Source organism: Zea mays, chromosome 6 (assembly GCF_902167145.1).
Source record: "Zea mays cultivar B73 chromosome 6, Zm-B73-REFERENCE-NAM-5.0, whole genome shotgun sequence".
Classification (NCBI taxonomy): domain Eukaryota; kingdom Viridiplantae; phylum Streptophyta; class Magnoliopsida; order Poales; family Poaceae; genus Zea; species Zea mays.
The window spans coordinates 64,880,632-64,951,093 of NC_050101.1; the positions used below are offsets into that span (position 1 = coordinate 64,880,632).

At 44.6% G+C, this 70,462-nt stretch overlaps 3 protein-coding genes and 2 long non-coding RNA genes across 10 annotated transcripts; 1 reads left to right on the forward strand and 4 right to left on the reverse strand.

Annotated features, from left to right (window-relative positions):
- Positions 1-17,037: 17,037 nt before the first annotated feature.
- Positions 17,038-18,729, reverse strand: LOC103629365 (uncharacterized). The gene is made up of 2 exons (XR_554332.4): positions 18,083-18,729; positions 17,038-17,295 (listed from the first exon to the last, which is right to left on the reverse strand). It is a non-coding gene; the product is annotated as an uncharacterized lncRNA (long non-coding RNA).
- Positions 17,636-23,753, forward strand: LOC103629364 (Membrane protein of ER body-like protein). 2 transcript variants are annotated; one of them, XM_008650504.4, is made up of 11 exons: positions 17,661-18,197; positions 18,956-19,114; positions 19,481-20,065; positions 20,643-20,795; positions 21,114-21,323; positions 21,782-21,910; positions 22,045-22,173; positions 22,254-22,352; positions 22,524-22,757; positions 22,851-22,912; positions 22,993-23,753. In XM_008650504.4, exons 1-11 carry the CDS (start codon positions 17,909-17,911, stop codon positions 23,449-23,451), a joined length of 2,508 nt encoding a protein of 835 aa, XP_008648726.1. In that variant the 5' UTR covers positions 17,661-17,908; the 3' UTR covers positions 23,452-23,753. The 2 variants fall into 2 exon arrangements, with proteins under 2 accessions (XP_008648727.1, XP_008648726.1); XM_008650505.4 differs by lacking the exon at positions 18,956-19,114 and having other exon boundaries at positions 17,636-18,197.
- LOC118472190 (uncharacterized) lies at positions 19,137-19,541 on the reverse strand. The gene is made up of 3 exons (XR_004850175.1): positions 19,455-19,541; positions 19,292-19,367; positions 19,137-19,201 (listed from the first exon to the last, which is right to left on the reverse strand). It is a non-coding gene; the product is annotated as an uncharacterized lncRNA (long non-coding RNA).
- LOC100281416 (methyltransferase) lies at positions 23,662-27,379 on the reverse strand. 3 transcript variants are annotated; one of them, XM_008649576.4, is made up of 7 exons: positions 27,174-27,379; positions 26,945-27,010; positions 25,574-26,238; positions 25,275-25,485; positions 24,886-25,183; positions 24,333-24,800; positions 23,662-24,161 (listed from the first exon to the last, which is right to left on the reverse strand). In XM_008649576.4, the coding sequence occupies exons 3-7, from the start codon at positions 26,231-26,233 to the stop codon at positions 23,936-23,938; spliced, it is 1,863 nt and encodes a 620-aa protein (XP_008647798.1). In that variant the 5' UTR covers positions 26,234-26,238; positions 26,945-27,010; positions 27,174-27,379; the 3' UTR covers positions 23,662-23,935. The 3 variants fall into 3 exon arrangements, with proteins under 3 accessions (XP_008647798.1, XP_008647799.1, NP_001147806.1); NM_001154334.1 differs by having other exon boundaries at positions 23,687-24,161; positions 26,945-27,019; positions 27,174-27,308; XM_008649577.4 differs by lacking the exon at positions 26,945-27,010 and having other exon boundaries at positions 27,174-27,312.
- Positions 27,380-59,778: 32,399 nt separating this feature from the next.
- LOC100383232 (uncharacterized) lies at positions 59,779-64,896 on the reverse strand. Of its 3 annotated transcripts, XM_035959703.1 has the most exons (15): positions 64,335-64,896; positions 63,986-64,246; positions 63,630-63,809; positions 63,372-63,507; positions 62,518-62,852; positions 61,993-62,122; positions 61,648-61,770; positions 61,344-61,388; positions 61,139-61,222; positions 60,950-61,046; positions 60,787-60,876; positions 60,624-60,677; positions 60,477-60,542; positions 60,226-60,391; positions 59,779-60,089 (listed from the first exon to the last, which is right to left on the reverse strand). In XM_035959703.1, exons 1-9 carry the CDS (start codon positions 64,757-64,759, stop codon positions 61,139-61,141), a joined length of 1,719 nt encoding a protein of 572 aa, XP_035815596.1. In that variant the 5' UTR covers positions 64,760-64,896; the 3' UTR covers positions 59,779-60,089; positions 60,226-60,391; positions 60,477-60,542; positions 60,624-60,677; positions 60,787-60,876; positions 60,950-61,046. The 3 variants fall into 3 exon arrangements, 2 of the variants coding, with proteins under 2 accessions (XP_035815596.1, NP_001348899.1); NR_156719.1 differs by having other exon boundaries at positions 59,862-60,089; positions 60,477-60,677; positions 61,143-61,222; positions 62,518-62,862; positions 64,335-64,818; NM_001361970.1 differs by having other exon boundaries at positions 59,862-60,089; positions 60,477-60,677; positions 61,143-61,222; positions 64,335-64,818.
- Positions 64,897-70,462: the final 5,566 nt, after the last annotated feature.

The window sequence follows — 70,462 nt, forward strand, 5'->3', positions numbered from 1 at the left end:
GCTGATAGTCGCTGATCAGACAGGGACAGAGCAGGCAGGGACACCCTTCGCTTGATCGGCACCAGACGAAGACCGGCGACGAAGTCATCCCACAGTGCGGCCTTGTCCAGCTCAGAGGCCCACGTGCGTTCCGGCCCATTGTAACGGGCCCTGCGTGGCCGCCGCGAGTTACGGGCCTGATCTGTAAAGGCACCCCTGTAATTACAGTCTGTAACCCCACTTTATGGGAATATTCTAGGGATAACCTAGGTAGCTGAGGGCACATGCGTCCTTAGCACAAGGCGCTGGGCGCTCAGGTACCTATAAATACCCCTGTACAGTGCCCGTGGGAGGCCAGATGAACAGAGCTATTGCCTCCTAGCACGTAACCCTGTTGTCACCACTGTTCACCCTTGTTGGCCTCCTTGCATTTGAGAGCAAGTTCACCATTCGTGCTACGACAAAACCACCCGCGATGGCACCCAAGAGAGCTAACCCGAAGGCTGACGAGGCTGCGAAGGCAGCACTGCTCGCTGCAAGAAAGGGCAAGGCCCTCGCCCTCACCCAATCCACCCACCAAGAGCCCACTGAAGACAATGTTCCCCGCACCTGCGAAGACGACACCTTCCGCACCTGCGGGCCCGAAGGACAATCGCAGCCGCCCCCAGGCTTCGCCCCACTGGAAGGCGCGGACCTCACTGAGGACGGTGAGGTCCTCGGCGTCTCAACGGAAGAATAGCTACAGCTGCGCGCCCTGTGCCTCAAGAACCGCAATCTCCAGAGGCAGAAAGAGATACTGGAGGCCAAGCGCCAGCGTGTGTCCGCACTAGCCAAAGTGCGGCAAATGATACGCGACGACGACGAGGAGCAGAAGGCCCAAGACCTCGAGCGCGAGATCGCGCTAATGCAGCGCGAAGGCCACCTTGGCCTGCAGCAAGAGCCACCCCTCCAGCCGCGAGCACAACCGGAAGACACGCGCGAAGGCCACCTCGGCCTGCAGCATGGGCCACCCCTGCAACACCGAGCACAGCCGGAGAACCCGCGTTTCCCCCAGCGTGACTACACCTTCCAACACGGCGCGCCATTCCAAGGGGTCAAGTACCATCCGAACTAACAGTTGACAACGGCAAGCAGTTTGACAGCCAAGATTTCAAGGATTTTTTTTTCTCCATCGGCACCAAGCTTGCCTTCGCTTCAGTTTATCATCTGCAGTCCAACGGGGTCGTGGAGCGCGCCAATGGGAAAATCTTCACAGCTGTCAAGAAAATGCTCCTCGATGAAAAAAAAGGCAGATGGACCGATTTGTTACCTGAGGCAGTCTGGGCGCTAAACACAACTGAGTGCAGGGCGACCGGGATCACTCCTTTCCGCCTTCTATACGGATCGGAGGCCATGACCCCGCAAGAAATAAAGCATGGGTCCCCGCGAACAGTTCCGTCAGCCGTCCCCGACGTGGACGAGCCAACTTCAAAGGATCTCATTGACGGAGACCGGGTCTTCGCCCTACAGGCCCTAAACAAATACCAAGCCCAGACCAAAGCATGGCGCGACCACGCGGTCATCCCGAGGGAGTTCAGCGAAGGGGACCTCGTACTCGTCCGAACAGCTCGGACGGAGTCCAGGGGCAAGCTGGAGCCCAAGTGGGAGGGCCCCTTTATAGTCAAGACAAAAGCTTCCCCCAGCGCTTACAGGCTCACAACGCCAAACGGCGAGGACCTGGAGCACTCCTGGAACATCGACAACCTTCGCAAATTTTTTGTTTGACTCATCAGGGCTGATTTCGCCCTTGTAATTCGCCAAAAACAATCTTGTACCGCCCCGCACTCTTTTCCTCCCGGGGGGTGAGGTTTTTAACGAGGCGGAGCCATGTAATATATGTGAGAAAAATCCCCCGCAAAAACTTGCGTCGAAAAAAGACCGCGACGACGGTCTTCGACATTCGACCAATTCGAGGTCACCGCGAGGCTAAGCGCTAGCCACCCTCGCGTGCGACAAATCCGCGCAGAAGTCGCCTAAGGGTGCAGCCGGACTAGCACAACAAGTGCGAAAAAACCGAAGTCTACCGCGAAGACTATCCGCGCAGAAGTCGCCTAAGGGTGCAGCCGGACCAGCACAACAAGTGCGAAAAAACCAAAGTCTACCGCGAAGACTATCCGCGCAGAAGTCGCCTAAGGGTGCAGCCGGACCAGCACAACAAGTGCGAAAAAACCGAAGTCTACCGCGAAGACTATCCGCGCAGAAGTCGCCTAAGGGTGCAGCCGGACCAGCACAACAAGTGCGAAAAAACCGAAGTCTACCGCGAAGACTATCCGCGCAGAAGTCGCCTAAGGGTGCAGCCGGACCAGCACAACAAGTGCGAAAAAACCGAAGTCTACCGCGAAGACTATCCGCGCAGAAGTCGCCTAAGGGTGCAGCCGGACTAGCACAACAAGTGCGAAAAAAACCGAAGTCTACGGCGAAGACTATCCGCGCAGAAGTCGCCTAAGGGTGCAGCCGAACCAGCAAACAACAAGTGCGAAAAAACCAAAGTCTACCGCGAAGACTATCCGCGCAGAAGTCGCCTAAGGGTGCAGCCGGACCAGCACAACAAGTGCGAAAAACCGAAGTCTACCGCGAAGACTATCCGCGCAGAAGTCGCCTAAGGGTGTAGCCGGACCAGCACAACAAGTGCGAAAAAACCGAAGTCTACCGCGAAGACTATCCGCGCAGAAGTCGCCTAAGGGTGCAGCCGGACCAGCACAACAAGTGCGAAAAAACCAAAGTCTACCGCGAAGACTATCCGCGCAGAAGTCGCCTAAGGGTGCAGCCGGACCAGCACAACAAGTGCGAAAAAACCGAAGTCTACCGCGAAGACTATCCACGCAGAAGTCGCCTAAGGGTGCAGCCGGACTAGCACAACAAGTACGAAAAAACCGAAGTCTACCGCGAAGACTATCCGTGCAGAAGCCGCCTAAGGGCGCAGCCGGACTAGTACAACAAAAGCAGAAACGACAGCATCAAACCGTCCGCGCCAAGACCGACTACAATCACACCAGCACAGCATAACCAAACATACCAGACAAAGTACACAACGCCCTCGCAGGCACAGGCAAGCGAGGGCACACAACTCCATCGCACAAGCCTTTACACATATACAAGCGAGGGCGCCCCACTCTACATCGGCTCAACCTTAGGAATAATTCTCATCTCCCTATAATTAAATAACATTATCCTAAGCTCCTCACCCGCAAAAAGACTTCGCAGTTCCCCTTCCCCTGTACTCGCGACAGCCGGCAAAGACAACAGTTCCTGCCGACCAGCCCTACTCACACGAAGCCGAGCCCCTTCCTCCGTGCTAACCCTACGCTTTGCAACCGCCCTTCGTCGTCGGCGCCCGGTGCTAGGACCTAGCACGTCTGGCGCGTACGCGGCGTGTGGCGTAGCCTCCGCCGCAGCCACGTCCAAGGCCGCAAAATAATCCAAGTCCTCCTCCGACGACTCCTCAGTCCACTCAACCGAACTCCCAGAGTCAGTAAAATCAAAAAACTCAGATGCAGATTCACCATATCCATTACCACCTTCCGCGGTCGAAGCCGCCAAAAATTCAGTAGTAGCGGTTGCGTGCGCAGGCCTAAAATCTTGAACCTGCGCAGCAACCAAAATTCAGCAAAATATCCAAAATTCCCCAACCCTATACACCCACTACGCCACCTGCGAAGGCCCTGACGCTGCGGGAGCCCCCGCCGTTGGCTCCGCCGCCGCTTCCGCCGTTGTTTCCGCCGCCACCGCCGCGGGATCTTCAGCACTCGGCACAGCAGCTACGGGGGCATCAACGGCGCCTTCGGCCACCTTTGGGGGCAGGTCTTCGCCGGCCGCAGCAGATGTGGGGGCAGCCGTCGCGATCGCCGCGGTCTCCGGGGTTGGCTCCAGGGCGACCCCAGACACGGCCTCCGCAGGGGTCGGCTCCGGGTCAGGCAGCGCGCTGTTCAACGCCCCGAAGTCGTCCACCCGCTCGCCACGCGCCGCCTAAGACAAAACACACAAAATTCAGCAAACACACGCACAGCCCACATACAGCAAACGCCAAACAAACAACAACGTTACCTGAGCCCTCGCAGTCTCGGCCCGCTCCCTGACCACCTCACGACCGTGCGGACCCCACATCCAGTCATAGAGGGCCTCGGCGGATTCCTTCACGACGGGGTCTTCGACCTTATAGACATCTCACTCAAAATCTTCATCTGCCTGGTCGAAGACCTCGAAGTGCCGGCACCCTTCGCGGGAGAGTGCGTTCATCGCCCCCTCGCAGGTGACCAGGGAGGCGTACGACATAAACCCCCCCACGACAGTGGGGAGTTCCTGCAGCTCCTCCTGCACCCATTGCAGACAACGAAGCCCGGGCGCTCGGTTCGGCACCTCGAAGTCACCGGTCCGCGCACCCAGCTCACGATATGTATCCATAAGCTGCGTGCGCGTCCGTTCGGCCTCCGCACGCATCGCGGCCTCGGCCCCCTTCGCGCGGCTCTCCAGGGCGGTGAGCCGCTCCTGCAGATGTTCGGCGAGCTCCTTGGCAAGATTGCCCTCCGCCCGCGCCAGTTTGGCCTCCGCCTGCGCAGCCTGCTCCTTGGCGATGGCCTCGTTGGCCTCCCTCCTCTCCGCCGCCAGTTGGCGCCGGAGGTCAGCCTTCTCCCTCTCCAGTGCGGCCACCTTGTCCGTCAGTTTACAACACTTGCTGTCAGAGGCTGATTTCTCACGGACAGCGTCAGCATGTTGCGTCCGAAGTCTCTCGACTTCGGCAGACACAGCTGCCGTGAGGGCCCCCGACGCAGTACGGCTGGCGAAGTCAGCCACCTGCAGAGCACACGTAAGGCCGTTGCCCAAAAAAAAAGAGAAGGGGGGGAGAGAGTATAGCTCAGCGGACCTGACTCAGCGCCTCCATCACCTCCTTCAGCCGGCGGGTCGCTGCGCCCGCCTCGTCCCTGACAACCGCGAGGGCCGACACCTCGCCTCTGGCGCCAGGAGCCTCGCCCCTCGCCTTCAGCACTATGGCAGCCGTCGCGATCGCCGCGGCAGGCGCAACTATAGCAAGCTGGCCCTCGTCCGACCCTGCAACGCATCAACGAATTTAAAAAAAAAGCCAACGACTTACCACCAAGATAGTCGTCCACAGTAATATTGGTGCCGAAGTCGGCAACACGTTTGCCCGACAACGGCAACGCTCGGGCCGCCTTCGAAGCCTCCGCCACTCCGCCGGCCGGCGGCACCACCTTCGTCGATTTGGAGCCTCCGGCGCCCGCCGTTGCCGCCGGCGCCTTGCTAGGTGCAGAGGCGCCCGACTTCGCCGCCAGCGGCGGCTTGCCTCCGCCGGAGGCCGCAGCCTTCGCAGCCCCCCGCTGCCTCTTCGGCCTAGCTTCATGCAGCCTGACAGCCGCCTAGCGTTTTTGCGCCGCCCCTTGGCGATCCTTGTCCATCACTGCCGACACAACAACATCGATATTCCGCCCGTAAGGAAAAACTCTCCATTGACGAACCATGCGAGATGTAAAACAGTCCTCGTCAGCCGCGCAGGGGATAGGAACATGCCTAGGCCAGCAACCCCCGGTAACCCTCAGCATCCGAGCCGAAGACTCCCGGAGCTCGGGCGAAGACATCCTTTCCCCCGGGGCCGCGCACGTCCTCATCAACTCTCTAGCAAAACTATCAGACACCCCAAGTCCTCCCATCGCAGTACCTAATTTTCTCTTTTTTGAGGAAGGGGCGGCCGCCGGCGCAGGGTCGTCTCCAGTCTCCACCACCGGCTTCTTTCCACGGCGGTCCGCTTTGTCTTGACCAGGATAGCCGTCGTACGGCAATTGATTTAATTCGAAAACCCTGTTCAAACGGTCATTTGACCCGCGGATATCAAAGCTGCGCTGGCCTTCCGTCCTCGGCACGTAACGTCCCACGAGCCGCACCGCCCCATCCTCCGCATCGCGCACAAAGGCGGCCGGGTCGCGCTTTCGCAGATTCAGTGCGAAGGCCGGACTTCGCACCACCCTTCCTCTGTGAAAAGGCATCTGGCGAGGGCACACTTCGCCCAACGCCCAGCCATGCGCCAAGGGCCACACCCCGTACGCCATGAACTCTTCAACTAAATCACGCCCACTGCTCTGACCGGCGGCGCCGTGAAGGGCCCCTTCGTCCGCATCCTCCTCTGCCACCTCAAAGGGCGTAATGAGAGCACATCTCGGACACGGGGAGTCCCTCATGGCCTTCGACGGTACCCTCAGCAACGTAAAACCAAAATTCATTCCAGTTGCCCCACTTGTTGCGGGCGCATGGAACCAACTCCACTACTTGCATTGTGGTCTTGCCGGTCTTCGGCGTGAATGTGCACGACCCAAACTGAGCAACTTCATCCCCAATCATCCTCTTCTGCCTGTGCAAACAATAATACTTCGCAAAAACTTCAACCGATGGCTGTCCGCCGTACGAAGTCGTCGCCCAGACATACTTCGACAGCGCCACCACGGCATTCGGTGTCAGCTGATGTATTTGAACGTTGAACCTACGCAGGACTTCGCCAACAAACCGGTGCGCAGGCAAGCGGAGACCGGCGGCGAAGAACGCCTCGAAAATGACCAACTCACCCTCCGGCTCGGGGACTTCCTCCGTCCCCGGAGCACGAGCAACTCCGCCGCCAAAGTAACCCAACAGCTGCATATCTTGAACGCAGGCTGACGTCATCCACGACACGCCAAAATCAACAGAGTCGCCGGCGCGCAACTCCTCCACCATCAAACTACTCAACGTCTCCTCAAACGAGGCGGCGGCCGGCGGCGTAGCGGCAGCGGAAGAAGAAGAGGACGACATCGCTACGTACCGTCGGCGGCGGCGGGCGGTCTGCTTCACTCGAGCCAGATCTCCGGCGAACAAGAGCACGGCGGGCAGACGAGCAGCAAGACGGCGGGCGGCTAGGGTTTTCACGGAGCGCGAAAGGCAAAGTTCAAAAAAGCGCCGACCCCCGCCCCCTTTTATAGGCAGGGCACGGCTCTTCGGGAAACCCGCAATCCGACAGGGCGCGGCGCTTCGGGAAACCCGCAATCCAACAGTACGCTGTCCATTAACGGTCACATCAAAAACCCCCGCGGAACCACTTCGAGCGAGGGCAGCGTCTCCGCCATCTAGCGACGTCTTCGGCACCAGGTGACTTTGTCGAACTGGTCCCTCGGAGGGCAAATGTTGGGGCGAAGGCAAAGGCGCCACCCCTCGCTCGAAGTCTTCGCTGATAGTCGCTGGTCAGACAGGGACAGAGCAGGCAGGGACACCCTTCGCTTGATCGGCACCAGACGAAGACCGGCGACGAAGTCATCCCACAGTGCGGCCTCGTCCCACGTGCGTTCCGGTCCATTGTAACGGGCCCTGCGTGGCCGCCGCGAGTTACGGGCCTGATCTGTAAAGGCACCCCTGTAATTACAGTCTGTAACCCCACTTTATGGGAATATTCTAGGGATAACCTAGGTAGCTGAGGGCACATGCGTCCTTAGCACAAGGCGCTGGGCGCTCAGGTACCTATAAATACCCCTGTACAGTGCCCGTGGGAGGCCAGATGAACAGAGCTATTGCCTCCTAGCACGTAACCCTGTTGTCACCACTGTTCACCCTTGTTGGCCTCCTTGCATTTGAGAGCAAGTTCCAACAGTCATGGCAGATGCTAAGCTCTTTAGACAAGTTTTCATTTTTCTCTACTTCCTGAGCATAAGCATTTTTAACTTTAACATGCTTTTTGTTTTCCTTAATAAGGAATTCCTCTTGGCTATCCAAGAGTTCATTCTTCTCATGAATGGCACCTATCAATTCATTCAATTTTTCTTTTTGTTGCATGTTTAAGTTGGCAAAAAGAGCAAGCAAATCATCCTCATCTTCACTAGAACTACCCTCATCACTAGATGTTGTATATTTAGTGGAGGCTCTAGATTTTACCTTCTTTTTGCCGTCCTTTGCCATGAGGCACTTGTGCCCGACGTTGGGGAAGAGGAGGCCTTTGTTGACGGCGATGTTGGCAGCGTCCTCATCGGAGGAGGAATCGGTCATGCTTTCGCCGGAGTCCCATTCCCGACACACGTGGTTATCGCCGCCCTTCTTCTTGTAGTACTTCTTCTTTTCCTTCCTCCTTCCCCTCTTGTCGTCGCCCCTGTCACTATCACTAGACATAGGATATTTAGCAATGAAATGACCGGGCTTACCACACTTGTAGCACACTTTCTTGGAGTGGGGTTTATAATCCTTCCCCCTCCTTTGCTTGAGGATTTGGCGGAAGCTCTTGATGATGAGCGCCACTTCCTCGTTGTCGAGCTTGGAGGCGTCGATGGGGAGCCTACTTGATGTAGACTCTTCTTTCTTTTCTTCCATCCCTTTGAATGCGACGGGTTGTACCTCTGGTGTGGAGGTACCGCCTTGCTCGATGATTTGTTTGGAGCCTTTGATCATCAACTCAAAGCTCACAAACTTTCCTATCACTTCCTCGGGAGACATTAGCTTATATCTAGGATCACCACATATTAATTGAACTTGTGTAGGATTGCGAAAAACAAGTGATCTTAGAATAACCTTGACCATTTCATGGTCATCCCATTTTGTGCTCCCGAGGTTGCGTACTTGGTTGACCAAGGTCTTGAGCCGGTTGTACATCGCTTGTGGCTCTTCTCCTTGGTTGAGGATAAATCGACCGAGCTCCCCCTCGATCGTCTCCCACTTGGTGATCTTGGTCACCTCATCTCCCTCATGCGCGGTCTTGAGTACGTCCCAAATCTCCTTGGCACTTTTCAACCCTTGCACCTTGTTATACTCCTCTCGACAAAGAGAGGCGAGGAGTATAGTAGTGGCTTGGGAGTTGAAGTGTCGGATTTGGGCGACTTCGTCCGAGTCGTAGCCTTCATCCCCTACGGATGGTACCTGCGCCCCAAACTCAACAATGTCCCAAATGCTAGCGTGGAGTGAGGTTAGATGATGCCTCATTTTATCACTCCATATACAATAATCTTCACCGTCAAAAACCGGCGGTTTGCCTAATGGGACGGAAAGTAAGGGAGTGTGTTTAGAAATGCGGGGATAGCGTAGGGGGATCTTACTAAACTTCTTGCGCTCATGGCGCTTAGAAGTGACGGACGGCGCATCGGAGCCGGAAGTAGATGGTGACGAAGAGTCGGTCTCGTAGTAGACCACCTTCTTCATCTTCTTTTTCTTGTCGCCGCTCCGATGCGACTTGGCATGTGAAGGGGATCCCTTCATTTTGTTGCTAGACTCCCCCGATGGAGCCTCCCGCGGCTTGTGTCCGTTTCCATTTCCCTCTTGGCGGATCCTCCCGACATCACTTCGAGTGGTTAGACTCTAATGAAGTACCAGGCTCCGATACCAATTGAAAGTCGCCTAGAGGGGGTGAATAGGCGGAAACTGAAATTTACAACTTTAAACACAACTACAAGCCGGGGTTAGCGTTAGAAATAAAACCGAGTCCGAAAGAGAGGGGAAAACAAATCAACCAAAGAAATAGAGCGGATGACATGGTGATTTGTTTTACCGAGGTTCGGTTCCAATGAACCTAGTCCCCGTTGAGGTGATCACAAAGACCGGGTCTCTTTCAACCCTTTCCCTCTCTCAAACGGTCACCTAGACCGAGTGAGCTTTCTCCTTAATCAAATGGGTCACTTAGACCCCTACAAGGACCACCACAACTTGGTGTCTCTTGCTTTGATTACAAGTGCTTTGAAGAACAAGAAATAGGAAGAAGAAAGCGATCCAAGAACAAGAGCTCAAAGAACACGAGCAAAACACTCTCTCTAGTCACTATTTGTTTGGAGTGGATTTGGGAGGAGAGGCTTTGATTCTATTGAATTGTGTCTTGTATTGATTGCACTAGCTCTTGTATTGAATGAGATGTCTGAAAAACTTGGATGCTTGAAGTGGTGGTGGTTGGGGGGTATTTATAGCCCCAACCACCAAACCAACCATTGGGGAGGCTGTCTGTCGATGGGCGCACCGGACAGTCCGGTGCGCCAGCCACGTCACCCAACCGTTAGGGTTCTGACGGTTTTGACCGTTGGAGCTCTCACATCTTTGGGCATCGGACAGTCCGGTGCCGCACCGGAAAGTCACTATTCACTGTCTGGTGCACCTTCTGGCGCTGCTCTGACTCTGCATGAACTATCCGCGCATTGTTCACATTTGCAGGCGACCGTTGGAGTTGACCGTTGCACTCGAGAGTCGTTGCTCCGCTGGCACACCGGACAGTCCGGTGGCCCACTAGACAGTCCAGTGAATTATAGCGGAGCGGCTCTCCAGAAACCCGAAGGTGAAGAGTTTGAGTCGATCGCCCCTGGTGCACCGGACACTGTCCGGTGGCACACCGGACAGTCCGGTGCGCTAGACCAGGGTTCTCTTCGGTTTCTTTTGCTCCTTTGTTTTGAACCCTAACTTGGATCTTTTTATTGGTTTGTGTTGAACATTTAGCACCTGTAGAATATACAATCTAGAGCAAACTAGTTAGTCCAATTATTTGTGTTGGGCATTTCAACCACCAAAATCATTTAGGAAAAGATTTGACCCTATTTCCCTTTTAGGTATCCGTCGGGTATAGTAGCTTGGTGCATTCTCCCTAAATGAAGTCTAATGCAGTTCTGAGCGTCACACATCACCATGATCACCGGAGGCACATAATGTTGTTGCACAGTGCAGTCGTGCAGATATAGCCCTAGATGTGTGTTGCTATTTTTTGGTAATAAACTTCCAACTCGCCATGATCGGAGAGTAGCTAGCACAATCGGCTGGTGTATTAACACTCTCCTAGCTTGAGTACTTGTACTAGCTAGCACTAGTGCTACGTACTGACACTTTACCAAACGTACTGGCATTAGTACTAGAACCAGATCAGAAGCATCAGCAGGCATTAGGATGAGCTATCGAGGATGGACGGCTAGCTAGTGTGTGTAGGTCGAAATCTAAAATCACTATTTTTGGATATCCGTCGGGTACCCGCGGGTAAGAAATTAAATAAATACCCGACCCGATTTAATTACGGGTCGGGTTCGGGTAAGACCCGTAGATCAAATTTCGTGCCCGAACCCGTACCCGACGGGTCAGATATCCGAATCCACGGGTAAAATTGCCATCCCTACCTACGAGCCATATGACGTTACCGGACCCCAACCTGAGCGGAGTGAGGGACCAAGGTCGTATGCTAGCTTGAAGACTTGGTTTCACCTGCCAGGGGTCTAGATGTCAGACGGAGAGGTCCGAGACTCTTGTGCGGAGGTCCGAACGACACACGTAGAGGTTCGGGACCCATCCATGGGGTCCAGACTGCATACGCGGGAGTCCAGGACCCACCCATGGGGGTTCAGACGATACACGTGGTGGTCTAGGACCTGCCCATAGGGGCTCGGAAGGCATACGCGGGGGTCTAGTCCCCGCCCATGGTGGTCCGGATCTGTTGGTGTAGTTCCTAAGCATTTCCCCTTTCAAAACACGTCACAACACTGGATCTACTCTTAAGCCAGGAGCAGGTCTCGAGGTCAGCAATCCTGCCAAACGGGTCCAATCCTGCGGGCCTGGCTGCTCAGTTCCTTAGTGCGCGGTTAGAGCTCACCACACATGTATCTGTCTTGACGTAGTAGGAGAGGATACCCTAGTTATGGGGCACTGACACTATGATTATCTATAGGGCATATTTCTAACTGTTTTTACTGGTGGTTTATAAAGGGTAGAGATAAAAAGAAGAGCGGAGCAATACAAATGAGGCAGAAAAAAGGGATCATACACATGCATTTTGGATCATCCATATAATCTGATGGTGTGATGCATACAAGGGCATACATAAAGGTGATCTAGCGACTAACAGACTTGAACGGTTACCATAACCAAATAGATAGGGAGAGCTCGAAATCGTGATTATCGTTAGTTAGTGCATGTTTGGAAAGGCTCCCAAATCGGTAGGGGTGGAAACGAGCCGAGCTCGGCTCGGGTCACTGCGGCTCAGTCATGTAACGAGCTGAGCTTGGATCGGCTCACTCCTCTGGCAAGTCTGAAAAGTTGGTTCAGCTCGCCGATCCAATGAGTCTTTAAACTCGCCCTCCAATTATAGTATAAAATCTCAAAAATAATTTAAATAACATATTTTAAATTAGTAAAATAAATATATTGCTAATATAATAAAGAAAATAGATTACTTTTATATAGTAATCTCAAATAACATAAATTAATTGTCTATTTAGTACTAACATTATATGCTAATTAGGATTTTTTTTAAGAAATTGTTGTTGAGTCGAGCCACAACGAGCCGAACCAAGCTGACTCGTTCTTTTCACGAGCCACAAAAACAAGCTCGACCTAGGCTCGTTCTAAGCATGGAGACGGTCCGAGCTAAGCCCGAGCCAGATTTTTTCAGCCCTACAAACCGACTCTCGCTCCTGCAGGAGCTCTACCAAATGGTCTAAAAAAAGAGCTCTCAACAAAAAGCACTGAGGAGCTAGAGCTATTTTTATAGAGAGAAAGCAGAGTAAGAAAAAATTGCTCTTAGCGGCTCTCCCACTCCCCCATCTTATCCTTCTCTCGTGCTAAGAGGACCCGTTTTGTCAAATGATTTATTAAAAAACACTACCTCATATAGAGGAGTTGTTCTTAAGAGAAATAAGAGCCGAGATCATTTTTAAAGGAGCTGGATCGGTGCCAAAATAGGCCATTAATACTGTAATCTTATTTATCTTTAGGGTATTACGTATATTACGGATCAAACCTATACAGAATTGTCATCGTGCTATTACCTGGATGCACCTAGGTTCAACATATATTATTCAGTGTGTGATCCTGCTCTATCTGTTACGTTTTTTTATCTTTTAAGTACCTTCGATACTAGTGTCAAACCACGACCACAAACTCTCATTTATATTAGTAGAATCGTGAAAAGATTTGGCCATGTGCAAGTGTCCCCAATGTATATATGAAATACATATGCAGCATAGAAACCATTATATACCATGTATGCATCTTTTGATCTCGTCTTGTGTAAATCTAATTAGTTAATGGCGGTCTTCTTACAAAAGCTTCTCTAGTACATACTACGTGTCGATGTTGGCGCTACGTACTATAGCTCATTAGTTAAGGCGTTTGGGGTTGTTAGATTAACCTATTATCTCCTCCTATTGTACCTCTCTAATTAGGGCATGTATAACCCTAAGGGCAGTACAACCTAATAAAGACTCACTTTTCTAAGTAGCAGAGGGCATGTATATTAGATAGTTGCTTCCTTTATTTACCACAAACAATGAGGCAGAACATATGTAAAAAAACACATAAGGAGAAAAAAAATTATAGATAAATGAGACAATTATTGTTGTGTAGCTTGACTCGACTAATAGTTCGTCAACGTTTATATACATGTAGTATTATACTGTAGATGATTGGAGGTTGGATCAGCACTTACTGATTGCAGTCCTGCTATCCCTTTCTCTCTATCACTGTGAATGAATGCAATTTATTTCTAGGTACATTTAGATCTAATTTTGCCGAGCGTACCCTTTGCCGAGTGTTTGACACTCGGCAAACGTGTCTTTGCCGAGTGTGGTCTTGTGCCGAGTGTCTAGCACTCGGTAAAGAGGCTCGTTGCCGAGAGCCTAACTTTACCGAGTGTGGCGCTCGGCAAAGCCTGCTTTGTCGAGTGCCCGACAAAAGGCACTCGGCAAAGAGACTGGCACTCGGCAAAGCCTCGGATTCCGGTAGTGATCATACTGCTTAATGAATAGCAACGAGTGGTTAGCAGATGGCGTGCCACCCATTATTGGCCGGTACCAGCTGCATAAAACAAGTCCACACTCCACACACTCAGGGTCTGCTTGGAGTTTGGATTTTTGAAATGCCATAGTTTATAATTGCAATTGACATAAATAATTATTCGTTTTAGAGAATCAGCAGATTCATACAATAGTTAAATATATGTTTTACATGTGTCTAGATTTATCATCATCCATTTGATATATATATATATATATATATATATATATATATATATATATATATAAATTAAGAGCAAAAAACGACTACTATTTTAGGATAGAGAGAGTAGACATTACTTTACCATAGTAAAGTCACGGTATTGATTAAAACTGAGATCTATTTGGTTCCATTTGAAAACCAAAGTATGATTAGAGAGAACCCAATAAAATTGAGGTCTTGAGTGGAGTTTCCAAAAATACCACAATTTTGGGTAGACCATGATATTTAAAACTGCAATTCAACACCTATTTAGAGACAATGTTTTGGTTGCAGCGCAGAAGGGAAGGAAAAAGGGCGAGGTTGTAGCCGCGCGCCAGCGAAAAACTTTGGGCTAGACCAAAGTTTGTTAGACCGTGTCCAACATTTTATCCATATGGTCACCCAAAACACTGTTTTACACTTTAGATTGCATTACTCATATAGTTGAGTTTGGATATAGGGATATGAATGGGTAAGCTGCTGGAGATAGTCTTAGAATCCAAATAACATGGTATTGGTGAAACTGTGACTTAAAATACAGAGTTTTTCTAGATGTACTGAGACACATTTTCATCTAAAATACCACGATACGCTCAAATATTACAATATTGTTTTAAGATTAGAAAAATATTGTATTGCTAAACAAGCCCTCATGTTAGGTTTATATCATCTTCTAGTACCGCTGCATGTGGTTGACGACAGAACTCACCCCACTCATATGAGGGGTCACATGTGAACCAGGAGAGCAGGAACAAATATTTCTCTCTCTCTCTCCATACATTATGATAACTTTATTTATTCAAGAATTTTAAGGTGAGAGATGTGACAGATTGATTTTATATAACTTCATTCGAGAGTTTTAAGATGCATGATTGCGACATCTTTTATTCTTGAATTTCATCTATATCTATCCCCGTCCTCGGACAATGAAATTAATTAAAAGGAAGAAGATTCAAATTTACGTGAAAGCGATGGCCGGCGGATATGAATCCAAGACAGCCATCTGATATGAATTCAAGACAGATGTACGGTCAATATGTATAAAATTTATAACACGGAATTAATTGTTACTGATCGAAATGGCCAGCTAAAGTTTGTTTTAATTAGTTGATCGAAATGGCCATTTGATTGTACTATATATTAGATAGGTCGATGCTTTCTGTATATATATCCAACGACGAGTTGTTGGTAACGTGCACGCCACTATGATACGATGACGATCGGCCAGATCATCATGTCATTGTCGTTGAAAACACAAAGTCTAATCAGGTTGATGGAACACAGATCATGTACACACATAGATTTTGTTAATTTATACCATGAAATATGCGTGCATTGTATTTAATGTTTTCCTTTAGAAAAAAGAAGTCACCATATGTACATAAGAATATATATATAATCAGGGGCGAAGACAAGGGGGGCCGGCAGAGGCCATGGCCCCTCCCAAGGCTGTGACACATACAAGAGAATATATATATAGTTGAATTTGTGTGTAAATATATATACTATAAATTTTATATAGCGTAATTAATCAAAGGTTTAATATAGTGGTTAGTAATACATGATCCATAACTCTAGCGTAGTATGTCAACCAAAGTCTAAAGGAGACAAAAAAAGATAAAATATTGGTTAAATGATCAATCAATGCATTAAACATCAAACCTAATTTGCCTACAGACGCTGATATCTGAACCTCACCCTTTATATTTCATCGTATTGTCTGGCTAGGCAGCTGCCGATTGCCACTGACCACTTGACTTGCCTCTACCATAACCCCACAACCAAAGTCCAACACGCGAAGCAGCAGAATGAGCGGCAACAACGTATATACATACTATATTAGATCTTGTGGATAATAAAATTTACAGATTTCAACTAAATTTGTCACCTGATAACATTATACAATATTTTTACTATACAATATTCTTATCATATAGTATTGATGAATTGGCCCAACCCCCCTTATATAACAATCCTGGCTCCGCCCCTGTATATAATAACCATGCATGGATTCATACTACATGTGTACGGTATGCTAGCTAACTAGCTCCAGCTAATCTAGCTAGCTCATAGAGTCTTGGAGTTTATGTGCAGCCCACTGCTATTAGTGAGCAGCCTATTTTATCTCTCTCCACTTCTCTTTCTTCCATATTCCATATCGCCGTAAATTTAATGTGACATCTCTTGCAATCTATGAGCTTATTAATTATACCTGCTCTAAACGGGAGGAGTAAGGTAGGGTCTTTTGAGGGGTCTTTAGGGAAGGATAACTAAAAATGTACAAGAGATGGTCTACATTTTATGATATATGGGTTTGGGTTGTATCATGTAATCTCTTATTGCATCTTATAATTGAAAAACGGTCTAAAGGCTTAGGGCATGTACAACCCTCATTTAATATAAGATCTCTTATGGTATCTCTAGATAAGGGGTTAATTAAAAATACAAGAGACTTGCCCTTCGGATTAAAGTCGATTATTTGAACTGCTGCAGCTGTAATCTATAGAGACAAAAACACTATAGAAGTAGCAGAAGCCGGCACGGATTAAAGCCAAGCGAACAAGCTCATACTAATTTCTATTGTTTCTACAATATTTTTGTATCTATAGATTGCAGATATAGCAGTACAAATAGCCGGCTTTAATTTGAAGCGAACAGCCTCCATAAAAATCATGGATGGGAGCTAAGGGTCAATCCACAATCCTATATTATACACCCTCCTAAAATATAGTTATTTTTCATCCTCTTTTAACCGTCCACATTCATCTGAATGCTAATGATATAGATACAAACTATATTTATAGATTAATAAATTAATATTTGTTTAGTTTAAAACGAATTATTTTTTGGGATGGAGGAATATAATAATGTGTCGTTGCCCGCGGTCGTCGTTTTTAATGACATTAATTATATTAATCAACTAAATCAAACAAACTTTAGCTAGCCACCTGGATCAGTAACAATTAATTTCTTATCATATATTCTCTCCACTTTTATTTATTTATCGCGTTTTAGTTTAAAATTAAATTAGTTGGCTCAAATATTTAAGAAAGGAGGTAGTATAGTGTAATGTGATGAAACTCAAGAACGAAAGATGTCACATCTCTCAGCTTAGAATTCTTGAATAAAAAAGTTATCATGTCACATTTGCTGCGTACAGCTGTAGTACGTACGTGAAGAACATGTGAATTGAGATAGGAAAATATCTCGTCAACGTCGTTATGCTTGTTCGCTTGGCTTCTATTATATTACTCCAAAACGAACTACTTGTTCATGCAGCTGGTACCGGCAATAATAGGTGGCTTGCCATCTGCCAACCACTCGCTGCTGCTGCTGAATACATGAATGGCATATAGGAACAATAAATATGAGATATACTTTTTTATAATATACTTGTTAAGCAATATGATATTAATATTCTTTATCGATCTATTTAGTTAGATATTAGTCATTGCAAGAAGAATGTACCTTGCATTCATGATTCAGGGTGACCGAGAGAGAGGGGTATTACTAGTAGGAATGCAATCAATAAGTGCTGGACTATACAGAACATGTTATATTATACTAATGTTGACGAGTTATTAGTCGAGTCAAGCTATACAAATGCAATTCTCTTATTTATCTATAAAAAAGCCTTTTTCTTTTCTTTTCTTTTCTTATGTTTCTTTAACCTATGGTCTACCTTTTGTTTGGTAAATAGTGCCCACTGATGACTCTGCTCTGCTGCTGAGCTCTTCCTCCTGCCCCTGCCCCTGCCCCTCCCCCCTCCTAGTGCTATGTATAAAGGAAGCAAAGCAATCCATGGAGACCCAACCATCAATCCCATTTCCCTCCCATCTAGGCAGTCAGCAGGCAGTAGGCAGTAGGCTGCATCTCAATCTCCATCTACACGACTGCACTCCTGCTCCTACTCCTACAGGAAACACACAAGAAAAGAAAAGAAAAGATGATGGAGGTGGAGAGGCCGATGTGGGAGCTCAAGGAGGAGGAGGAGGAGCCGCCGCAGCTGCTCATGGAGGCCGAGGAGGATGACTATGAGGAGGAGGAAGACACCTCCGCCCTCCTATACACTAGGGAGAGAGAGAGCATGAGGAAGAAGATGACGACAACGATGGCGGACCTGGACCTGGAGATGGAGTCCTCCGACTCCGACTCCAACGCAGCAGCATCAGCAGCAGTAGAGGAGGAGGCGGCGGCGGCGGCCCAGCAGAGCATCTTCTTGGATCCAACACAAGGTATGGTCTGCTCACTCACAGTACTCTCTATCCATAATCCATCCCTTCATTTGTCCTCTCAGTTGTTACTTGCAGTCTCTGCCCATGTCCTCTCCTCTTGTTTCCTTTCTTTCTGCCCTGACTCCTGTGGGGAATAGGGATCTGGTGCCTATTTCCATCCAATTCCATTCCTGTACTCGTCGTACCTCTGCTGCAGCTGCATTATTGACTCGTTTTCACCACTTTCTGCTGCTTCGGCCTTACAAAGTGAGCAACTAGCTAGCTCCTTGAATTTATCTGATCTGACGATGAGGCAGGCAACCACTACTATTCACTGTCACTATCCCTTGTGGACTTTGTGGCTCCCCATCAAATCGAAGAAAGTACTGCACACGGATTAGATTCTGGACCACGGCCCTTTGGCTTCATCTGTCTCCCCACGTCTGACAACTACTCCTGTCCCTAACCTCCTCATCTCATCATCAGAATTCCTGTCCACACCTTCCATTTCGTCGCATTGCCTTGCCTGCACCTACCTCCTCCTGTGCTTCCAATCCAACGACTAGCCCACATGGCACTTTCGATGTATCTTTTTTTTATATATCATTAAAAAAAGATAGGATTTTTTACCTTGGACCAAAACCTCCTTCCTTCCTTCCTTAGTTATACTAGCTAGCTAGCTAGTTCCAGTGCTACTTAGTTAGTTGCAGATAAATTCTTCTACTCACACTACGTGCGAGGTTAGACAGTAAAGTTACCTTCCCATTTCTTGACTGAAGGTCTATGGAAGTGCCGGCACTGCGATTGGACGCACCAACGCTTGAGTGGTCCATGCACAGCTGAAATAATCCTCCACAGTCAGCAGGGACACTGCAAAATTGCCAGCAACGTCGATTCGTTAGTTCAGCACCAACCATTATATAGTTCACCACACAAAGGTTAGTCTTATCGAATGCTCACACAACATACACACGTACGATGGTCTACCTAGCGATTACCTTCCCAAACTTTCTTTTTTCTTTTTACTGAAAACAACAACAAAAACAGAATAGGTCAACATTCAGTACTTATATATATAGAGATAAGAAAGGCCTCCTCCTCCATCTTCAGCTTACTTCTGCTTCGGCAGTCCAGCTTGATTTCTTTCCATGTCCTGTCATCTTCTTCCAAGCTAGCTAGGTCAGCAGCTTACTGCACAAAAACAGACTCTCTACATCATGCCAAACAAAAGAGTAGATTCAGATGTTTGAGCTACTACTACAAGTGCTGAGTGCTGACATCACCACTATTATTTTCTTTTTCAGCCTCTGACCATGCTACTGGGCTGGGTGCTGAAAACCAAGTTGAGAAACAGGACAATGTCAGCGCTCAACAAACTAACCACAGTTCGAGTAATGGCAACTTGGAAAATGGTTCACACTCTAATGGTGTGCATGAGATCTCCAGCAGCAGTGAAACCGTGACGACCATTGCGGACGGACTCAAACTGATCACAACCATCCGCGAGGGCAGGCAGCACATCTTGCCAAGTTGGAGTGGCTCTCTTGACCACGTTTCTGGTGGCAGCACGAGCACATCTCAGGTTCATGAAATTGAAGTTGAGAAGGAAGTCAGTAAGGGCGACGTCAAAGTTGAAGAGTATGATCTTGAGAAGATTCTGGACGAGCAAGAAACCCATGACCTCTATTGCCCCAACTGCAAATCGTGCATAACTCGAAGGGTCATCCTTAAAAAGAGAAAGAGAACAGTAAGGCAAGAAACAGGCAAGGAACCACCAAAAAGACCACAGCTTGTAGAGCCTCCCGCCAATGCTCCAAGCCAAACAATCAATCAAGACTCGCCGGAAGTATTTAGATGCTTGTCGTGCTTCACTTTCTTCATCCCAACAGGTATGTACTATACCTCTCAACATGCCTCCACGCATTATATTATATGTGCCTTCCTCCTTTTCATCAACTAATACCTGAGTTATTATGAGCATTTAGATTTTTTTTGTCTTTTTCTTCTTAATGCAACCATACACAACTCTCTTGCGAGTTTGAGATAGATTTTTTAGTATTATTCTCCCAGGCAATCATGCTTTCAATTAAGCTTAATTAGCATCAGTACATGAGTACTTATGGCTGTAGATCTACAAATAGTAAATCTGAAATTATTTCTTCTGCAGTTTGAGATATGTAGATCATGGTTAATTAAACATGGGTACCTTAACTGTACAAGAAGCAAGACTGGAAGCCTTGCATGATTTGATCCATACATAAGTAAGTTCCTGGTTAGAACAACGAAATAGATAAAACATATTTAGATATTTGTGCTATGCCACCTCAGTGTTGGCTGTAGTTTCCTAGCTTAGTTTTAGAGAGAAAAAAAGAATAATCATAACTCCATGTACCTGTGCTTCTCCAGTTATTACTAGTACTAGATATTATTTCTAATGTGCCAGTTTAATATTTATGTTGCCACCAGGTTGCGGGTTTAATATATTCCGCATATTTGAAAGGAGGGATGTAGACCAACAAGTTCAATCTCAGCATTCTTCTGCGTCTGTTGAAAATTGTGGAAGTTGGCTTCTTTCTTGTTTCCGGACAATAGATAGTCCAAAGCCATTACATAATGCAGGTATTGTAATGTATAATGTACTTCAGGGTGTTTTCCTAGTAGCATCACTGTTGTACAACACCCAACTTGATTTGCACTATAAGGGCTAGTTTGACAACTCCATTTTCTCAAGGGATTCCCATTTTTCCAAGAGAAAAGCAACTAATTTCCCTTAAGAAAATGGAAATCCCTTGGAAAAATGAGGTTGCCAAACTAGCCCTAAGTGTTCTTTTTTTTGTAATCAACGCCCAGCTTGACATTGGAGTAACTTTTTGTTGAGCACTGTAGTCTGAAGGGTAGTAATACAGACTAAGGTTCTGATCAACAAGTATGTTGCAGATTCATTGGAGGAACCTCTAGTAAGTGATTCGCAGAGGACTGACAATATAACTTCAGTTGAAGAGAACACACCATTGCATAGTGATAACACAATAGGTAAAGCAGAACAATCAAACAAACCATCACCAACTGGATCCCAAACCACAGCTGCGACGTATGAAGTAAAGGAGTCCTTCAGTCAATTCCATGCATCATCTAAAGACGTGACAGGTTTGTTTCTCTATAGAACATGCCATCATGTGCACCCAGCTATGGGATAATGATATTTTTTGGTTCACAAAACACAATTTTATTGGTATGTCAGATAATCTATAGCTGCCTAGAGGCTGTGCCAGTAAAGCTACCATGTTGTTTTGTCGTTTGAAATTTCTACTTGCAAAATGTGGAGTAATTCTAAATGTTTTTCGTTAATAACAAAACCAATAATGCTGTAATGCTGCCGAAATGCTAAGATATTACCATGTTACACGGAGAAAGGAGCTTAATACTTGTGCAGTAACACTCTTTTCGTTTTCCATTAGGAAATAACCAGAGATTGAGTTAGGAAATTTAACCTCACTAACTACCCATGTTGGTTACAGTTTGTTCAGAACTAGTTTAATATATGCTAGTGTGTCAATGTGATGAAAAGGAGTAACGAAAAGTATAAATATAAACCTCTTATGCAGGATCCACGCAAAAAGAGGCAGGACATGTGGTAACTGTGCAGCGAAACGGAGCACGCCAAGAGCAAATTCCTCTCTCACGGCCTGCTGTTGATACTAAAACTGATACCAGTCATCTAGGCCACAAAGAAGGTATTATTGATTAGTTAGACACAATTGTAAGGAAGTCAGACTCATTAACGTACCCACATTACTTGCAGCACCACAATTAGTTTAAGACACCTGTGATGAAAATGGGTAACAAGAAGTATAAACCTCTTATGCAGAATTCACGCAAACAGAAGCAGGACATGTGGTAACTGTGCAGCGAAATGGAGCACGCCAAGAGCAAATTCCTCTCTCGCAGCCTTCTGGTGATACTGCGAATGATTCAATGCACCTTGGCCACAAACAAGGTAGATCTGTTAATTTGTATAAACTATATCAACAGAATATGCATGCTTGCATTGGTAAGATTTTTATTTTCTTGTTACAGATATTCTGGAAGATATAATGGCGCCCTCTGATAACAGCACATTTTTCAGCCCATCGTTTGTTAAACCAGTACTTACAATCCCAATAAAAGTTTTGCCTGGTATGGTGTATTTGCTTGTCATAGGAGTATCTCGTTCACAGTATTTCAAGGCTCATTTTACATGTGGTGTTCATATGCTCAGAATTAATTAACCTACATTTGGCTCTAACAGTATCGTGCCACAGTATTTGAGATTATTTTGTATACATAGTAAATGACGATGGCCTGCAGGGGAGGACAACCAGACGGTTGAGAAACCAACTTCAGTTATTCGTCAGCCAGCTGAGCCAGAAGCTCCACCTCATAGAGTATTGGCAGTCCCTGAGGCCGAGGCACTAGTTCCTGCACCATCAGCTGAGAGGGATGAATGGGATATCCTGAAAGCCGTAGTGTATGGTGGCCTTGTTGAATCAATCACGAGCCTCTCAGTTGTATCAGCAGCTGCAGCAAGTGGTGCCAAGACTTGTAAGTTTCTTTCTTGGTTCTTCCATTAATGGATGCCATCACCCAGATCCCCATGGTGTTTGTTAATGCTATTATTATGTCGTCCGTTTGCAGTGGATATATTCATCCTGGGCATAGCAAACCTTATTGGTGGTCTTCCTGTACTTTACCACAATGTAACATACTGCTTCTTGCCTCTCAATCTCGAGTCTCTGCGATGACACACATCTGACAAGATCTCCCTTGTCACAAACAGATTGCTGATCTACGAAACACAGGAGATATAGCTGAAAGCAGTGAGCAAGTGGGGCATTACTGGCTAGAGCTGGGAAGGCGATCCAAGTACCAGTTGCACATGGTGATAGCCATACTGTCATACATCCTCTTCGGGCTGCTGCCACCAGTCATCTACGGACTGTCATTCAGGACGAGCGACAACAGAGAGAACAAAGTGCTGGTGGTCGCTGCTGCATCTCTCCTGTGCATTGCGCTGCTCGCAATCGGGAAGGCACATGTTAAGAGGCATAGGACATACCTCACAACCCTCCTCTACTACCTGTCCATTGGATTCAGCAGCTCCGGACTGTCGTACGTCGCAGGCGTCCTCCTCGCGAAGGTCCTAGCACACTTCGGTATCATTGATCAGGGTGGTGCATCAGCTCCTGCTCCTCCAGGTCTCTCATTCCCTGAAGCAGCCGCCTGGGCTTCCTACTGAGACTGGAGCCCTCATTTAGTAGTTTTGATGGTTAAATGGATTATCTCAGCACACATCTGCATGGAGACACTATCTGCAATTCACACAGTTTTTATCACAGCCCTTGGCTCTCAGAATTCGTCTCTCTTTTTTCACAGCACTTGGCCATAGTATAATCTTCAGAATTCGTCTGTACCACAACCTTGTCATCGTATTTTTGACAGGAACATGTTGTCAATTACAATCTCCTTTTTTCACACCAAGCATCATGTTATTAGATTGCAATATCACACCAAATATATGAGTGAACATCTTATACACCATTGCAATGTGTCACATACGCTACGTGGCTAATGATGTTTGATACCAATTCCAGCTACATGGTTCACATGCCTCCTATATACAGATATCCTGAAGTTAGGATAAAAAAATGGCAATGAAGACAGAACTGACAGGCAAGTCATGCCTACATTTTCGCAGACGAAAAACAGTAACAAGGCGACGATTATTGTTTTTGCACGAGCTTCCCGGTCCAGTAAGTCTTGACAGCCACTAGGATCTTGTCAGTGTTGAATGGACCGGACTCATGGTCCATGATTTGGCTCTTCCACCTCATGCCTCCAGTGATAGCTTGTACCTTCACCAACACCTCTACGTTGTCCCTGATGATCACAGTCCCCTCAGGCCTTAGAATTCGGTCCATCTCCAGTAGGATGTACGTTATGTCACACCTGCGACCACTCCATAGTTAGTATCTACTTGCTTAAGCTGTGGGCATTTTAAAACCTTGTTACCAAATAAGGCCGCCCACAAAAGGAAGACATCATACAAAAAACCATACGACTTAGTGAACGGTAAAGAAAATTTCTAGAGCAGAATTAAACAGCAAAGGCATTCTTTACCTGTCCTGGTAACTGCTGAAAACTTTATCAGCATGGATGAGGTCGTAGGTCCTCGGGTACGTTGAGAAAGCCTCACACCAATCATGGTACGTGCCAATAAACCCTCGTTCGTAAATAACACCCAGGGTGTCATGGGCCAAGCCTGAAGGCACAACATTCATCACCCAAAGAGGGTACTTCATCAATGCAGCTGCAAAGCCACCTATCCCCGCATTCATGTCCATCACATTCCTGTATCGTCTTTTGCCCAGTGGTGGAATCAATTTCTTGTAGTGATCCACTCTCTCTGACCACACCTTGTTATCCTCTTGGAACTTCTCAGGGGTGAGGCCTGGAACTGAACCGCGGATTACTCTTGGGGGGACAGCAAATGCTCTTTTGGGCCATGTCTCAAGGACTCCGCCAGCAACTTCATCTTCACTCTTCACATCTGGGAGAGGAGATATGCAAGTGTCCATTTTCTTGTACCTAAATTGTTCAAATCAGGGTGAGCTGCTGCAATCAAATTGAGAAAACATTTCACGAAAAGAGAGTAAAGCAGCAGAAATCTTACCAAGCAGAATCCACATCATTGCTCTTACAAATCTGCGGAGCATCATAAACCTTCCTACTGTCAACACATTCTACGTGGTTGATAGATTTCTGCCATATAGCAAGATCACCTTTCTCTACGACCTTCTTCCAGCAGAGCCGTTTCGCCAAGTCCTCAATCTCATCTTGCTCTTGCTTCAGGTCTCCTTCTGTCCTCTCCCAGCCCTGGTAGTGCCTCTTCCAATGGATTGGAGGCCCAGAGAGGATCCAGTAGCCCCCAGGCCTAAGAACCCTGTCTACTTCAATTAGATAGACACCATCTGTTTGGACCAATCAAGTGGAATTATCTTAGTCAGTTTGTGTTTGATGTCATGTAACTGTAAGCAGTAACAAATAAGGAAACAAGTTTACCAAGCTTATTCCATGGGATCAAACATCTCGAGCAGTGTGCCATGTCAAATGCTCTAGCCGGATATGGGATTCTCTCAGTCCCCATCACTCCAATCATGGCTGGTACCCCCCGCTCTAATGCAAACTGTACCTGTGCCTCATGTGAATCCCTTGGCGCAAAAGACATGGTGATGATGTTCCTATTCATAAGATAAGCACCCCAGCTTGCAACCTGCACACACAAGCAAAGATACTATCATCCACAAATTTTGAGAAGGAATCACAGACAGTATCATAGAAACATTGGTCCGGTCACTCACTCCACATCCAGTATCAAGCGCAGTTCGGATGTTGCCTTCATTTAATGGTACAAGGGCATTTATGTCATCAATATAAGCATCGGCACCATGTGGGAACATAGTGCCACCTCCAGGGAATCTAAGCAGGTCTCCCTCGACATGAATCCAGTTCTGAACAGCCTTCTCAATACTGAGCTCCCGATGAGGAATGTTATTGAACCAAGCATAGTCGCGACTTTTTGGCCACTGGAAGGGGTTGCTATAGTTTGGAGGCGCAGGGATCAAGCACCGGAGCATGTCTTCTTTCTTTGGGCAGTGCCGCTCCCTGTACTGCATCATTTTCTTTGGGAACTTCCTAGCTTTCCTTGGATCTTGGCAAGGGGTATACTCACTGTACTTGAGCTGGCAAGGTGGGAATTTCTCCACAGCAAGCGCCGATTCATTGAAGCCCACCTGGTGGTGGGCTTGGAAATCCAGGCGAGCACCAGATGATCGCACGGGATCTTTGCACTGGGTTCTGGTACTTATTAAGGGGGAACTAATGCCGTTCGAGGTACCTTGCCAAGCACCAAGAATGTATGCTGTGACACAGAGGCCAATGACACCTATGGTGAGAGTTACGCGCATCCTTTGGAATTCTGGGTGGCGCACCTTGGGGGATCCATCCTGTTCTTTAGCCATTAGAGCTGCAAGAAACTGGAAATGAGTGCATACATACTACAGCACAATACATTTTGTATGACAGGTAAGGAATGAAACGAGGGGGCAATGCCGTGGAGAGCTAAACAGGGTGATTAAGAGATTCATACCGTTATTATAATTTCTACAGTTTTGAGATAAGCAGCTACTATTTATACAAGGAGAAATATGCCATTAAGGAGAAAATTCTGTACTGCACCCTCCAGCCACAAGTAGATGTCGTTTTTCGGAGTGCAAAAAGTAGCTAGTTACAAGACAAAATGTCATCTAACTATGATCGGATGTACTTAGTGCCGTATTTGGAAAACCTAGATTTTTTTAGTGGTATATGGTTCCAGTATCGTGGATTTTTCAGTGGGATGTATTTAATAAATCTGTTTTGTTATATAGAAAGAAATCTAAAACAGGCAACAAAGAACAAAGGTAAGCAGCAGCCAGCAGGCAGCAACAAAGGGAGGGACACAGACGTATAGCTGCTGTCCCCAAAGAAGAAAGTGAACTGCAGAAAGCCGAGAAAAGCCACTGCCGACCCATCGTCCTTGGTAACATAACAAAACAAAGCTGCCTAACAGAGGCAATTCGATGCTTTTGCAAAGCAAGTATACTTGAGTGATGTAACTGACGATGAAAACTATGGATTGAGAAGGGGAGTAAGGAAGTTTGCAATTTTGCAGCAAGGTAACCATAACTAACCAGGCGAGGAAGACGGGAAACCCCTCAGAGATGAAAGAAGATGTGGAACAATCAAAATCTGGCGTTCTGCGGCCCCTAGCAGGGAATAAAACAAATAAACATACATACATACATAATGTAGGGTAACAAGTTGAGATGGATTGTGAGTGTCAGAGTAGTGAGTAGCATGACAGTTGACGAAGATGAAGGAATTAATTAAGGAGAAATCTAAACATGGAATGAAGCTCACTTCGCTTGATTTCCTTGGCCGGCGCGGGGGGTCGGCGGGACTACGGGAGAGAGGAAGGAGAGCCACGAGGGAGAAGATGGATGGAACTGAAAGAGCCTCCGCCGCCGCAGCAGAAGAAGGGAACGCAGGACCCTCTCTCTCTTGAGACGCCTCTCTCTTCCTCTTTATTCTCAGCAACGATATGGATAGGGACGGGAGTATGGGACGGATCCAGGCATCCAGCCCAGCCCGGATTGATGGAGTTCCCTTCGGAATCCAGGCCGGCCTGGCACTGGAAGAGGGCCATCCAGGCCCCCTTCCTCACTGCACGGCCCGTGGATCCATGTGGTGACTCAACGCATTAAAATTTCAACATTTTATTGTGGGCAACGAGTCAACGACTAATATACAAGTAGATATTAGGTGTAAGCGTACAAGCAGATTTTTTTGTCTGTTAGATCTAAATCCAACAGTAGATACAATTGTGGTTTGTTAGGGCTTTGTTATAAAGCTACATCAGGTGGTTGTGAAAGGGTTTAAATGTTAAATATGACATTACCGTTGAATCTAGATCTAACGGAGTAAAATATCTGCTTGCACGCTTCTACCTAATTGAAAGTCGCCTAGAGGGGGGTGGATAGGCGAAACCTGAAAATTAAAACTTTATCCCCCAACTAGATCCCTTGATTAGTGGTTAGAACAAGATATATAATTATCGGAGTATAAAAACTAAGTCCTTGCTTGTAAAGAGTATTGCTTTCAAATAATGCGGAATTGATAAATCAATACTATTAATAAGTCTATGAGAATAAAGCAAGAGGCTTAAGTAAGAAGAGTAATAACACAAGTTTTCTCTTGCAATGAGTTGCTTCACTAAATGAGAATATAACTTAAAGCAACACCAAATAGAATTAGCAAAGAGTAATGCAAGAGAAACTTAGAAAGGGAAAGAACAAACAAATCACAAGCAATAAGCACACAAGACACGGGTGATTTGTTTTACCGAGGTTCGGCCCTCGAAGGCCTAGTCCCCGTTGAGGAGTCCACTTAAGGACGGGTCTTTTTCAACTCTTTCCCTCTCTCCACCGATCACCCAAGGATCGGCGAGCTCTTCTTCTTCTCAAGGATCACTCTCGATCCCGCAAGGACCACCACACTCTTTGGTGTCTCTTGCTAGCTTTTACAAGCCTCCAAAACTTTGGAGTAAGTTTGAATGGGAGTCAAGAACTCCACGCGCAAATGAACACAAAGATGAAGCTCACACTATCTCTCAATGGATCTCACAAGGCACTAGGGCTAAACTCAATTGAGTAGCTCTCAATTGCTTGCTCTCTCTTTTGTGGCACTTGTATTGGTTGTAGTGGGCTAGATCTTGTGTATAGGATGTATCAATGAATATATGTGGTTGGGAGGGCTTGAGTATGTCAACTAGATGACTTGGATTGTTGCTTGGACTCCCACACCTTGAAGTGGCCGGTTGGGGTGGTATTTATAGCCACCAACCAAAATCTAGCCGTTGGTGAGGACTGTCTGTTCGATGGCGCACCGGACAGTCCGGTGCACACCGGACATGTCCGGTGCGACAGCCGCGTCACCCGACCGCTGGGGTTTCGACCGTTGGAGCTCTGACACTGGGCCCGCCTGGATGTCCGGTGGCGCACCGGACATGTACTGTAGAGTGTCCGGTGCGCCATGCCACGCGTGCCTGACTTCTGCGCGCTCTGGCGCGCCTTAAATGCGCTGGCAGGTGACCGTTGGCGCCGAAGTAGCCGTTGGTCCGCCATTACACCGGACAGTCCGGTGCACACCGGACATGTCCGGTGAATTATAGCGGAGCAGCCTTTGCGAATTCCCGAGACTGGCGAGTTCCTGAGCCGCGTCTTCTTTGGAGCACCGGACACTGTCCGGTGTACACCGGACAGTCCGGTGAATTGTAGCGCGTTGGCTCCGGATTTTCCCGAGGGCGACGAGTTTGAGTTGGGGTCCTCTGGTGCACCGGACACTGTCTGGTGGCACACCGGACAGTCCGGTGCGCCAGACCAGAGGTGCCTTCGGTTGACCCTTGCTCCTTTATTTTAACCCAACACTTGGTCTTTTTATTGGCTAATTGTGAACCTTTTGCACCTGTATAACTTATACACTAGAGCAAACTAGTTAGTCCAAAGATTTGTGTTGGGCAATTCAACCACCAAAATTATATAGGAACTAGGTGTAAGCCTAATTCCCTTTCAATCTCCCCCTTTTTGGTGATTGATGCCAACACAAACCAAAGCAAATATAGAAGTGCATAATTGAACTAGTTTGCCTAAGGTAAGTGCAAAGATTGCTTGGAATTAAACCAATATTGATTTCATAAGATATGCATGAATGGTTTCTTTATCTTTTTGACATTTTGGACCATGCTTGCACCACATGTTTTGTTTTTGCAAACGTTTTGGAAATTCTTTTCAAAGTCTTTTGCAAATAGTCAAAGGTAGATGAATAAGAATTTTGAGAAGCATTTACAAGATTTGAGATTTTCTCCCCCTATTTCAAATGCTTTTCCTTTGACTTAAACAAAACTCCCCTTTAATGAAATCCTCCTCTTAGTGTTCAAGAGGGTTTTGATATTAATTTTGAAGAGGGTATATCAATTTGAATTTATATCATAAGTAAGATACCAATTTGAAAATACTTCTTTAAAACCAAATTGAAAGACTATACCAATTGAAAATTCATCATTTCAAGACCTTTTAAATTTTGAAAATAGGTAGGTGGTGGTGCGGTCCTTTTGCTTTGGGCTTAATACTTTCTCCCCCTTTGGCATGAATCGCCAAAAACGGATACTTTGAGTGAAATATAAGCCCTTTCTATAAGTTGTCTCCCCCTTTGGCAAATAATATATGAGTGAAAGATTATACCAATGTGGAGAGCTAGTGTGGAGTGATGGCGAAGGATAAATGGTACCGATAGAGTTGAGTGGAAGCCTTGTCTTCGCCGAAGACTCCATTTCCCTTTCAATCTACGACTTAGTATAGAAATATACTTGGAAACATATTAGTCGTAGTCATGGTATGAGAATAATAAGATATATGCATTTGTACCAAAAATGAAAGAGATATGATCAAAAGATATGTCAATTAAGCATAATATAGATTGCTCCCCCTAAATATGTGCCTTGATAGGAATACATATTTTGGCCTTGAAATGCCAATTGCACATAATGAGGTTAATGAGAACATATCTATACCATACAGAATGTGAAGTGCATTGTGTCCTAGTATAAGTGTGATGCTCATGACAGTTTATGCACTTATGAAAGCATGTTATAAGTGTCTTAAGCATTTTCCCTTAAGGATTTCAAAGAGGCTTAAGGACCATCCACCTTTGGAACAAAGGCAGCTTATCCTCGTTACAAGGTTAAGCTTTAAGCTCTTTGACAATAAGATTACTTCATCCAGTTTTAACAAAGATGCATAAATGCAGGAATGAAATGTTTGAGAGGTTAAACTAGGTATGAAGCAGGGAAAAATGCATGGACATGCTTTCTCTTCCTTTTATACAAGATATGTAAAGAAAGTATAGAAAAGGAAGATTTAGGTACAAGTTTGAATGAAATGAAGTAGTTTTACCCTTTTGTACCTTCACATAGAGACGCTATCTTCATTGTGCATTGTCCTTAGTCTTAGTTGCTTAAGACCTATACTCAAGACAATATATGGAAATGTTTTGCACAAGAGAGAGCTCTACAACTAGTGATCCTTTTCCAAGTCATGATTAACATATATCAAGTGGATCACAAATTGCATAAATGAAACATGAATTCTCCTTTTAACTTAGTGCATATCTTAGAGAGATATCGATTTGAAGGAATGAGGCACTAAGTGTCATTTGATGTTATTCTATGATCAAACAAACAATGGATGCGATCAAGAGAGTAACATATTGGAATATGAATTAAGCTTAAAATAGGAGAATCCAATAAGCAAGCTACTTTAGCAATGAAAGCAACAATCCTTGATAAAAGCAACATTATTTTAACAAGTTGGATTGATGTGAAGTAGCATACTTTATGAGAAACATTATTCTCATGTAAGAGACTATATGAAATTACTAAGATAAAGCAATAGTCTTAACATAATCAAAATATAGGAATGGACTCCCCCTAAAGATATGCATCAAGTAATTGAAAGAATTGATTTCGATGCATTCACTTTTAAAGACATAAAGGGAGACCCATTATACATCTTGATCAAGGCTTATAAAATTTGCAATAAACAACTTAAGCCTTGTATTCTCACAATGAAAAAGATTTAGAATGCTTACAACTACACCATTGATTGTTGTGAAGACCTTATTGTCCAAGTAGGTGTTGTTGTTCTTGATGTTCTTCCTTTTTCATTTGAGTGTCCTCCCTTTGTAGTTGTCTCTTTTTCCTTCCAAACTTATTGAAAATACTCAAGAGAGATGTCAATAGCGCAAGGGAGTATATGATGAATGATGATTTTTTTTTGAAAATAAATATGAACAATTCATCATCCATAAGTCACATAGACATGAAGTAAAATCCCTAGCATTAGTGCACATCATAGGAAAAGAGGAATATGCACTATTTAACCATTTGATCAATCATAGGAATTTACTTCTTCATATTGAGTTTATTAATCATTACTTTAAAAACAAGTCAATATGAGAACATTTATAGCAAAGGTATGAAATAGATTCTAATGGACAAGTGCATTAGAGAGATTGAGGTTGAATGCACGTCTTAGCCAATTTAAATTCAATAAAGAATATATTTCTTCACAAAGATATAATTAGTAAACAGTCATTGATGGGAACTACATTTGGTTAAGGAGATGAGTTCCCATACCTTTGCTTTTACCTATGGGTGAAGATCAACCCTTTGAGGCTTGTGTCTTTAAACTTGCACATACTCTCTTGTTGATTTTCATAAGTAAGCTCAAGCGAGAGGTTAATGGCAACACAAGCACTAGTTTCCCTTTTTGTAATCATTTTGATAAGGAATGAAAAACTAGATTACTAAAAGCATGGAAACTTCATAGCATGAACTAGATTATCCATAGAAGATGTTATGCCAATTTTAACTCATAAAACAAGCATAACCAATCCTTTAAGATCATGGGAATAAATTTAATTCATGATATGGAAAGCGATGAATGTAGAGGAATCAAATCCAATTTAAGCAATAAGACATACTGAGAGCACCTAGAGGGGGGGTGAATAGGTGATCCTGTGAAACTTAAACTTATAGCCACAAAAACTTGTTAAGTGTTAGCACAATAATCGCCAAGTGGCTAGAGATGAGTCTCAACAAATCACAATACCACAAAAAATCAACACAGAGAAGACACAGTGGTTTATCCCGTGGTTCGGCCAAGTACAAAACTTGCCTACTCCACGTTGTGGCGTCCCAACGGACGAGAGTTGCACTCAACTCCTCTCAAGTGATCCAATGATCAACTTGAATACCACAGTGTTATGCTTTTCCTTTCAGTATCCCGTTTGCGAGGAATCTCCACAACTTGGAGTCTCTCGCCCTTACACTTGAGATTCACAAAGAAATACGTAGTAAGGGAGGGAAGCAACACACACAAATCCACAGCAAAATGCGCACACACACGGCCAAGAATCGAGCTCAAAAGACTATCTCAAAGTTCTCACTAGAACGGAGCTCGAATCACTGAGAATGACAAACGAATGCGCAAAGACTGAGTGTGGATGATCAAGGATGCTCTAAGGTTGCTTGGTGTCCTCCTCCATGCGCCTAGGGGTCTCTTTTATAGCCCCAAGGCAGCTAGGAGCCGTTGAGAGCAATCTGGGAAGGCAATTCTTGCCTTCTGTCGAGTGGCGCACCGGACAGTCCGGTGCACACCGGACACTGTCCGGTGCCCGATTCCCTTCCTTAAATAGCGAAGCCGACCGTTGGCAGACTTGGAGCCGTTGGCGCACCGTACATGTCCGGTGCACACCGGACAGTCCGGTGCCCCCTTCTAGCCGTTGGCTCGGCCACGTGTCCCGCGCAGATCGCGCGGCCGACCGTTGGCCCGGCCGACCGTTGGCTCACCGGACAGTCCGGTGCACACCGGACAGTCCGGTGAATTATAGCCGTACGCCGTCGGCGAATTCCCGAGAGCGGCTACTTCGCTCGAGGCAGCCTGGCGCACCGGACACTGTCTGGTGCACCACCGGACAGTCCGGTGCTCCAGACCGAAACAGCCTTTTGGCTGTACACAGCCAACTCTTCTCTTTTCTTCTTCTTTCTGTTTCTAACACTTAGACAAGTATATTAGTACATAAAACCAATGTACTAAGGCTTAGAAACATACCTTTACTCTTGATTTGCACTTTGTCCATCCATGAGCATAAATTCACATTTAAGCACTTGTGTTGGCACTCAATCACCAAAATACTTAGAAATGGCCCAAGGGCACATTTCCCTTTCAATCTCCCCCTTTTTGGTGATTTATGCCAACACAACATAAAGCAACTAGAACAAGTGCAATATCACTTCAAATAAAACTCAGATTTATTTTGATTCAATTTTGGCATATATGGATCATCCTTTGCCACCACTTGGTTTGTTTTTGCAAATCAAACTCAAATCTCTATCTCTAAGTCAAACACACATGTTGAAGCATAAAGAGAGTCTTTCCAAAAGAGATTGATCAAAGATTTCAAAAACTCCCCCTATTTCCCATAATCAACACTTCTCCCCACAAGAGGCCAACTTTTGTCAAAAGAGACAACAAAAGAGTTTTGACAAACCAAAAGCTCTATTCTACTGTTTTCAAAATCTCTCAAGTGGTAGCTGATCCATCTATTGCTTTGGCCTTTATTTTCTCCCCCTTTGGCATCAAGCACCAAAACGGGATCAATCTTGGCCCTAGAACCCCATTGCCTCACCAAAATCTTCAATAAGAATACAAAGGCAATAAGAGTACATGAGATGAACTTGGAATAAGTTACCCTCTCATCGGAGTGCAGTGGAAGTCTTTCATGGTCCAAGTCCACCTTTTCCCTTTTAATTCTCCTTTGAGACTAAAACAAGCAAACTCAAGCATACGGTTAGTCTCAAAGGGTCAAGTTGTAACACATCTCCCCCTAAAACTGTGCATCACTTTGCAACGGACTTGTGAGGTCCAGGGAGTGTTTGTACAACTTGAGCACCACAATAAGCAACAAAATGCAGAATGAACATGATCAAAGGCATAAACACATGTATGCTACAATTCAATCCAAGTTCCGCGAATCTAAGACATTAAGCTCACTACGCAACCTGCAAAAGGTCTTCTCATCTAGAGGCTTGGTAAAGATATCGGCTAGCTGGTTCTCGGTGCTAACATGAAACACTTCGATATCTCCCTTTTGCTAGTGGTCTCTCAAAAAGTGATGCCGGATGTCTATGTGCTTTGTGCGGCTGTGTTCAACAGGATTTTCCGCCATGCGGATAGCACTCTCATTATCACATAGGAGTGGGATTTTGCTCAGATTGTAGCCAAAGTCCCGGAGGGTTTGCCTCATCCAAAGTAGTTGCGCAACACTGTCCTGCGGCAACATACTCGGCCTCAGCGGTGGATAGGGCAACGGAGGTTTGTTTCTTAGAGTTCCACGACACCAGGGACCTTCCTAAGAATTGGCACGTCCCTGATGTACTCTTCCTATCGACCTTACATCCAGCATAGTCGGAATCTGAGTATCCAACCAAGTCAAAGGTAGACCCCTTTGGATACCAGAGCCCGAAGCAAGGCGTAGCAACCAAATATCTAAGAATTCGCTTCACCGCCACTAAGTGACACTCCTTAGGATCGGATTGAAATCTAGCACACATGCATACGCTAAGCATAATATCCGGTCTACTAGCACATAAATAAAGTAAAGACCCTATCATTGACCGGTATGCTTTTTGATCAATGGACTTACCTCCTTTGTTGAGGTCGGTGTGTCCGTCGGTTCCCATCGGAGTCTTTGCGGGCTTGGCATCCTTCATCCCAAACCGCTTTAGCAGATCTTGCGTGTACTTCGTTTGGGAGATGAAGGTGCCGTCCTTGAGTTGCTTCACTTGGAACCCAAGGAAGTAGTTCAACTCGCCCATCATCGACATCTCGAATTTCTGCGTCATCACCCTGCTAAACTCTTCACAAGACTTTTGGTTAGTAGAACCAAATATTATGTCATCGACATAAATTTGGCACACAAACAAATCACCATCACATGTCTTAGTAAAGAGAGTTGGATCGGCTTTCCCAACCTTGAAAGCATTAACAATTAGAAAGTCTCTAAGGCATTCATACCATGCTCTTGGGGCTTGCTTAAGTCCATAGAGCGCCTTAGAGAGCTTACACACGTGGTCGGGGTACCGTTCATCCTCGAAGCCAGGGGGTTGCTCCACGTACACCTCCTCCTTGATCGGCCCGTTGAGGAAAGCGCTCTTCACATCCATTTGGTACAACCTAAAAGAATGGTGAGCGGCATATGCTAGCAAGATGCGAATTGACTCTAGCCTAGCCACAGGAGCAAACGTCTCCTCAAAGTCCAAACCTGCGACTTGGGCATAACCTTTTGCCACAAGTCGAGCCTTGTTCCTCGTCACCACCCCGTGCTCGTCCTGTTTGTTGCGGAACACCCACTTGGTTCCCACAACATTTTGCTTGGGACGAGGCACCAGTGTCCAAACTTCATTGCGCTTGAAGTTGTTGAGTTCCTCCTGCATGGCTAACACCCAGTCCGGATCTAGCAAGGCCTCTTCTACCCTGAAAGGCTCAATAGAAGAGACAAAGGAGTAATGCTCACAAAAATTAACTAATCGAGATCGAGTAGTTACTCCCTTGCTAATATCACCCAAAATTTGGTCGACGGGATGATCCCTTTGAATCACCGCTCGAACTTGGGTTGGAGGTGCCGGTTGCGCTTCTTCCTCCATCACGTGATCATCTTGTGCTCCCCCTTGATCACACGCCTCCTTTTGATGAACCTGTTCATCGTCTTGAGTTGGGGGGTGCACCGTTGTTGAGGAAGAAGGTTGATTTCGTTCATCTTGTTCCTGTGGCCGCACTTCTCCAATCGCCATGGTTCGTATAGCTGCCGTCGGAACATCTTCTTCATCTACATCATCACAATCAGCAACTTGCTCTCTTGGAGAGCCATTAGTCTCATCAAATACAACGTCGCTAGAGACTTCAACCAAACCCGATGATTTGTTGAAGACTCTATACGCCTTTGTATTTGAGTCATAACCTAACAAAAACCCTTCTACAGCTTTGGGAGCAAACTTAGAATTTCTACCCTTCTTCACTAGAATGTAGCATTTGCTCCCAAATACACGAAAGTAAGATACATTGGGTTTGTTACCGGTTAGAAGCTCATAGGACGTCTTCTTGAGGAGGCGATGAAGGTAGACCCTGTTGATGGCGTGGCAAGCCGTGTTCACGGCTTCCGACCAGAAACACTCGGGGGTCTTGAATTCTCCAAGCATCGTCCTCGCCATATCGATTAGCGTCCTGTTCTTCCTCTCTACCACACCATTTTGCTGTGGTGTGTAGGGAGCGGAGAACTCGTGCTTGATCCCTTCCTCCTCAAGGAACTCCTCCACTTGAAGGTTCTTGAACTCGGACCCGTTGTCGCTTCTTATCTTCTTCACCTTGAGCTCTCCTGAGGAAGCGCTTGAGGGTCCCTTGGGTTTCAGACTTATCCTGCAAAAAGAATACCCAAGTGAAGCGGGAAAAGTCATCAACAATAACTAAACCATACTTACTTCCTCCTATGCTCAGATAGGCGACGGGTCCGAAGAGGTCCATATGTAGCAGCTCCAGGGGTCTTGATGTTGTCATCACATTTTTGGTGTGATGAGAGCCTCCCACCTGTTTCCCTGCTTGACAAGCTGCACAAGGTCTATCTTTTTCGAAATGAACATTGGTTAGACCTATCACGTGTTCTCCCTTTAGAAGCTTGTGGAGGTTCTTCATCCCCACATGTGCTAAGCGGCGATGCCACAGCCAGCCCATGCAAGTCTTAGCCATTAAGCATGCATCTAGACCGGCCTCTTCTTTTGCAAAATCAACTAAATAAAGTTTGCCGTCTAATACACCCTTAAAAGCTAGTGAACCATCACTTCTTCTAAAGACAGACACATCTACATTTGTAAATAGACAGTTATATCCCATATTGCATAATTGACTAACCGATAGCAAATTATATCCAAGAGACTCTACTAAAAACACATTAGAGATAGAGTGCTCATTAGAAATTGCAATTTTACCTAACCCTTTTACCTTGCCTTGATTCCCATCACCGAATATAATTGAATCTTGGGAATCCTTATTCTTGACGTAGGAGGTGAACATCTTCTTCTCCCCCGTCATATGGTTTGTGCATCCGCTATCAATAATCCAGCTTGAACCCCCGGATGCATAAACCTGCAAGGCAAATTTAGGCTTGGGACTTAGGTACCCAACTCTTGTTGGGTCCTACAAGGTTAGTGCAAATATCCTTAGGGACCCAAATGCAAGTTTTGTCTCCCTTGCATTTTGCCCCTAACTTCCTGGCAACAATTTTCCTATCCTTTCTACAAATAGCAAAGGAAGCATTTAAAGCACAATAAATTGTAGAAGGTTCATTCACTACTTTCCTAGGAGCATGAATAATATTCCTTTTAGGCACATGATGAATAGCATTTCTCCTAGACATATTTCTACCATGCATATAGGAAGAACTAGAAGCAAACATGGCATGAGAGTCAAAATCATCATAAGCATTATAATTCCTAGTTTGTCTCCTATCATGATACATAAAAGCATGGTTCCTTTTAGTACTACTTGCCATAGGGGCCTTCCCTTTCTCCTTGGCGGAGATGGGAGCCTTATGGCTTGTTAAGTTCTTGGCTTCCCTCTTGAAGCCAAGTCCATCCTTAATTGAGGGGTGTCTACCAATCGTGTAGGCATCCCTTGCAAATTTTAGCTTATTAAAATCATTCTTGCTAGTCTTAAGTTGAGCATTAAGACTAGCCAATTCATCATTAAGCTTGGAAATTGAAACTAGGTGTTCACTACACGCATCAATGTCAAAGTCTTTACACCTAGTACAAATTACAACATGTTCTACACAAGAATTAGATTTACTAGCCACTTCTAGTTTAGCATTTAAATCATTATTAACACCTTTTAAAGTAGCAATGGTTTCATGACAAGAAGATAATTCACCAGAAAGCACTTCATTTCTTTTAATTTCTAGAGCAAGGGAATTTTGTGCACTAACAAATTTATCATGCTCCTCATATAAAAGATCCTCTTGTTTTTCTAGTAATCTATTCTTATCATTCAAAGCATCAATCAACTCATTAATCTTATTAATTTTAGATCTATCTAATCCCTTGAATAAGCATGAGTAATCTATCTCATCATCATCACTAGACTCATCCTCACTTGAAGAAGCATAAGTACTAGTATCATGAGTGCTTACTTTCTTCTCCCTTGCCATGAGGCAAGTGTGACGCTCGTTGGGGAAGAGGGATGACTTGTTGAAGGCGGTGGCGGCGAGTCCTTCATTGTTGGAGTCGGAGGAGGAGCAATCCGAATCCCACTCCTTTCCTATATGTGCCTCGCCCTTGGCCTTCTTGTAATGCTTCTTCTTCTCCCTTTTGTTCCCCTTTTCCTGGTCACTTTCATTATCGGGACAGTTAGCAATGAAATGACCAATCTTACCACATTTGAAGCACGAGCGCTTCTCCTTTGTCTTGGTCTTGCTTGGCTGTCCCTTGCGACCTTTAAGCGCCGTCTTGAAGCGCTTAATGATGAGGGCCATCTCCTCATTATTGAGCCCGGCCGCCTCAACTTGTGCCACCTTGCTTGGTAGTGCCTCCTTACTCCTCGTTGCCTTGAGAGCGATGGGTTGAGGCTCATGAGTAGGACCGTTCAACGCGTCGTCCACGTATCTCGCCTCCTTGATCATCATTCTCCCGCTTACAAACTTCCCTAGAACTTCTTCGGGCGACATCTTGGTGTACCTAGGATTTTCACGAATATTGTTCACCAAATGAGGATCAAGAACGGTAAATGACCTTAGCATTAGGCGGACGACGTCGTGGTCCGTCCATCGCGTGCTCCCGTAGCTCCTTATTTTGTTGATAAGGGTCTTGAGCCGGTTGTATGTTTGAGTTGGCTCCTCGCCCCTTATCATTGCGAATCGTCCAAGCTCGCCCTCCACCAACTCCATCTTGGTGAGCAAGGTGACATCATTCCCCTCATGAGAGATCTTGAGGGTGTCCCAGATCTGCTTGGCATTGTCCAAGCCGCTCACCTTATGGTACTCGTCCCTGCATAAAGAGGCTAGCAACACAGTAGTAGCTTGTGCATTTTTATGAATTTGTTCATTAATAAACATGGGACTATCCGTACTATCAAAGTGCATTCCATTTTCTACAATCTCCCATATGCTAGGATGGAGAGAGAACAAGTGACTACGCATTTTGTGACTCCAAAATCCGTAGTCCTCTCCATCAAAATGAGGAGGTTTACCAAGTGGAATAGATAATAAATGAGCATTAGTACTTTGAGGAATACGAGAGTAATCAAAAGAAAAGTTCGAATTGACCGGTTTCTTTCTCTCGTATTCGTTGTGGTCGTCGTCCTTTTGGGAGGAAGTAGACTCATCGCTGTCGTAGTAGACGATCTCCTTGATGCGTCTTGTCTTCTTCTTCTTCCCATCTTTGCGTCTGTGGCCCGAGCCCAAGTCATTTGACTTGTCATCCCTTGGCTCGTTGACGAAGGACTCCTTCTCCTTGTCGTTGATCACGATTCCCTTCCCTTTAGGATCCATCTCTTCGGGCGGTTAGTCCCTTTGTGAAGAGAACGGTTCTGATACCAATTGAGAGCACCTAGAGGGGGGGGGGGTGAATAGGTGATCCTGTGAAACTTAAACTTATAGCCACAAAAACTTGTTAAGTGTTAGCACAATAATCGCCAAGTGGCTAGAGATGAGTCTCAACAAATCACAATACCACAAAAAATCAACACAGAGAAGACACAGTGGTTTATCCCGTGGTTCGGCCAAGTACAAAACTTGCCTACTCCACGTTGTGGCGTCCCAACGGACGAGAGTTGCACTCAACTCCTCTCAAGTGATCCAATGATCAACTTGAATACCACAGTGTTATGCTTTTCCTTTCAGTATCCCGTTTGCGAGGAATCTCCATAACTTGGAGTCTCTCGCCCTTACACTTGAGATTCACAAAGAAATACGTAGTAAGGGAGGGAAGCAACACACACAAATCCACAGCAAAATGCGCACACACACGGCCAAGAATCGAGCTCAAAAGACTATCTCAAAGTTCTCACTAGAACGGAGCTCGAATCACTGAGAATGACAAACGAATGCGCAAAGAGTGAGTGTGGATGATCAAGGATGCTCTAAGGTTGCTTGGTGTCCTCCTCCATGCGCCTAGGGGTCTCTTTTATAGCCCCAAGGCAGCTAGGAGCCGTTGAGAGCAATCTGGGAAGGCAATTCTTGCCTTCTGTCGAGTGGCGCACCGGACAGTCCGGTGCACACCGGACACTGTCCGGTGCCCGATTCCCTTCCTTAAATAGCGAAGCCGACCGTTGGCAGACTTGGAGCCGTTGGCGCACCGGACATGTCCGGTGCACACCGGACAGTCCGGTGCCCCCTTCTAGCCGTTGGCTCGACCACGTGTCCCGCGCAGATCGCGAGGCCGACCGTTGGCCCGGCCGACCGTTGGCTCACCGGACAGTCCGGTGCACACCGGACAGTCCGGTGAATTATAGCCGTACGCCGTCGGCGAATTCCCGAGAGCGGCTACTTCGCTCGAGGCAGCCTGGCGCACCGGACACTGTCCGGTGCACCACCGGACAGTCCGGTGCTCCAGACCGAAACAGCCTTTTGGCTGTACACAGCCAACTCTTCTCTTTTCTTCTTCTTTCTGTTTCTAACACTTAGACAAGTATATTAGTACACAAAACCAATGTACTAAGGCTTAGAAACATACCTTTACTCTTGATTTGCACTTTGTCCATCCATGAGCATAAATTCACATTTAAGCACTTGTGTTGGCACTCAATCACCAAAATACTTAGAAATGGCCCAAGGGCACATTTCCCTTTCACATACAACATAAATTATTGGATTGATTTTCCTTGACATGATGGATTGCGCATTTCCATAGAGAAACTTATTCTCTAAATATGAGACTACTTGGGTTACTTAGATAAAAACATTAGTCTCACAATTCTAGACATAAAGAAAGATTCCCTTTTATAAGTGTCCTAAAGATTTGAATTCCTTACATGACACCTTATTCCTTTAAGAACATGGAATCTCTATCTATATCTAGATCATGGCAATAATAGGATAATTAAAGTAAAAACATGCCATGGGAACTTTGCAACAATTTAAAGCATGTAGATTGCCATAATATGAAAATGATGAATATGCAATCTACCATATGAGAGGAATTTCTTCAAAGAATGGTGACATAAGTTTAAAAACATCTTAAGTGCTTCCTTTTTCTATGTGACTACACAAGACACATGAGAAATAATAAGTTAAGACACTTGCACTTAAAAGCATAGGTGTTACCATCCTTTGGCATTCCTCCATGTTGTAGGCTTTGACTTTTCGGCATAGGATAATTCTTTATTTCCTACAACATCAACAACTTCCCTCGAGATGATATGAGTTTAAGGTATAACAATTTAAAATAACCTTGGGTCAATCTTGGATATCGGTAGCTTGAGTCAACAAAAATTGAATTGACTCTCTTAAGCACCCCAAGGCTTCATACCATCTCCTTCTCCTACAAAGCTTGTCAAGCACATTTTGGTACCCATCGCTTGATGGGTCCGTTAAGGTTAGTCGACAAAGATCTAGGAACCCAAAAGTCCTTTGTGTTAGCACTAGGTAAACTCATTACCTTTCTAGCACAAGTTGCAATTTTGGGTTGCCTAGTTACATGAAAATCAATTGACAAGTTAGGAGTGGAATTGTTACCAATGGGACAATCCTTGCATTGATGTCCCTTCTTTCGGCATGTGTAGCACAGGCGTTTTCCAAGTTTTGAAGATTTCTTCTTTCCTTGTTTGTTGCTTGCTACATGGTTAGTAAAAACTTTCTTTTCTAACCCTATGCCTTTTTGTTTTAAATGGGGACAAGATCTAAGTAAGTGTCCCTTCTTGGAGCATTTAAAACAATGTCTATCATCCTTGTTAATAATCAAGACACTTTTAATGTAGGGACATGATCTAATCAAGTGCCCCTCTTCAAGGCATTCACTACACCTCTTAATGTGAAGTGTGGCTTGATCATTACCTTGGATGTTACCTTTTGTGGAGGCGTGGTTGAGGCTTTTGGAGGAGGTGTTGAATTTCATCTTTTGTTTCTTCCTCTTGGCAATCCTCACGTCCTTGACATTTTCTTCAAGGGATGTAGTGCATGCCACGGTTGTTCCCGCCTCAAGCTTCTTCACCATGTGATCACGGTTATCTTGAGAAGGTTGAGCGATGCATTTCCCTTTAAGTAGTGTCAAGCTCATCTTTAGCCTCTCATTTTCTTCTTTGAGCTTTTGATATGTATCATTATTTGTTCCTGCAAATTCTAGCTCAAAACAAGATTTGCTTGTCGACGGACAACAAGCATTAGCACATGGTAATATAGTATCAATATGAACACATGTGCAAGAGTGAGGTTGTTGGAATTTTAAGTTTTCTATCACGACCTCATGAGCAATGTTTAATATGATATGATCATCTCTAAGATTTTCATGAGAGCATAGGAGCATATCATATTTTTCTTGAAAAGCTAGATTTTCAATTTTTAGCTTTTCTACTTGGTCCTTAAGCAAGGTATTCTTATTTACTAATTGAGCTATACAATGTAAAGCGTTATCTTGCTCAATTGAAATAGTTTCATACCTTTGGACCAAATCAACATGAGAGCACTTTAGCTCCTCATGTTCTTTAGTCAACTCGTCAAAGCATTGCATCTTTATGGAGAGAATACTTTGTAGCCTTTGACGAGCTTCGCCTTGCTCTCTCGCTCTTTCTAGAAGTTTGAGCATGACCGCCTTATCTTCTTGGCTTAGGCGAGCGTAGAGTTGCACAAAGCTTCTTTCTTCCTCCTCATCCTCATTTGTGCTTCCGCTATCATTTGTATTAGCCACACAACACATGTGGGAATCGAAATGGGAAGACAAACCTTTTGGAGAGGTGGATTCATCGTTTGGTCTCCATCGATCATTTTCTTCTTCTTCCTTGCAAGGGTTAGTATCACAAATACTAAAGGAAGTAGAAGCACACAATGGACTATCATAATAGGACTCATCAAATTTGCTTCTAATTCTAGTCCAAATATCATGCGCATCATGGATTGATTCGTCATAATTTGATATGAAGGCACGATAATCTTCTTTACTAAGAGAATTAGTTAAGATGTCAAAAGCTAGATAGTTTAAGCGATAACATCTTTGATCCTCCTCGGAATTAATTTTTCCATTGAAATTAGAGGGAAAAATACTCTTGTCTATAATTTGTTCTAATCGTGGATCTATGGTTCTAAAAGCATTTATCACACTAGAGGACCATGAGTCATAATTAGAACAATCATCAAATAATATTTCAAGAGTTACCTCCTTTTGAGTTGTGTTCGATGGAGGAGTCTTCTTGTTCTTTCGGGATCTTCTATGAGCCATCACTTCGAGTTGTTAGACTCAAGATGAAGTGCCTAGCTCCGATACCAATTGAAAGTCGCCTAGAGGGGGGTGGATAGGCGAAACCTGAAAATTAAAACTTTATCCCCCAACTAGATCCCTTGATTAGTGGTTAGAACAAGATATATAATTATCGGAGTATAAAAACTAAGTCCTTGCTTGTAAAGAGTATTGCTTTCAAATAATGCGGAATTGATAAATCAATACTATTAATAAGTCTATGAGAATAAAGCAAGAGGCTTAAGTAAGAAGAGTAATAACACAAGTTTTCTCTTGCAATGAGTTGCTTCACTAAATGAGAATATAACTTAAAGCAACACCAAATAGAATTAGCAAAGAGTAATGCAAGAGAAACTTAGAAAGGGAAAGAACAAACAAATCACAAGCAATAAGCACACAAGACACGGGTGATTTGTTTTACCGAGGTTCGGCCCTCGAAGGCCTAGTCCCCGTTGAGGAGTCCACTTAAGGACGGGTCTTTTTCAACCCTTTCCCTCTCTCCACCGATCACCCAAGGATCGGCGAGCTCTTCTTCTTCTCAAGGATCACTCTCGATCCCGCAAGGACCACCACACTCTTTGGTGTCTCTTGCTAGCTTTTACAAGCCTCCAAAACTTTGGAGTAAGTTTGAATGGGAGTCAAAAACTCCACGCGCAAATGAACACAAAGATGAAGCTCACACTATCTCTCAATGGATCTCACAAGGCACTAGGGCTAAACTCAATTGAGTAGCTCTCAATTGCTTGCTCTCTCTTTTGTGGCACTTGTATTGGTTGTAGTGGGCTAGATCTTGTGTATAGGATGTATCAATGAATATATGTGGTTGGGAGGGTGAAAGGGAATTAGGCTTACACCTAGTTCCTAAATAATTTTGGTGGCTGAATTGCCCAACACAAATCCTTTGGACTAACTAGTTTGCTCTAGTGTATAAGTTATACAGGTGTCAAAGGTTCACACTTAGCCAATAAAAAGACCAAGTGTTGGGTTCAACAAAATTGCAAAGGGGCAACCGAAGGCCCTCTGGTCCGGGAGCACCGGACTGTCCGGTGTACACCGGACAGTGTCCGGTGCACCACCGGACATGTCCGGTGCGCCAGAGGACTCCAACTTAAACTAGCCACCTTCGGGAATTTCCAGAGGCGACTCCGCTATAATTCACCGGACTGTCCGGTGTACACCGGACAGTGTCCGGTGCTCCAAGGAAGGTTGGCCTCAGGAACTCGCCAGCCTCGGGTTTTCTCTGTCGCCGCTCCGCTATAATTCACCGGACTGTCCGGTGCATCCTCGGAGCAACGGCTACTTCGCGCCAACGGCTACCTGCAACGGCATTTAATGCGCGCGCAGCGCGCGCAGGAGTCAGAGTCGCCCATGCTGGCACACCGGACAGCAAACAGTACCTGTCCGGTGTGCACCGGACACCCAGGCGGGCCCACAAGTCAGAAGCTCCAACGGTCAAAATCCAACGGCAGTGATGACATGGCAGGGGCACCGGACTGTCCGGTGTGCACCGGACTGTCCGGTGCGCCATCGAACAGACAGCCTCCCAACGGCCACTTTTGGTGGTTGGGGCTATAAATACCCCAACCACCCCACCATTCATTGCAAATCCCAAGTTTTCCACTTCCCAACTACTACAAGAGCTCTAGCATTCAATTCTAGACACACCAAAGAGATCAAATCCTCTCCAAAATCCACACAACGCCATAGTGACTAGAGAGAGTGATTTGCTTGTGTTCTTTCGAGCTCTTGCACTTGGATTGCTTTCTTCTTTCTTGATTCTCTCATTGCGATCAAACTGACTTGTAATTGAGGCAAGAGACACCAAACTTGTGGTGATCCTTGTGGGAACTTTGTGTTCCAAGTGATTGAGAAGAGAAAGCTCACTCGGTCCGTGGGATCGTTTGAGAGAGGGAAGGGTTGAAAGAGACCCGGCCTTTGTGGCCTCCTCAACGGGGAGTAGGTTTGCAAGAACCGAACCTCGGTAAAACAAATCCGCGTGTCACACTCTTCATTTGCTTGCGATTTGTTTTGCTCCCTCTCTCGCGGACTCGTTTATATTTCTAACGCTAACCCGGCTTGTAGTTGTGTTTATATTTGTAAATTTCAGTTTCGCCCTATTCACCCCCCTCTAGGCGACTATCAATTGGTATCAGAGCCCGGTGCTTCATTAGAGCCTAACCGCTCGAAGTGATGTCGGGTGATCACGCCAAGAAGGAGATGGAGACCGGCGAAAAGCCCACTACAAGCCACGGGAGCACTTCATCGGAAGAGTCCCGCACCAAGAGGAAGGAGAAGAAGAAGAGCTCCTCCAACAAAGGGAAGGAGAAGAAATCTTCTTCGCACCACAAAGAGAAGAAGGAGAGATCTTCCTCCCACAAACCACATCGGAGAGGGGACAAACACAAAAGGATGAGGAAAGTGGTCTACTACGAGACCGACACTTCATCAACATCGACCTCCGGCTCCGATGCGCCCTCCGTAACTTCTAAACGCCAAGAGCGTAAGAAGTTTAGTAAGATCCCCCTACATTACCCTCGCATTTCTAAAAATGCACCTTTACTATCCGTCCCATTAGGCAAACCACCAACTTTTGATGGTGAAGATTATGCTAGGTGGAGTGATTTAATGCGATTTCATCTAACCTCACTCCACAAAAGTATATGGGATGTTGTTGAGTTTGGTGCACAGGTACCATCCGTAGGGGATAAAGATTATGATGAGGATGAAGTGGCCCAAATCGAGCACTTCAACTCTCAAGCGACAACAATACTCCTCGCCTCTTTAAGTAGAGAGGAGTATAACAAAGTTCAAGGGTTGAAGAGCGCCAAGGAGGTTTGGGATGTGCTCAAAACCGCGCACGAAGGAGATGAGCTCACAAAGATCACCAAGCGGGAGACGATCGAGGGGGAACTCGGTCGGTTCCGGCTTCGCAAAGGGGAAGAGCCACAACACATGTACAACCGGCTCAAGACCTTGGTGAACCAAGTGCGCAACCTCGGGAGCGTAAAGTGGGACGACCACGAAATGGTTAAGGTTATTCTAAGATCTCTCATTTTCCTTAACCCCACTCAAGTTCAATTAATTCGTGGTAATCCTAGATATACTAAAATGACCCCCGAGGAAGTTATCGGGAATTTTGTAAGTTTTGAGTGCATGATCGAAGGCTCGAGGAAGATCAACGAGCTTGATGATCCATCCACATCCGAAGCTCAACCCGTCGCATTCAAGGCGATGGAGGAGAAGAAGGAGGAGGCTACAACAAGTCGACAACCAATAGACGCCTCCAAGCTCGACAATGAGGAAATGGCGCTCGTCATCAAGAGCTTCCGACAAATCCTCAAGCAAAAGAGAGGGAAAGACTACAAGTCCCGCTCCAAGAAAGTTTGCTACAAGTGTGGTAAGCCCGGTCACTTTATTGCTAAATGTCCATTATCAAGTGATAGTGACAGGGGCGACGACAAGAAGGGGAGAAGAAAGGAGAAGAAGAGGTACTACAAGAAGAAGGGCGGCGATGCCCATGTCTGTCGGGAGTGGGACTCCGACGAAAGCTCAAGCGACTCCTCCTCCGACGAGGACGCCGCCAACATCGCCGTCACCAAGGGACTTCTCTTCCCCAACGTCGACCACAAGTGCCTCATGGCAAAGGACGGCAAAAAGAAGGTAAAATCAAGATCCTCCACTAAATATGAATCCTCTAGTGATGATAATGTTAGTGATGAGGAAGATAACTTGCGTTCTCTTTTTGCCAATCTTAACATAGAACAAAAAGAAAAATTAAATGAATTGATTAGTGCTATTCATGAAAAAGATGACCTTTTGGATTCCCAAGAGGATTTTCTAATTAAAGAAAACAAGAAACATGTTAAGGTCAAAAATGCTTATGCTCTGGAAGTAGAAAAATGTCAAAAACTATCTAGTGAGCTAAGCACTTGCCGTGAGATGATTAACAACCTTAGGAATGAGAATGCCAGTTTAAATGCTAAGGTTGATTCACATGTTTGTAATGTTTTGATTCCCAATCCTAAAGATAATAATGATGATTTGCTTGCTAGGATTGAAGAATTGAACATTTCTCTTACTAGCCTTAGAGTAGAAAATGAAAATTTGATTGCTAAGGCTAAAGATCTTGATGTTTGCAAAATTACAATTTCCGATCTTAGAGATAAGAATGATATATTACGTGCTAAGATTGTTGAACTTAATTCTTGTAAACCGTCTACATCTACTATTGAGCATGTGTCTATTTGTGATAGATGTAGAGATATTGAAGTTAATGCTATTCATGATCACATGTCTTTAATTAAACAACAAAATGATCATATAGCAAAACTAGATGCTAAAATTGCCGAGCACAACTTAGAAAATGAGAAATTTAAATTTGCTCGTAGCATGCTTTATAATGGGAGACGCCCTGGCATTAAGGATGGCATTGGCTTCCAAAGGGGAGACAATGACAAACTTAACGCCCCTCCTAAGAACTTGTCTAACTTTGTTAAGGGCAAGGCTCCCATGCCTCAGGATAACGAGGGCTACATTTTATACCCTGCCGGCTATCCTGAGAGCAAAATTAGGAAAATTCATTCTAGGAAGTCTCACTCTGGCCCTAATCATGCTTTTATGTATAAGGGTGAGACATCTAGCTCTAGGCAACCAACCCGTGCCAAGTTGCCTAGAAAGAAAACTCCTAATGCATCAAATGATCATGCCATTTCATTTAAAACTTTTGATGCTTCTTATGTGCTTACTAACAAATCCGGCAAGGTAGTTGCCAAGTTTGTTGGGGGCAAACACAAGGGTTCCAAGACTTGTGTTTGGGTACCCAAAGTTCTTGTTTCTAATGCCAAAGGACCCAAAACCGTTTGGGTACCTAAAATCAAGAACTAAAATTGTTTTGCAGGTTTATGCATCCGGGGGCTCAAGTTGGATACTCGACAGCGGGTGCACAAACCACATGACAGGGGAGAAAAAGATGTTCTCCTCATATGAGAAAAACCAAGATCCCCAACGAGCAATCACATTCGGGGATGGAAATCAAGGTTTGGTCAAAGGTCTTGGTAAAATAGCTATATCTCCTGACCATTCTATTTCCAAAGGTTTTCTTGTAGATTCTTTAGATTACAATTTGCTTTCCGTTTCACAATTATGTCAAATGGGCTACAACTGTCTATTCACTGATGTAGGTGTCACTGTCTTTAGAAGAAGTGACGATTCAATAGCATTTAAGGGAGTGTTAGAGGGTCAGCTATACTTAGTAGATTTTGATAGAGCTGAACTCGACACTTGCTTAATTGCTAAGACTAACATGGGTTGGCTCTGGCACCGCCGACTAGCCCATGTTGGAATGAAGAATCTTCATAAGCTTCTAAAGGGAGAACACATTTTAGGATTAACAAATGTTCATTTTGAGAAAGACAGGATTTGTAGCGCGTGCCAGGCAGGGAAGCAAGTTGGAGCTCATCATCCACACAAGAACATCATGACGACCGACAGGCCACTGGAGCTCCTACACATGGATCTATTCGGCCCGATTGCTTACATAAGCATCGGCGGGAGTAAGTACTGTATAGTTATTGTGGATGATTATTCTCGCTTCACTTGGGTATTCTTTTTACAGGAAAAATCTCAAACCCAAGAGACCTTAAAGGGATTCTTGAGACGGGCTCAAAATGAGTTCGGCTTAAGGATCAAGAAAATAAGAAGCGACAACGGGACGGAGTTCAAGAACTCTCAAATTGAAGGCTTTCTTGAGGAGGAAGGCATCAAGCATGAGTTCTCCTCTCCCTACATCCCTCAACAAAATGGTGTAGTAGAGAGGAAGAATCGAACTCTATTGGACATGGCAAGGACCATGCTTGATGAGTACAAGACTTCGGATCGGTTTTGGGCCGAGGCAGTCAACACCGCTTGCTACGCCATCAACCGGTTATATCTTCACCGAATCCTCAAGAAGACATCCTATGAACTCCTAACCGGTAAAAAGCCCAACATTTCATATTTTAGAGTTTTTGGTAGCAAATGCTTTATTCTTGTTAAAAGAGGTAGAAAATCTAAATTTGCTCCTAAAACTGTAGAAGGCTTTTTACTTGGTTATGACTCAAACACAAGGGCATATAGGGTCTTTAACAAGTCCACTGGACTAGTTGAAGTCTCATGTGACGTTGTGTTTGATGAAACTAATGGCTCTCAAGTAGAGCAAGTTGATCTTGATGAGATAGGTATTGAAGAGGCTCCGTGCATCGCGCTAAGGAACATGTCCATTGGGGATGTGTGTCCTAAGGAATCCGAAGAGCCTCCAAATGCACAAGATCAACCATCCTCCTCCACGCAAGCATCTCCACCGACTCAAAATGAGGATGAAGCTCAAGTTGATGAAGTAGAAGATCAATCAAATAAGCCACCTCAAGAAGACGGCAATGATCAAGGGGGAGATGCAAATGATCAAGACAAGGAGGATGAAGAACAAAGGCCGCCACACCCAAGAGTCCACCAAGCAATCCAACGAGATCACCCCGTCGACACCATCCTCGGCGACATTCATTAGGGGGTAACTACTCGATCTCGCGTTGCACATTTTTGTGAACATTACTCTTTTGTTTCCTCTATTGAGCCACACAGGGTAGAGGAAGCACTCCAAGATTCGGATTGGGTGGTGGCGATGCAAGAGGAGCTCAACAACTTCACTAGAAATAAGGTATGGCATTTGGTTCCACGTCCTAATCAAAATGTTGTAGGAACCAAATGGGTCTTCCGCAACAAGCAAGATGAGCATGGTGTGGTGACAAGGAACAAAGCTCGACTTGTGGCCAAGGGATACTCCCAAGTCGAAGGTTTGGATTTCGGTGAAACCTATGCACCCGTAGCTAGGCTTGAGTCAATTCGCATATTATTGGCCTATGCTACTCACCATGGCTTTAAGCTTTATCAAATGGACGTGAAGAGTGCCTTCCTCAATGGACCAATCAAGGAAGAGGTCTATGTTGAGCAACCTCCCGGCTTTGAAGATAGTAAGTACCCTAACCATGTCTATAAGCTCTCTAAGGCGCTTTATGGGCTCAAGCAAGCCCCAAGAGCATGGTATGAATGCCTTAGAGATTTCCTTATTGCTAATGGCTTCAAAGTCGGCAAGGCCGATCCTACTTTGTTCACTAAAACTCTTGCAAATGATTTGTTTGTATGCTAAATTTATGTTGATGATATTATATTTGGGTCTACTAACGAATCTACATGTGAGGAATTTAGTAGGATCATGACACAAAAGTTCGAGATGTCTATGATGGGGGAGTTGAAGTACTTCTTAGGCTTTCAAGTGAAGCAACTCCAAGAGGGCACCTTCATTAGCCAAACGAAGTACACTCAAGACATTCTAACCAAGTTTGGAATGAAGGATGCCAAGCCCATCAAGACACCCATGGGAACAAATGGGCATCTCGACCTCGACACGGGAGGTAAGTCCGTGGATCAAAAGGTATACCGGTCTATGATTGGTTCATTGCTTTGTTTATGCGCATCTCGGCCGGACATTATGCTTTCCGTTTGCATGTGTGCAAGATTCCAATCCGACCCTAAGGAATCCCACCTTACGGCCGTAAAACGAATCTTGAGATATTTGGCTTATACTCCTAAGTTTGGGCTTTGGTACCCTCGGGGATCCACATTTGATTTAATTGGGTATTCGGATGCCGATTGGGCGGGGTGTAAGATCAATAGGAAGAGCACATCGGGGACTTGCCAGTTCTTGGGAAGATCCTTGGTGTCTTGGGCTTCAAAGAAGCAAAATTCGGTCGCTCTTTCTACCGCCGAAGCCGAGTACATTGCCGCAGGCCATTGTTGCGCGCAATTGCTTTGGATGAGGCAAACCCTGCGGGACTACGGTTACAAATTAACCAAAGTCCCTTTGCTATGTGATAATGAGAGTGCAATCAAAATGGCCGACAATCCCGTCGAGCATAGCCGCACTAAGCACATAGCCATTCGGTATCATTTTCTTAGGGATCACCAACAAAAGGGAGATATCGAGATTTCTTACATTAATACTAAAGATCAATTAGCCGATATTTTTACCAAGCCACTTGACGAACAATCTTTTACCAAACTTAGGCATGAGCTCAATATTCTTGATTCTAGAAATTTCTTTTGCTAGCTTGCACACATAGCTCATAAATGTACCTTTGATCATATCTCTTTCATATGCTATGACTAATGTGTTTTCAAGTCTATTTCAAACCAAGTCATAGGTGTATTGAAAGGGAATTGGAGTCTTCGGCGAAGACAAAGGCTTCCACTCCGTAACTCATCCTTCGCCGTCACTCCGTGCCGCTCTCTATCCTTGGGGGAGAGAGCACAACAAAAGGACTTCGTCTCTTGGTATAATCTTAACTCATTTATTTATGACCAAAGTGGAAGATAGCACTTCGAGGGCTCTAATGATTCCGTTTTTGGCGATTCATGCCAAAGGGGGAGAGAGTATGAGCCCAAAGCAAAAGGACCGCACCACCACCAATTTCAAAAAACTTAGTGTTTTCCAAGAGTATTTATCAATTGGTATCCTATTGTATTCAAAAGGGGGAGAAAGTAGTATTTCAAAAATGATATATCAAAACCCTCTTGAATACTAAGAGGAGGATCTCCTTTAGGGGGAGTTTTGTTTAGTCAAAGGAAAAGCATTTGAAACAGGGGGAGAAAATTTCAAATCTCGAAAATGCTTTGCAAAATCCTATTCATTTACCTTTGACCATTTGCAAAAGAACTTTGAAAAGGATTTACAAAAGAGTTTGCAAAAACAAAACATGTGGTGCAAGCGTGGTCCAAAATGTTAAATAAGAAAGAAACAATCCATGCATATCTTGTAAGTAGTTATATTGGCTCAATTCCAAGTAACCTTTACACTTACATTATGCAAACTAGTTCAATTATGCACTTCTATATTTGCTTTGGTTTGTGTTGGCATCAATCACCAAAAAGGGGGAGATTGAAAGGGAATTAGGCTTACACCTAGTTCCTAAATAATTTTGGTGGCTGAATTGCCCAACACAAATCCTTTGGACTAACTAGTTTGCTCTAGTGTATAAGTTATACAGGTGTCAAAGGTTCACACTTAGCCAATAAAAAGACCAAGTGTTGGGTTCAACAAAATTGCAAAGGGGCAACCGAAGGCCCTCTGGTCCGGGAGCACCGGACTGTCCGGTGTACACCGGACAGTGTCCGGTGCACCACCGGACATGTCCGGTGCGCCAGAGGACTCCAACTTAAACTAGCCACCTTCGGGAATTTCCAGAGGCGACTCCGCTATAATTCACCGGACTGTCCGGTGTACACCGGACAGTGTCCGGTGCTCCAAGGAAGGTTGGCCTCAGGAACTCGCCAGCCTCGGGTTTTCTCTGCCGCCGCTCCGCTATAATTCACCGGACTGTCCGGTGTGCACCGGACTGTCCGGTGCATCCTCGGAGCAACGGCTACTTCGCGCCAACGGCTACCTGCAACGGCATTTAATGCGCGCGCAGCGCGCGCAGGAGTCAGAGTCGCCCATGCTGGCACACCGGACAGCAAACAGTACCTGTCCGGTGTGCACCGGACACCCAGGCGGGCCCACAAGTCAGAAGCTCCAACGGTCAAAATCCAACGGCAGTGATGACATGGCAGGGGGCACCGGACTGTCCGGTGTGCACCGGACTGTCCGGTGCGCCATCGAACAGACAGCCTCCCAACGGCCACTTTTGGTGGTTGGGGCTATAAATACCCCAACCACCCCACCATTCATTGCAAATCCCAAGTTTTCCACTTCCCAACTACTACAAGAGCTCTAGCATTCAATTCTAGACACACCAAAGAGATCAAATCCTCTCCAAAATCCACACAACGCCATAGTGACTAGAGAGAGTGATTTGCTTGTGTTCTTTCGAGCTCTTGCGCTTGGATTGCTTTCTTCTTTCTTGATTCTCTCATTGCGATCAAACTCACTTGTAATTGAGGCAAGAGACACCAAACTTGTGGTGATCCTTGTGGGAACTTTGTGTTCCAAGTGATTGAGAAGAGAAAGCTCACTCGGTCCGTGGGATCGTTTGAGAGAGGGAAGGGTTGAAAGAGACCCGGCCTTTGTGGCCTCCTCAACGGGGAGTAGGTTTGCAAGAACCGAACCTCGGTAAAACAAATCCGCGTGTCACACTCTTCATTTGCTTGCGATTTGTTTTGCTCCCTCTCTCGCGGACTCGTTTATATTTCTAACGCTAACCCGGCTTGTAGTTGTGTTTATATTTGTAAATTTCAGTTTCGCCCTATTCACCCCCCTCTAGGCGACTATCAGAGGGCTTGAGTATGTCAACTAGATGACTTGGATTGTTGCTTGGACTCCCACACCTTGAAGTGGCCGGTTGGGGTGGTATTTATAGCCACCAACCAAAATCTAGCCGTTGGTGAGGAATGCCTGTTCGATGGCGCACCGGACAGTCCGGTGCACACCGGACATGTCCGGTGCGACAGCCGCGTCACCCGACCGCTGGGGTTTCGACCGTTGGAGCTCTGACACTGGGCCCACCTGGATGTCCGGTGGCGCACCGGACATGTACTGTAGAGTGTCCGGTGCGCCATGCCACGCGTGCCTGACTTCTGCGCGCTCTAGCGCGCCTTAAATGCGCTGGCAGGTGACCGTTGGCGCCGAAGTAGCCGTTGGTCCGCCATTACACCGGACAGTCCGGTGCACACCAGACATGTCCGGTGAATTATAGCGGAGCAACCTTTGCGAATTCCCGAGACTGGCGAGTTCTTGAGCCGCGTCTTCTTTGGAGCACCAGACACTGTCCGGTGTACACCGGACAGTCCGGTGAATTGTAGCGCGCTGGCTCCGGATTTTCCCGAGGGCGACGAGTTTGAGTTGGGGTCCTCTGGTGCACCGGACACTGTCCGGTGGCACACCGGACAGTCCGGTGCGCCAGACCAGAGGTGCCTTCGGTTGACCCTTGCTCCTTTATTTTAACCCAACACTTGGTCTTTTTATTGGCTAATTGTGAACCTTTTGCACCTGTATAACTTATACACTAGAGCAAACTAGTTAGTCCAAAGATTTGTGTTGGGCAATTCAACCACCAAAATTATATAGGAACTAGGTGTAAGCCTAATTCCCTTTCACTAATGCATGCTTGCATATTAGTCATCTCCTTTATTGTGCCTTAATTTATTACTAGGTATGTGCCCGTGCATTGCCACGGGAGTTAAAAATTAGTGTTGCCATGAAAGCTTGATTGCCAGAAGCACATGTAAAAGGATCAATGGTTATAATATATGTCTGAGGCGATGACTTGTTCTATCCTCCTGATTACAGTGTTGAGACTATGTATGTCTTACCGTGCTTTAACTGTAGCTATATGAGCTTTCTTGTGCCACTTCAAGAGGTTATAAGATTGCATGGCCGACCAACAAGCTCGGTTTGTCAACCTTGTCGATGCCTTGACTGGAATCTTGCCATTTTTACGCAACGACTTCTTGGGGCACTCATGTTGTGCCACGGAGGACTCATTGTCTTTCCTGCATTTTGTAGTGGGGACTTGACCATCTTTTGGGCAAAGTGTGCCCCCACTTCTGGCCTCCGGTTGGGACCCTATGATCCTTACATGGAATGGATTCTCTGTTGTGTAAGACACCAACTCATTCGTGGCTTGTCCTTTCTCCAGATCAACACTTCTGCCGGTCACCTGTAACATTCACGTGGCTAAAAACTGCTTTGGGTCACACCAGATAACCATATAATGAAAAGGGAGAAAATGGAATTTTACCAGCTGGAGAATGGCAGAGAACGTTCTGGCAATCTCATACTTTGGTTTGCCACTAACAATCTCACTAAAAGATGCAATTCTTGCATTGTTAGTTCTTGATGAAAGTGTGTCAAGGATTTTCTCCCCATATGAACCGATATCAAAAGGTTGGTTTTTATCCTGAAAGACATGGATGTAGGGGTGAGCGCTAAAGAAGCTCAAAGATGCAAAACTGTAAGCAGTTCTAGCCAGCAACAAACATGTTCTTCCAAGGCACTCTCAATTCTTTCTTTCCATGTTGAAACTCGAGCATCCATCTCACTCTGTTTTTCAACCTCAGCGATGCTGGCAAGGAGAGCATTCTGTATAGAGAATTATCTGTCGGTATTGCACGTTGAAGAGAAAGGCAAATTCATGACGCAGACCAAAATTAAAGCTCCTGTTTGCAATTTGGGTTCTAGAAATCAACACTCAAAATGATGTTCACAATCATAATAAACCTTTAAAGCATCACCTCCATATGTGTTTTGAGGATTTTATGTGAGTGGGTGGATGCGGAATATAGCCAAGTCAGTAGAGCTCTACTTTAATACCATGTCTTTAAGACTTTAGGTGTGTGTGCTTTCATGAATGCGCCTGAGCATGTATTTCATTAGGAATAGAAAGCGTGATCACACGCACATCCATGCAAGAAAAGGGCTTAGGAAGCACCAAAAAAGAGCTTGTTATGTTTCTATAAGAATCTAATTATAGGTCTGAAACATATTCAGCTGAGAAGTGCATGCATCTCATTGTTCCAACAGTAACAACATTGATCATCTATATGACAACGACGAGCAGGTTGGATGCTAAATAAAAGCATAATAGTGAATTCTTTTGACAACGCCTGCTATAGTACATTCGGTCTAAAAACATCATATTCCGGTAGCATAAAACAACTCAGGCCAATAAGGATTTAGTGGGCCAAAAGCTCATGTGATATTGAAGGCAGGACAAAAAACAGGCAGTAAAAGCACACAACAAACTATTGACCATCATTCGGGCAGATGATGGGATCAGGTTCATCCAAGCATGTCGGTTCAAGTTTCTGATCCGCTTGAGAATTATCTTTATTTTTGCGTACCTATGCTAGGACATGTTGCTTTAGATGTTTGGACAAGGCCAATAAACACAAGGACCGAAGCTTAAGTAATCCAAATGCATGTAGTGATTTCTAGCACACAAGTACTTAACACTAATAGAGCATAAGTCAAGTTTTGATGCATTTTGTTAGGTTGAAGTGCTTTTCATCTAGTATTGAGCACATGCAATTTCGATTTTGGTAGATCAATAACTCAATAAATACTAAAGTGCACGAAATATTAGTCGGTGCCTTTATCGCTACAAATAAAAATTCAAATGGAACAAAGAACAACTCTAGATCACAGATTCATAGATCCTAACAGAAAAATTAAAATGTGACGAATTCTATTATTTCATATGGTTTGACTATTTGGATATTCGGTTATTCCAAACTATTAGTCCTATCCTATCGCATGAAAAGACTATAGCTAGCAAGACTCATTTAAGCTTATGGAGAAAGAGTACGTGCATGAGCTGTCTTCCAAAGCATGGGAGAACAACTCTTGGATGGCTCGAGGCACAACGCCAATCTTACCATCAGTTCCCTCCTGCAATCAGTTAAACCTTCATTTAATTAGAAGCACCGTGCGAAAGCTGAGTGGAATGCAAAGTCGCCAATAAATTTAGCTCAAAATTCGTTTTTAGAGCGAGCGTGAACCAACCATTGTGTAGGTCTTCCCTGTCCCGGTCTGGCCGTATGCGAAAACACAGACATTGTGCCCGTCAAGCGCAGAGCTGTGGATCGGTTTCACTTCTTGAAACACATCCTCTGTATGGACCACGCCGAGATGAGTCTTGCTAGCTACCAAAAAGGCAAACATACAAACCTGCAACAAGTGAGTAAGCAAAAGATTACCTTGTGTGGACTCCTACACAAAGACCCTGTCACCATCAAACTCTTTCTTGACCCCGACTGACTTGACCGCGATCCTCTCTTGCTCGACGGTAACCGATGACTCGATGTTCAAGCTGTTCGTTCGGACCAATGTCCAGACCCGGTAGAAGACCCTAACACTGCCTAGACGTTGCCCTATGCTCTGGAGCTCTGACCAGTGGGAATCGAAATCCAAGTGCTAGCACATAACTGCTGGTATCAAGGACTGAAGGTCGTACCTATGTGTTATCATTAGGGTAAGAATGTTAATTGTACAAACCAAAACAATAATGTTTCCAAGTGGGTTTCTTTAGTCATTACTATTACTCCAAGTTGTAGGTCAGTAACACTCAAGTTTTTTACAATGGCTATAGAATGAACATGATGCTTTGTTAATAATTTAGTCATAGAAACACCTTTTATTTATGGAGTGAGTATGATGCTTTATGCCTTTAACCGTGAGTTCTTCCTTGGTGTCAATCATAACACAATGACATCAGCAAAGAAAGCTACAAGTTCAATGAAAAATATGAACACTTATCAGATCGACAATGTTTCCAACACGTCCAAGCCCATCCTGTAGTAACAATCAAATGAAGACTGAGCTTTGATTTTTTTAAATCCAAAGACATTACAATACAGATGTCATGAGATTTGTCATTTGTGTACTTAGGATATTGACTGTAGCATAGTTTATTCTGGCAATTACTTGTTTCAGTTTAGTCCTTCATCATATCACAACTTCGTACTGAGGCTACATATAGAGAAAAATGAGGTATGCATCTCACTGCATACTTAATACATACATATGTCTTTCTCATTAATCCGATCTATCTGGTGATTTTATTACTATTTTCAAGGAAAAATTGGTATGCATCAAGCCATCAATTTGAAAGCTAAGTTTATTAGTCTTGTGATCTCTCTTACTAACATTAGCTTAACAACACTTTGTCTAGTCAACATTAGTTGACGTTTAAATTTATTGAACTATTAGTGACCTAAATGTTCAGCAAACAGATGAAGGATGAGCTACATTTCAGATCAATTTGTGTCATAATTGGTTGTTCTGATAGCTGGTGTATCTGATGACGCAAGAAGCAAACACTTGTGAAGAAGACAAATTTTTAGGAATGGCCAGGAAGCTTTCTTGGTGCAAGTGTTAATTCGATGCTGGAATCAAGACACAAGGCTTTTTTGGTTCTATCTGCAAAAAAAATTGTGAATGGTAGCCATAGTTCGGTGTTCCTTAATCGAAGGTCACCAATAATACTTAATCAATGCTACTGCACAACAACAATGTGCAACAAATCAGCAAACACAACACAATTTTATGAAATGGATGAATGAGCTATCCCTTATCCTATCCACCAAAATGTGGATCACTGAATGATCTAACACACTTAAAATATGATGGATGGATGAGCTAACTCTAATCATATACACCGAAATCATGGATTGACGAAAACCGACGTTGACAGTAAAAAACCTATACCTTCTGGTTTGGGTAGCGAACGACATATGAGGGGCAGATCTAGCAGTCTTTGCTTCGAATCATCGGCGTTGACGCCTCCGTTTTCTTCCAGAGGCCGGTGAAGAAGACCGGCGTGGGAGCGACCGGCGAATTTACCTACGCTTCATTGGAGAAGACCGACGTGGGTTTGGAGGGAGGTATCGTGCGCTCCGCCGGTGGGGGAGGGGCCAGCGCGGCAGCCGGGATGAGCGAGATTTGTCGGAGGGCTGGCGCGAGGGGGCGGGGCTGGGGCAGCGAGGGCACTGAGTTGTAGACGCCCTCCTTATTTTCTTAATAGTAGTAGTATAGATTTTAATTCTTTTTACAACCATAGAATTGCCCAAATGAAAAGTTTGCAAAAATAAACTCTCTAGACCTCTTTCTTCAAATACCAGCTGCTTTTAAAAAAAATCATTGCAACAACCTTAGAGATCAGCTAAAATCATGTGCAAATAAAGATTCAAACCATGTTTACTGGCTTCAAATCCACGTTCACATCCCAAACATTTTGCTATCTATTTGTCCCTACTATATAAGGTAAATGGTTTGTACTGTTGTCGTCGTGGTGCTCCCCAATATATTTAAATGATAAAAAACTAAAATTTCATATATTTAAATGATAAAAAACTAAAATTATGCTATAATTATGAGGATACTCACCTAGCTAACAGAACAGTGTTTATGCTCTATATTTATAAATGGAAACCAACTTACAAATAGAAAAACTTACAGACACATGGCTAGTCTTCCGAAAAAAACATGTGCTCCCATATACATACACTGCAATCGTTTGTGTACAACAAACTAGATCACGATTATACATGCACGTAGCTAGCACATATACACTTGCTGCAACAACTGGTACGTATACATACAAACAAGAGTGAGCTTTGCCGACGCGTCGAGTATGTACCAGCACGGCATCCCATCCCACTCCACTCCAAGCCACCAACGTACATGTCTCGTTCTAATCAGCCTGCACAAACGAGAATAATTCTTGTATACCATCACCACACATATATAATCTTTCTTTTTTACACATATGTAATCTTTCTTTTTTTAGACATATATAATCTACATGCCATCATCGCCATGCATGTGTCCGCAGCTACCTTGTTCTGTATCTTGTTCCAGCAAGCCGTCCCAACGGCTTTTCAGGATCCTGTATGCCTCCGAGCATGGGAGACCAATCACGCTCGACCCACCATCAGTGGGAAGCTCAATCACCAGCCCCAACCGCAGCAGTGTCTCCATTGCCTTGTCGATCGGCATCTCAATCTACAGACAAACAAAAAAAACCCAAACACCTTCAGAATTCCCATACCATGAGAACGGAAACAATAATGTATCCGTCATCTTTCACCTTTGCCTCGAATTTCTCGTGCATAAACTGCTCGCATGCATCTCTTATGCTTGCACGAGATGAGACCTACAAAAGGGCCACAGAGGTAGTGGAGTAGTCAGTAATGTGGCAGCTACGGTATCTATCAAAGGTGAACATGCCCCATACCTCATACTTCTTTCTGCAGAGCAACATGGCATATGCCAAAAGTGCTTCTTTGTACTGCACAAAAAGCAAATCATTTGCCTCAGACAGCAAGCCGAAAAAACCTGAAAATCTTCACTTCAAAAGCTCAAAAAACATGCTTTGCCTGCTCAGTGATGAATATAACCTGCTGTTGCTCAGAAGCATCGAGAAGGAAGTAAACCGAGCCGAACCCACTTGCCAATGTCTTCTCATAGAGGGTTTTATTCACCAGAAGCTGGAATCGATTGATATACAGTCAACCAAAGGATCTGCTGCGTTAGTAACAATAGGAAAAACAAATGATTTACCTGGTACCTATCCCGGGTCTGTTTGTAGCCCAGTGCTACACGGAAAACAAGTATGACGAGTGCAGTACCAGCAACTATATCAAGAAGAAAAGCTGACCTGCATTACCATGCAAGGAAAGAGACCACTACATATGATTTCATTAACTAAAACTGTAGCTCCACCAGCTTTTACTGATACAAATTACATACTTACGGAGATGAGGCTAAACTCTCAAATTTGTAGTTCACCACATATGCCAATAGACCTATTACAGTAGCAATATCTAGCCTTACCTGCATTAAAAGCAAACTATCAACAAGCCTATGTGCAGGAACAGAAAAGAATCATATAGTAAGGGTCCACACAGACAACAGGTGACTAGACTGAAAAGGATAAGGTTAGACAGAGAATTACTGTATCTAGGATGCGGAAGGACAATTTCTTGTGGGGGAAAACTACCTGCAGACGAATTTTACCATGACCGTCACTATGATGACAAAACAAAGAACAGTGTGAAGATTGTTTATTAATGCTTCATTGGTACTAAAGTAATCAAGACAATAGGTTTCTCATCTGAGTAACGGCAATAGATAGCAAGCCTTCTGACTGGGATGATATTAATGAAATGTATTTAGATCTGGGAAACATTGTTTTCCTTAAACATCTAGGAAAACCATAAATTTTCCTTTTCCGATTTATCTGAGACTCAGTCACTTACTGGCAAATCTGGGATCGGAATCCTCTCATAAATTTTCAGTTGCAGCGGAACCATCTCGTCCTTCGTTTCACTTGGAACAACTTCATCAGTGTAAAGTAGTATTAACTCCTGGAATGCTGGTTCCTGTCAAAGTTTCTAGTTTAATTTGATACCCAAGTCTATGCAGAATAAAAGATAAATCATTCAAATATTGCCAGTTCACTATCCATGGTAGTAGCATGTCAAATTACTTTGAACAAAGGCCATGTACATTTTAATTGCTTTTATAGAGACTTTTTGTTTTTTCTGTCCAAGGCACTTCATGGCCATAAAAAATGGATGACCAAAAATCAACTTTCTATATACCTGAAGAGTAGACCTCCCAAACAGAATACGAAAAGAAGCTTTCACCATCTCCCAGATATTGTTATTGCAAGATTCTCTGCTTGCAGGTTCCCATATATTAGCAAGGGTAATTCTTGGTAGAAAGTTTGGCCTGAAGGGAAAGTCGGATACTTTCTAAGTCAAAAAATATGATATGAATGGACGAGTCACAACAAAAGAAATTAGCAAGAAAATAAGTAAATGACCATTTCATATAATTTTCGGGTATAATTTTGTTTTTTATAGCAAACTCTTTCCACATTTATGTGTAGAAAACAATAAAATGTGTAGCAAGAAGAATATGCGCAAAGGAATAATCAAATATGGACTATGCTTCAGAAATATGCAAGTTTATAACAAGTTTGGTAATCAGATTCTTATGCAATAATTCTGTAGAGCTCGGCTGCATTCATTTGCATAAACTACTAATATTACCAAGACATAATAAAGTATCCCTAAAGACTAAAGTGAAGAGAAAGCACAATGTACATATGTTTGGGGTCTAACCTCACATGTCCTTCAAGATGTTTAGTTTCATTGTTGGATTTTATCGTTGCTTCTGGCAGAGAAGGTATTAGTCCAGTCCATTTAAGCAATCTTCTTAACAGTCTTCCACGAGGACCAACAGGTGACAAAATTCCTTCATAACGAGAGACTGCCCTTTGTGCAGCGATCCAAATAGGAACATCTGCATCAGGTAACTGATCAGAACTAAGCTTGTCCCATGAAGAGCTTTCTATCAACAGCAGTGAATTATCTGCATAAGTTTGCTCTTTAAGCCATAGTCTCAGTTTGTCTATCCAGATCTGAAATCCCTGGTTATCTGTTGATCTTTTCAAAGCCTGCCAGGAACTAAAATAATCACATACAATTAGCCAAAAATTTTGAGTGACACGCAAAATCCGTAAGAGTTCAGGAAAAAAAAAGAACACAATTGGAATGCTGATTCCATAACAGGTTGACTACAAGTAGCAAAATCTGCAGCATTTAAATTATTCTCGAATTCTATAGTTAGTTAGCTCATTTGCAATTGTCTAAGAGGGCACATAGATTGTAGCGTTAGATGTTTCTGAGTTCATCGGCCAAAGACCTAAAAGCAATGTACTGTGATGCATAATAATAAAACTGCAGATCCTAAACTGTTATGTTATAATGTTAACATGTATCGATAATCCGAGACAAATGTTACTTCAGCACTAGAACCATCTCTTACAGCTCAGTGTGTGTATAACAGTATTAGAGCCACTAAAGAGTTAATTCTGGTTGTATGACAGGTGATCAGGATATAATAATAAGTAAGAGGTCACAGTACATTAAAGATCATGAATACTAGGCATGTGAGGACAGAAAGATTGACTGACCTCATTAAGCCATTTCCCTGGCTTTTTCAAGGGTTTGGAGAGGCTGAAAAAGACATTCTGCAAGAGTTTTGATTGCAAGTAATCAAGTTTCTCAACCAACAGGAGGCCTTTCTGCCTCTCAGTCGCGTATCCACGCCTGTAAGGGGTGAAAAATAAGGGATGTCTGGAGTAATTCTTACAGAGAGTGAAAGTTCCTTATATAGAATATATAGAATATAGATATGAATCAGGCAGCAAGCTAGGGGGAAAAAGTGTGACCTGAATATTATTGCATTAGATTGAGCAGCCTTCTTCCAGTCGACATAAATGGGCAGCGTGAGCAGGTAATCGTTATTTAGGGCATATGTCAAGAGCAGATCTTGTGCGGAGAGTTCTTCAAACTGAGCATTGCGTAGTAGGGTCATGAATGAGCGCTGAAATTGAGTTGCAAAAGCAACTCTTTTTTTTATAGAAAAAAAAGCACGGCAGACACAAAAGCAATCAGTCAGTAGGCACTAGGCAGGTGGTTATGCATGTGTGTGTATGTAGCTTAATGAATTTATAAGCAACTAGAGTTTGAGAGCATCCACCATTCCATTTCCATTCATCCGTTCCATCATTGTTATTATTGTTACCTGGTCTGGGAATCGGGGTCTGGGGTCAATCCGAGCAGAGTTCTCAAGTCCACGCTTCTAGTAAGGAACAACGTGCCATCCAGTTGGGTGATGCCGAAAAATCCGGAGCCGGCTTTGCCGTTGACGTAGTCCGAGCCCGAGGCGGTGTCAGTGTCATCCTGCTCCTCTTCCTCGTCCCGGTGGCGTTGCGTGAGCATGTAGGAGGTGCGCATCTCCTCGAGCATCCTCTTGTGCTCGGCGTGAAGGATGGCGTCCAAGCATCTAAGGAAGGGAGGGAATGATGTAATTAGTGGTAGATTGTTGACGAAGTGGCAAGTAACATAGTATAAAAGTAGCGAGTGAATTGCACCTGGCGCAGCGCTTGAAGTCCGCGGCGTCGTCGTCGTCGGACGCGAACTGCGAGAGGACAGCATCGAGGAGGGCCTCCTTGGGGACGGCGATGTAGCGCTGGCGCGGCACGTTGATGCCCTCGGGGTCTGATGATCCTTGGGGCCCTTCCCCTTCCCAGTCGTTGGACTCCCCCTCCGTGTCATAGCGCTGTTTCTCCTCGTCACCCTCCGCGGTGACCATGCCGTCGGGATGGGCCCACGCATCGGAGCCGGGGCGGAGCGGGTCGTACTGCACGGCGGCGTCGAGCCTGGCAGAGGAGCCGACGGAGCAGCTCGCGGCAGTGGTGGATGAAGACGGCCAGGGGAAGCAGCTATAGGAGGCCGCCGGCGTTATGGAGAAGGACACCGGTACGGCGGCGAGCGCGTTGGCGCGCAGGAGGAGCATCGCTGCCGCCGCCGCCGCCGCCGGAAGAGGAATCCTCAGTGGTGGTGGTGGGCAGTCGCTGAGAGCCGAGTTGGATAAACGCTCTGCCCTGCCGGAGCCACGTGGCTGGCTGGACGACACTTTCACGTTTTGGCTCGTAAAACTTCGATTGGGCCGGTCCGGCCCGATTATGAACCGAACCGAACCGATCAGATGAAGAAGTAAATTGAGAGGCCCATCGATGGATTGACTCCGCCGCCCTCCCCGAGGTCACATCCCCGCCCGACCTCCTGGCGGCGGCGCCTCTTAGGGTGTGTTTGGTTTGACTTTTGGCTTTGCCTTTTGCCCCCCTAAAAGCCAAAAGCCAACCAAAGAGCTGGATCCAGGAAGCAGCTTTTTCTAAAAGCCGACTTTCTTGCAGTGCGAATCTGAAAGCACCTCTGGACCTGCTTTTAGTGGCTTTTCGGATGGAACTGTGAAAACATATATCAAAAAACTTTTAACGATTTTTAGTGATTTTCATTAAACGGTTTTTAGCTTTTTAACAGCTTACAGCCTACAGCAGCTTTTTCCACAGCTCACAGCTCACAGCAACTTTTTTCACAGCCACAGCCCAACCAAACAGACCCTTAGTCCATTCTCGCTATTGAGAACTACGTTACCACAGATCACCAGATCCGCTCTCTTCCCTCCCGTCAGCAGTAGAGGCGCAAGAAGATGTAGAAAACCCGTCTCCCTTCCCATAAGCACGACAGAGGAAACACACGAGACACTGGATATAAGGTTGGGCCTCTGGCCTCTTTCTGATCTCTGTAATATGAAGGGGTGTACAGGTTCCTTATATAGAGATGTGAGACCCCTCAGGGGCAAAGCAGGTATTTGCCCACATAACCCTAACTAGGGTTACTTAACACTCCCCCTTGGGCGAATACCGCGACCAACACATGCCTCGTTAAAACTCCGAAAAACCCAGTGGGAAAAATATGGAGAAAGAGAGCATGGTGATACAAATTGCATTTGCACTTTGTTGCCTCGTTAAAAACCTCATGTGAGAAACTTCAAGAAAACTCACAAAGGGAAAAAGAGTACAACAGCTGTCATCGGGACAGATTTCGATCCTCTGAGATCTAGATTCTATCGAATCTTCTACAAGGGCTAACTTTTAGAAATGTGCTCCCCCTGATCCTTGCAAAACTGTATCAATAAGGCAAAACATCTTCTTCTAGAAGTATATGCACATAAAGATTTAGCAAACGGATTGCATATCCTTGCAAGGACTATTTCAGGAACTTTACCTCTACTCACTTCTAGGATATACGAGGTAAGTGCACGTGTCAATATAAATAAGCCACTTTGATTGATGGTGTTCGATCGACTAGATCTATATATTTGATAGAAAGTTCCATAAATGTTCACATATTGATCATCAAGCTCACGCCTTCAGGGCATAGAATATGACATTTATTGTCTCACGGTTGTGATCAATATAAGCATTCGCTCCCCCTGACGATGACATCTGTCAAAGTCTTTATCCCTCATAACTCAAGCATATTCTTCAAGATATATGTCTCATTGTTCATCTGGAATAACGAGAATGAAAGGGGTTGGGGTGCTATCATTTTCTATCTTACACCACAATTTATACATAGTTGTGCAAAGCAAATAACATATCCTTCAATAGGACTTAGGGGATAATATAGTTGCAATAGTACATATTCTAAATATGACACATCGCTCGAGGCGTTCATCCATTGCAACATCTATGATGGTGTAACAAAAGTTCATCTAAGATCGTAATCCATCAGGGATTTTTCATCGATCAGATACATCGTTATAGTCTGTCTTTCTGGCACAATGGGGATATTTTGCCAGTAACACCTAAACCTTATAGGTTTCGGCCATCAGGGCTTTAGAGGATACCGTAATTCCACATCAAGTGGAAAATACCATGAGTAAAACTCGTGGAATGCACATGTGCTTATTCGGTGAACTTCAAGTTCTTTGGTACCTCATCTTATTCCTTTTCGGGTCTGTATGGGTCTTTATCCCTTTATAGGAATTATCAAACTTTGGTGTTCAACACAGACTTTGTTTCTTCTGGATAGGTTCCATCTGGGAACGATAGTCTCAACTACGAGATATTCTCCCTACATAGGAGAGTGATCATTCATCAGGAATGTATTATTCGGTATGAGATTTATATGTTGCATATTTATAATTTAAATATATGAGTCCTCCTAGGATCTCATGACGGATCTTCAGAATCCTATTAACTGCATATTTTAATTCATGCCATTTGCCAGATATATTACATAGCGGAACAGTGTTTATTCAACACATATGTGGGATGGGTCTCTCACAAGACCACTTGAACCATCGCATTCACCACACATTATTTCAATAGTGCCCATAAATGTCCGAACTTCAAGCTCGCGACTTTCATTTTGCGATTATTGGTTCAGCCTCGATTGCATTTATCAATGACCCGATAAGAGAGCTTAAAGCACCCATGCCTAGGACTTTGTTTTGGATCCATTTGCAATCTAGAGGGGCAAGATAGGTGTCGACATATTTGTCTCCCACATTTAATAATGATCTCCGTCATTTCCCAAAACGAAAGATTCATTGTTCCGTATTCCCAGCACAATGATATTGCGCGCATTGCTAGGAATTTCATCGTCAAGATGAACCTCTTCGTGAGGCAAATCACCATCAGGGTGAATTAATCGGAGGAGAGTTATCACAGACCACGTGAATCTGCAATCAGAAACATATGCTTTGACTAAGGCTGATGGATCATATTCGCAGGCGTCCCCGAGAATAGATCAAATGCCAATAAGTCAAATGTGGATATGATATTAATCCCGGGTATATCCACATCTACATCGGGTAGAAGCATTCAGACCAATATGGTTACTCCTCAACGATTTCTGGCAAACTCCATATACACAGGAGTACACACCGAACGACATATTCAGTTTGACTTTTGTGCGTTTAATAGAATATTGAGGCATTACACTATATGGGCATTCCTCCCCCTAATGCCGAGATGTTCTAAAAGCATACATATAAAATCCCCAACCACAATCATCCAGTTGTGGCCAATGTATGCTATTGTGGTGATTTATTTGGGAAATCTTACACACATTACAGATAGGGGTTTTATGCAGTGAGCTTTGGACTTAGATTAATGTAGTGGCATGAATACTACATATTTGTCCTTCAACATGAAGGGTTAGTCTCGACATCCAGCGAGACATGCAACAACAAGTTGCTTCATGGTTACAATTCTGCAAACTTATTGTTATTACTACCAAATGCATAGTCAATCATTAAGATTTAGACTAACATGCACAACACTATTTTATCCATAAGGGTCCTTCAGGGGCTCATGAATACCATACGTCGTTTGGAGCCATTAGTTGACTTCAGATCAACAAGTAAAATGACCATCAGGGTCTAGCGCTCACAAGGACATTCACTGGTTGTATTGTGCTTTGAGGCACATAGGAAAAATGTGTGTGTTTATATTGGTAGTAAAGTGCACGGCGTCAGGCCAATGCTGCCAAGCAGATATTTTTGTTATGCAGAGATGTATAGTCCAACTCGTTTTATCATTGCCCATTGTTTACCCAATTACTCATACCGGTCTGAAATCGGGTTTCAAGTTATGCAACATTTTTTTAGGTATTATAATTTTGGGAGAGAACTTATAACAATAGTCAAATATTTATGGTGTCACCAGCAGGGCAAAAATTTCTCCTCATATTATATACCAACTTGTTCTATAAAGCATTATTTCGATCTCTTCATTGTTCAGCAAAAAGAGAAGCTTTAGAATAGAACAGACAAGACCAAGAAATTATTTTATCTGGGAAAATCACCATATAACTAGCTTTTGATGAAGCAAATGATGATAACTGCTTGGCAAGAACGAAACAATACTGGTATCCGCTTAGGATCCATCTTCAACAACAGATAATATTGCTCTCATACGAAGAAATCATCAAGAGTAGAGAGGATACAACAGGTCTCTACAAGATCTTCATATTTCTATCACAAATTATCATCACTAGTAGTCTAGTGGTCAAGACATATGACTCTTCTGGCTTCGAGGACCAAGAACATGTTAATGTCTAATTTAGCTTCAAGCTCTGTGGTGATGTGGGATTTCATAGTTATTTGTCTACTCTTCTTACTTCTGGTAGATCGGAGGTAGATAATGGTAAGCATGCCAAAGGGTGGAATTCAGTGTAGTTCGGCTACATAAATCCAAGGTATGTGTCCATTCAGGACCGACCTTTATCATTTAGTTTACAGTGTATACCAAACTTGTCAAAGGACTATCTCGAGTCAATTCAGTGACTATAAGTATTTACAATTCCGAGAGATGTATGCGACACAAGCATAGAGGTTCTAGATAAAACGAGTAAAGTGGTTCGACGGGAACACACTATGGTTTTCACACCAATATAGTGAAAAATTTATCAGAATTACCTTTCAATGTACTCGCAACTTCGTGTTGCTAAGGTACTAGCCATTTATCTCAAAGTTTGCTTCATGTCATTTAGCGACAAAGAGAGCAATATGCTAACATCTGGTTGAGCAATGTATGCTGAGATTTATAGTCTTAAATTATTTGGTAAGGCCTTTTGCTTACTAATAGAATCCCAATTTGTGATGTCTTTTATGCCAAAAAGGCTTTCATGCATTATATTATATATCTTCAGGTTACTTCGGGTAAAACTTTATGCATGAGGAGAGAGCAGAGAATTAACTTATCTGTATTTCATTGTATTTTAATTTAATTTCCTAGATTTCCAAGCACTATAGAGCTTGGTGTAGTTGTTATGGCCACTTGACGATATATAAATATACAATGCCACACAACACAGTCAAATAAAATATAGAGCCAAACAAAATTGTTTATGAAGGTTGCACATAATGTGACTCCAGGACCTTGAACAACCCACCACAATCCACACGAGTACAAGCTCTAGCGTATCTGGCGTCAACGCGTGTGCGGCCATCAGGGCTACGACAGTATAGCAAGCCTTCATAATAAGCGCAACAGGCACAATTATGGCTCGGTAATTGGGGTACACGATAAATCCACGCAACGTGCGCAACAGGCGCAATTGTGGCTCGCGACAGACAGACAGTGCCTACAGGGCATGCAAAAAATATGCGACTCAGCGATGACGGTCTGGCTCAACCGGAGCGATCCGATTAATGGAGAGCGCGAGATAGCAAACACATGACACAACCAAGTTCGAACGACACAAATATTGCGTCGTGTTGCCAGGGCGCAGTCAATATCCAGCTAATGCCATAACTCAGTCGATTACCAACGCAGCCTGATCGGCGTGTCTGAGTACCCATTATACAATTTAATCGCTCGACGTGAGTCCGAAGGCTTAACACATAGCAAATATTTAGAGCGATTTAAGTATACAAAATATATACTCCACATGCATTTAATAATTTTCTACTATTTACTTCAATAAATAAAGCAGAAAAAAATAAATACCAATATTAATGTATAATCATAACACATCGGGTGTAAATATATATATATATTTTTTTCAATATTTAAGCATGCATTTTTTCTATTAATTATTTACAACAGAAAATAATTAAATAAATTACAAATTGTAACAAAATGTATGCTTTATTTTATTTGTTATTTGCCAAAAAAAACAGAGCACATGCATGCGCTGCACA

What these genes read in the sequence shown, in the direction of transcription:
- LOC103629364 (XM_008650504.4), top strand. Translation starts at nt 17,909, where the DNA reads ATGATGGAGGTGGAGAGGCCGATGTGGGAGCTCAAGGAGGAGGAGGAG. An exon ending in ATATAGTTCACCACACAAAG is followed by an intron (nt 19,115 to 19,480) that starts GTTAGTCTTATC and finishes TTTCTTTTTCAG; the next exon opens with CCTCTGACCATGCTACTGGG. An exon ending in TTCCTGTACTTTACCACAAT is followed by an intron (nt 22,913 to 22,992) that starts GTAACATACTGC and finishes TGTCACAAACAG; the next exon opens with ATTGCTGATCTACGAAACAC.
- LOC100281416 (XM_008649576.4), bottom strand. Translation starts at nt 26,233, where the DNA reads ATGGCTAAAGAACAGGATGGATCCCCCAAGGTGCGCCACCCAGAATTC. An exon ending in CGCTTGATACTGGATGTGGA is followed by an intron (nt 25,486 to 25,573) that starts GTGAGTGACCGG and finishes TTGTGTGTGCAG; the next exon opens with GTTGCAAGCTGGGGTGCTTA. An exon ending in TTCAGCAGTTACCAGGACAG is followed by an intron (nt 24,162 to 24,332) that starts GTAAAGAATGCC and finishes GAGTGGTCGCAG; the next exon opens with GTGTGACATAACGTACATCC.
- LOC100383232 (NM_001361970.1), bottom strand. Translation starts at nt 64,759, where the DNA reads ATGCTCCTCCTGCGCGCCAACGCGCTCGCCGCCGTACCGGTGTCCTTC. An exon ending in GACCCCGATTCCCAGACCAG is followed by an intron (nt 63,810 to 63,985) that starts GTAACAATAATA and finishes TATAAAAAAAAG; the next exon opens with AGTTGCTTTTGCAACTCAAT. An exon ending in TTGGGAGGTCTACTCTTCAG is followed by an intron (nt 61,771 to 61,992) that starts GTATATAGAAAG and finishes AAACTTTGACAG; the next exon opens with GAACCAGCATTCCAGGAGTT.